The sequence below is a fragment of the Dipodomys spectabilis genome, unplaced genomic scaffold (genome assembly GCF_019054845.1).
Source record: "Dipodomys spectabilis isolate Male_0828 unplaced genomic scaffold, ASM1905484v1 ptg000042l, whole genome shotgun sequence".
Lineage (NCBI taxonomy): Eukaryota > Metazoa > Chordata > Mammalia > Rodentia > Heteromyidae > Dipodomys > Dipodomys spectabilis.
The window spans coordinates 1306231-1363305 of NW_024870719.1; the positions used below are offsets into that span (position 1 = coordinate 1306231).

The window sequence follows — 57075 nt, forward strand, 5'->3', positions numbered from 1 at the left end:
CCTCATGAGATTCTTATCTCCAATTAACCACTCAAAAACTAGAAGTGGGCCAAGTGCCAGTGGCTCATGCCTATAATCCTAGCTACTCAGGAGGCTGAGATCTGAGGATTGAGGTTCAAAGCCAGCACTGGCAGGAAAGGCCATGAGACTCTTACCTCCAATTAACCACCAGAAAATCGGAAGTGGCACTGTGGCTGAAGTGGTAGAGGACTAGCCTTGAGCTGAAGAGCTCAGGGACGGTGCCCAGGCCCAGAGTTCAAGCCCCACAACCTGGAAAAAAAAAGTTCACGCATTAAATTAGACTTGATTCCATAACTATGAGTACTTACTGTTCACCCAAAGAACCTTGTGGCAGATCAGGAACCCAAGCACATTATAGAGAAAATAATGAGGCCCAAATTATAATCTACCCACGGCTTGATTCCCTATAAGCTTCTAGGGCATACTCAAAATTTAGTGTGCCTGAGAAATCTAAGTTGCCTGGATTGAGTCCCAGCACATTTAGTTTTTATTTATTCAACAAAGACTGGTGCACATATTGGGAATTCCCAAGAATACTTCTATCCTCACCAAAGTTTTTGTGCAGTAGGGGCCAAGAAGAGAGACAGACAGATTGTACTTATCTTCAAAGATCTTCCAGAAATCAGAAACTAGGCCAGGTGAGAGCCAGCCATTTACTAACCAATCACAAGGCACCAGGCCATCTGCATATAATTGCTCACTTAATACTCCTCAAGCAAGTACCATTATCCCACTTCCAAGAGAAACACTGAGGGTTTTATACAGGTGGATTCCTTCAGTGCCTCCCACACTTTGAAGCCCACATTCATACCCACTCTCTGTCCCCTGTTGATGACCCTATTCAAGGCTGCATGTATATGATACCACACAACATGGATCAACTGGACTTCTCAGTTGGTCACTACATTATTGTAGTGCATGGAGACAGAACCACTGAATGAAAAGAACACGGAAATTCATGTTTTTTTAAAAAAAGGCTTTGGACAGATTGTGAAGTGCATGACCACTTCCATTCCACTGACCTTTGGGGGGTGGGGGGTGGGGTTTCTGATGGATGTCCCTTGGATCATGTGAGAGCTTGGCCACTAGAGGGCACAGTGTGCTTTGAACACACACACACACACACACACACACACACACACACACACACACACACACACACACACACACACACACACACACACACACACACACACACACACACACACACACACACACACACACACACACACACACACACACACACACACCCTCTTCTGAGAAAGAGGCCAACCGCTGCCCTTCTTGTTAATTACTCCCATGCCCATGAGTATTTGCTGCACTCTGGAGCAGATGCAGAACACTTTGGAGCAGATATAAAACAGGTAAGAGCCATGCCATCTGATTGCAGCATCTTAGAACACAATGGGAGAGGGAGGTCTCCCCTCTGATTGGCTCCATTGATTTCTAATGTTCTTAGAATTTCAAAGCTCTATACAGCTCAGTTAACCTTCAGATGTGAAGAATAAAAGTTCTTTTGTATACAATACACTTACCCATTAGCATGAACTGCATGCATAGTCTTAGAAAGCAAGAGTTGTCTCTTAAGTGTAGTAATAATAATTGCTATAGTAATGGAAGCAGCAACAGTTAGGGTTTGGGGATCAGCCTGTGAGTCAAATCCTAGCTCTGTTACTTACCTGCTCTGACTTTCGTTCAAATCATTTAAATTTCTATAAGCCTCAGTTTCCTCATCTATGAGCTAGAACCTACCTGATTGGTTTGCTATACAGGCTAAATGAGTTACTAAATATAAACACAGCATAGTCATTAGTCATTACCAGAATAGTAGATCGCATATTGTGCTACTATTATTAATATTGTTATTAATAGCAATGGCGTTTTAGCTATAAATGAGTGCCACAGAGAAACTAAAGCTTTTCTTAAAGTCACCTTGCCTTCCTGTTGTCACATATTCTCTGCCATGCGGATCATCTCTTCTTTCTTCCCTGTTATAAATGAAAAGGTTTCCTTCCTCAGACAAAAGGCCAGCCCTCCAATCTGCAGCCTGGAGTTCTAGTTCCCACCTTCTCTCAAACTTGATGACATTACTCATCATTTATCACGCTGGCTTGTGATTCTTCCTCTCCCGCCTCCCTGACCTCTGCCACCTTCACTTCTAAACATATTCAGGTAACTGTCTTAAAGACAAAGATGAGTAAACAAAATTCTTCAGCATAACTTACACTTTTGAACCACAGACTCCAACTCGTGTGTGTGTGTGTGTGTGTGTGTGTGTGTGTGCACATGCATGAACACACCCACATGTATGTGCACCAATAGTAAGGCTTGAACTCAGAGCCTCAAGCTCTTGCTCTGCTTTTCTGCTGAAGGCTGGCACTCTACTACTTGAACCATTCCCTCAGTTCCAGCAAAAAGTAAGTAAGAAATGAGAGTTTCTCAGATTAATTTGCATCAACCGGCTTCAAACCTCAATTCTCAGACCTCGGCCTCCTGAGTAGCTAGGATTACAGGTATAACCTACTGGTACCCTGCCTTCACAGGCCTCATCTCTCTTTTGCAATAAAACTTTTCACTGGACACTGGACACCAGTGGCTCATGTCTGCAATCGAAGCTACTCAGGAGTCTGAGGATCACAGTTCCAAGCCAGCCTAGGCAGAAAGTCCTTCAGACTTACCTTCAAATAAAGCTGGAAATTGAACTGTGGTTCATACGGTAGAGAACTACCCTTGAACAAAAGAAGCTCAGGAACAGGCCCTGAGTTCAAGCCAGGACTGGCACTAAAACAAAATAATAATAATAATAATAATAGCTCCTCATTGGAGCTTCCTAACACCCAGTCTCCTTTTTCTCTTCCTGGCAAATCCTGGCCTTCTGCCTATCTCCAATCACATTCCACATCACCTACTATCAAGAGTGCCGTAGACAGTGCAGCCCTGTCTAGTCACCTTACCTCACTTCTTAGCAGCTTTGACACAGGTGACCTTCTTGGATCAGAATCTTTAACACAATCTATTCCTCAGGTTCTGTGATGGATTGCTTTCTCTCCCAGCCTAGAATCTTCCAGACTCTGTCTCAGACCTTTCTCTTTCCTTACTCAACTCCTTTCTGAGGTGTCTTGTCTATACCCAAGAATCCAGTGTCCATCTCTCCATATTCGTTCGCCTCTCCATCTGAACATCTCAGACTCATCATGTCCCTGAGTAGTTACCTTCTGTCCTCCACCACACAAAGGAGAACCTTCTTCAACGCTGCAACCCTTGACAGCCAGGCAGTTAAGTTAGACCTTTCATAAGCACTCTTAAATAGCTCCCTTAATCACGTATGTTCAATTAGCTGTCATTGCTATCCACTCTACCAAAAGACATTTGGCAAATCTCTTCCCCCTTTTCTCTTTACCAGGCCCCAGAGTCTCAGATACCATCATCTTTTGCCTGCTTCTCTTCATTCCTGTCATCACACCAGCCAAACACACTGTATTCACCTCGCTTCTCACACTTGAAATGAGGGACCGCTTTCAGGTCTTTTGGATGAAAACCAGAATCCTGAGCCAGGAATGATTAGTACCTACCTGTAATTCTAGCACTTGGGAGGGTGAGGCAAGAGGATTACAAGTTCAAGGCCAGTTTGGGCTACACAATAAGACCTTGTCTCCAAAAGAAAATCCAGAATGCTCAAAGAATTCTAAGCGTTTTCCTCTTCTTCATCTGTCCCTTTACTATCTTCTCACACTTTTCTCTCCCCTTGAGCTTTCAAAAATCCTCTTTCTGCCCACCCCAAAACCTACATTCATAAAGTGGGAGAAAAATGAGGGAAGGGGTAACAAGTTTGACAAGAAATGTACTTACTACCTTACATATGTAACCCCTCTGTATAGTACCTACATTTGAAAATAAGGTAGAGCTATAGTTCAGAGGTAGAGCTTATGCTGAGCATGTAGGAGGCCCTGGGTTTGACTTCTCAGCCCCACCTTAAATAAGGAGGAGAGGAAGGGGTAAAGGAACCTATGATGTGCCAAACAGTGAGGAAAGCTCAGGGCTGTACCAATCACAGTCCCTGAAGGAGTCTGTCAGTTACAGGGAATGGAAGACCTACAACCATGACCATAAAGTAAAATAGAATAAACAGCCCAAGTTGTGTACCCAAGAGCTCAGAGGAGGAGGAGGAAGGGAATGAAGACAGCTTGCATGAGGAGGCTGCAGAAATCCGGTCTGCCCATGCACAGTCTGCACATGTGGTCAGAGTCTGCTTGTGCACATTCTGCACATGTAGGGTCTATGTGTCCACATTCTGTGTATGCACGGTTTGTGTGTGCACATGGTCAGTGTGTGCACTGGCTGTACGGGCCCCTGAGAGGACAGAGGAGCTGGCTGTTCCCCAAAGCTGCCTAAGAGCCAGCTTAGGGGTCTGGAGAGGATGAAGGAAAGCAGGAGACATACACGCTCTGGGAGGTCAATTGGGAGAAATGACATCAAGACAGAAATGTGTTCAGTGTCAACCCCTGCAGACAACCACAAACCACAGGGGCTTCAAATTGACAGCCGGAGGCTAGCAGACACGTTTGTGAAAGCAGTGGCAGTTGAGCCTGTGAGAGTTGAAGCCACTGTGACAAAGGAAAAACATCAGGTGATGAGGACAGGAAGACTTGGCTATAAAAGACGGTTCATTCAAGAACTGTCTTCACAATGGGGAGACCACAATAGGAAGAAGCTTGAGAATTTAGCGTTGATCGTCACAGCTAGAATCAGACAGGTAAGTTCCTAGATGGGATAAGGCTCAAGTAGTATCTTGCTTGCCTCACACCATATAGACTACACTGTGAACCCTAACCCAGAACCTGGGGTTAGCCCAGACCCACAGGAGCTGGAACATCCAGTCCTGCCGACAGCAGGTGGCTGGAAAAGCCCATGGAATACTAGAAACTGGCTGTAGAATTTAAACAGAGCAGACACTATAAAATACTTTGTAATGCACCATTGAGGCGACCAAATAAGAGGCTTGAATAAATTTATATTCCAATTGCTAAACATTATAGTCAATTTAAAAACCCACAAAAGTTTTGCTGAACAACTGTATAAATTAGAACGGATCTGTCGCATTTGTACTGTACCTAATAGACTGAGACATAAAACAAATCACAGCCGACTCTCTCACCTGTTAAATCATCTTGAAATAGATCTGCTAGCTCAACTCTCCATTTTTTTTTGTCCTCTCAAAAAACACCTGATGGTAATTCTCAGGTTAATGTGAATTGTGTTTATTTATTATTTATTCACCCCTCCCCTCTCTTTTTTTCTCTAGACAGAAAGTACTAAAAGATGCCAAGCCTAGAAATTGATGATATCTGAGCCTGCCTTCCTCCGGTGGAAACTCTCTGCCTGACATTTGGGGTGTTTCTCTTCCATTAAACTAGGGTAGTGCTATCAGCTGCTGGCTCTTTTGTAGAGGTTGAAATCAGCATATGTGCACACTTGTGTAAACACAAAAAGAGGCATAGCAATGTAAAGGATATGGCCAATAGCTGAAGAAAGAAACCTGAAACCTGAGCTGAGTATCAGTGGCTCACACCTTAATTTCAGCTACCCCGGAGGCTGAGATCTGAGGGTCCCAGGTCAAAGCCAGCCCAGGCATGGAAGTCAGTGAAACTCTTATCTCCAATTAACCACTAAAAAGCTCAAGTTATGGCTCAAGTGGTAAAGCACTAGCTTTGTGCACAAAAGCTCAAGGATATCGCCCAGGCCCTAGGTTCAAGCCCCAGTACCAGCACACACACACACACACAGAAAAGGTACCCATGTGCATCCACAAAGGATAAAAATGAAAGCTGACTAAGCTTTGGCACAAACCTTAGGAGGTCCTAGGAGGATCAGGGAAAGAGGCTCAAGGCCTGGGCACATATGCTAATGGCGGGATCAGAGCTCATAAGTGATTGGGATGAGAGTAACTACCAAGTCCAAAATAACTGTAAACATAACTTCTCCAAGGTACAGTCCAATCCTTTGCTGATATCACTTTAAAAAATGAAAATAAAAAAAAGCACTATCTCTGAGAAGCCTTCAAGGGCCCCTTAATAAAAAATGATAGTTGGAATCTAATCTCCTTTGTGCCACTTGGGGGCAACACCTTCATGTTTGATTTATTGAGACTTCCTGCCTCTGTTTGCTTTTGGAAAGCTGAGAGAAATTGCTAATCTGAAGCCGATGTTCTCTTCTTTAAATGGCTGCAGCAAACTCCCAACCTGCCCAACCACTGAGAGCTCTGGGTATTTTGAAAGTAGTTATTTATTTATTTCAATCAAATTGCTTCCCAGCGACCTGAGGACAGCCAATGTCAGCTACAAAGGTTGGCTTGTAGGGGGAAGAGTCTCCTACAGGAAGATGAGAAGGAATTCTCAACACAGGTAGATCATGGAGTGCAAAATTGTCTCTATCGACAAAAGGAGACAGAGGCTAAAAGGACTGTCAGTAGCCTAAAGGCTCGACTTTGCTGTGGGGCCTTTCTGAAGGAAGGTAGAGTCGATTTGGGACCAGAGAAATTGGAGGAAGCAGCAGTCAGCTGCAGTCAAGTAAGATGCAACCACCATGGAAAAGCTTAGGATGGAACTCTGGGCCTTAGGTAAGCAACAAGTCAGAAACACATATGTAGGGATTCCAGGATCAAGTCCAAGAAACAAGTTGTCTTTCTATACAAGGAGCTACATTCAGACCTGGACTCTTCCCAAGCAACCTAAGTCAAGTATCTCTCCTGACTTCCAGCTTCCAAAATGCCCGGACTCCCCAGCTAGATGATTGACAGCTCCTGCCATGAGATGTGATATCATCCCTCCTCAGCAAGCCCTGCCTTCTTTGAGTCCTTTATCAATGTGGAGTCACCAATGTAGGCCAATGAGAATCCTCACAGTACTAATAAGTGTGCTATTTATGCCTAATTGTCCTTAGCCTTCCCACTCAGATCCAGCCAATCCCCAGCTGCTCAAGACATGCCCTCCCCATCTCTCACAAATTGCAAGAAAGAGCTTCCAAATTGACCCCTGGCTCTGATGATCCCCCTGTAAACATGGTCCAACATGGTTAGACCAGGAAGTTCAGTCTGGTCTCATCTCCCCTGCTACTTCATAAACAGAAGCAGCAAAACAGACACCACACAGCACAGATCTGAAATTTGCAGTGTTCTTGCTCCTATTGTTTTCTATTGTCAGCCAGGGAACTCCTACTCAGCTTACACATAAGTCAAAAGCCATCTGCCCACACCCCAGCACTCCCCTTCCCCCCCAACCCCCGCAGTGATCCCCAGTCATGCCTCCTCTTCTGCCTTTTGTGGTACTATTAATTCTATTCTCTTCTGCATGCTTTTCATACTTGTACAGGCTACAGGTCTCTTCTGCAACCTTCGCAACATGGGATTGTAGGTATTCATCTATGTGTCTTCTCTATTGGAGGCAGGCTTTTATGTTGAATACCTAGGAGATAGCACACAATTCACATTTCGTAAAGGTTGAATTGAATTACCAAATATGATAGAAGATATTGATTTCCACACCAGACATCATTATATACATCTTATATAATATTACAAACAAAAGACATCTTCCATCATATTGTAAATGGCCCCAAAAAGCAATAAGTCTTTAATTAAATTAATTTGGCTTCCCCTTCCCAGAGAAGCACACCTTGTCCACACCACATCCAGCCCCAGCTGGATGAAGAGACTAGAAGCCAACTTTGTGCCACATGACCATACTCTTTTGGCAGTAGCTCGTTGGACCACAAGTGAATAGATGACCCCATGTCTGAGAGACCATTTCTCAAAATCAGATGAATATATAAAATCAAGACCAACATTGGGTTTTAGATCAAACCAAAGCTACAGGGAAAAAAAAGGCTCAGTGATAACAAAATGATAATATATAATAACAGCTGACATTTCTAGCACTTTCTACCACATAACCTGCTGATCTTTATCTATTAAAAATTTCATCTTTACCAGAAAAAGAACTACCTCAATATCCTTCCCCTTCCCATTAGTTTCTCCCCTGCCATTAATTTACCCCCTCTTCTCACCTCAGTTTTAACCTGAATCATAGCTAGTTTGTATCTCTAAAGAACCTTAGCCAGTACAATTACATCTCCTTCTTACAGCTGGGACAGCAAACTGAAGGAGGGGAATAGAAGTTTCCTAGCTCATATGAACAGCTATAGGGAGACCTAGTTGCAAATCAGCACTATTATGTCTCTGTTCCAATGCTTTCCTGGAAGCACAGGGCATTGAATCTGGGCCACATACCCCTGTTCCCCCACTCCCGGTAACAAAGCTGCTGTTCCCCTTGAATGAAAAGTGAACACAGCTGAAACACACACTGGAAATTGTGCCCATTGGAGAAGTTTCTAGATTTAGTATCAAAAGGGTAAATACTTTAAGAGGACCACTAAGAAGTGTTTTCAGTTTTTCATCCACAAACCCTATTTTGCAGTTCATCTGAGATTCTTAGAAGTGTTATTTGTATGAACTTCCTCTAAACCTCCAGACAGTGAGCTGCTGTGACAGATTTTGCTCTTCCATCAAAGCCTGCTTTTCTCTTTACTAACAGTATTGTGCTCTTGTCAAATAGAAAATCTCCAAGGATCTCTACCAGCTTCTGAGACACATCACTGACCAGCCTGAGAACAGCTCTATTGCTTTGGGGCATTAAAATAAACCACCACTAGAGGGCTCCGCTGAGCCCCTTCCTTGAAAGGTGAAGGCCATAAGACTATATGGTCTCAGGAATTCAGACAACTATACAGGAACACAAAAGGCATAGAGCTAGGCAGTCAGTCTTCAATTTTTCTACAATTTTTCTACAATCTCAGTGTTTCTCCACCCCGGTAAAATCCTGCATCCTTCCTCAGTGATCCAAAACTCCAGGCTGATCAGAACGGCTTGTACATACCATTCTCTTCATAGCAAGGGAATGGGAAATGTGATGATTAATTTCCATAAATATTTCATTTCACAAGTTGGGGGTGGGAGGAAGGGGATGACATAGCACTATCTTCAGGTCAGGGCTAATGTCTTGCAAAGAGGCCAGAGTGCAATGAGACTGAAAGCAGCAATATTTATGAGGAATAGGAAAGAAGTATACACAGAGGTCAAAATGTGTACTAAATCTGTCTGAGAGCCTCTGTGCAGTTAGATCCACTGAGCTTCCAGAGAGGAGAGAGGGAGCCACAGATTGAAAGAGACACAAGTACCAGAGCATGCAGAGCCGAGACACCAGGCTGGGGGGAAAACCACTGAAATAGGGCAAGCGGGGGTACCTTGGCCTGGTCTGTATTTTAAAAAATGGCCCTTGCTTCTATGAAAAGAGTAGATTGAAAGAGCACAAAGGAAAGATGTGGGAAATCAGCTCCAGAGGGAACTGTAATAAGCTAGGTGAGAGAGGACAGGAGCCATACATAGGAATGGATGGATGCAGCCAGAGTCCAAGGACAAGATTTAATGATTGACTGCCTGAGAGCAGCCAATGAAGATTCTACCAGTAAATATGAGTAACTGAACTAGGATTACAAGGGTGAGCTGGCTAGACATCTGCATTTCTAGATGGTTTACTTACACTGCTATTTTCGTTTTCACTTGAAGTTTGGAAGATGATTGACTTCATACTTTATTTTTACTTTTTTTTTGGGGGGGGGGGTTCTGGTCGTGGGGCCTGAGTGCTGTCCCTTAGCTCCTCAGCTCAAGGCTAGCACTCTACCACTTGAGCCACAGTGCCACTTCCGGCTTTTTTTCTTTTTGCTTATGTGGTGCTGAGGAATCGAACCCAGGGCCTCAGGCATGCAAGGCAAGCAGTCTACCACTGAGCCATCTTCCCAGCCCTGACTTCATACTTTAAAAACGAAGATTTACCTGTCATTGGTGGCTCACACCTATCATCCTAGCTACCCAGGAGGTTGAGATCTGAGGATAGTGGTTCAAAACCAGCCTGGGCAAGAAAGTCCATGAGACTCTTATCTCCAATTAACCACCTCCCCCTACTGCAAAAAAAAAAAAAAAAAGCCAGATGTGGAGGTGTGACTCAAGTGGTAAAGTACTAGCCTTGAGCAAAAAAGCTCAGGGATAGCCCCAAGTGATCACAAAAAGAAAAAGAATGAGAGAGAAAAAGGGAAGAAAGAAAGAAGGAAAGAAAGAAAGAAAGAAGGAAAGGAAGAAAGAAGGAAAGGAAGGAAGGAAAAGAAAGAAGGAAAGGAAGGAAGAAAGAAGGAAAGGAAGGAAGGAAGGAAGGAAGGAAAAGAAAGAAAGAAAGAGAAAGAAAGAAAAAAAGGAAAAGAAAAGAAGTGAAGCAGCATGGAACAGGTAAATGGGAATGAACTTGAACACAATCCATGCAGAAGATTAGGAGACAAGATTTCTTTTTTTAACAAAACAGTTTCAAAACAGTACCAAGAAAGACTGGAGTGAAGAGACCTCATGATGTGATGTGTTGAAGTGGCACAGTTGTGCAGCAAGAATATATTTCTCTCGCATATTTACTGAAAATGTGTCAGTCAGAACAAAGCAAGATCACTGGCAATAATAGAAACAGATCATTTAAATAGAGTAGTTAGCAGAGCTGAGATCAGCTGCCTGTGCGCCTTTTGCTCACCAGCCGCCCCCCTGAAGCTTCACTTGCCTGTCAAATACTAACTCCCTGATGGATTCTTCTAGCACGTCTCAACTCTTCAGATTCTTTTGTTTGGATTATCTCTAAAGCTTAGTTTCTAACAGCTGGTAATGTATTTGTTCCACTTTTCTTCAGAGACTTTGAAACGTGGTAGAGAAAAGTTGTAGAAAGTTCCAGAGATAAATAGTTCAGGGGTTGGGCAGACATGAGACAATGAGAAGTTTGACCCTTCAGTTACTCTGGAGGGAAAACCTCTAGAATTTGCTCTAGAAGGTGACTGAACTCAAGAGCAGGGAAAGGGACCCCAGGTTTTTGTTTTTTTTAATTTTTTTGGTGAGTCATAGAGCTGGAACTCAGAGCCTTGGCACTGACCCTTGAGATTTTTGCTCTAGCACTTTGAGCCCACAGCTCTGCTTTCAGTTTTTAAGTGGTTAGTTGGAGATAAGAGGCTCATGGCCTTTCCTGCCCAGGCTGGCTTTGAACCACAATCCTCAGATCTCATTCTCCTGAGTTTCTCCCTTTTAACAAAAGGGAAATTAGAGCCCAGATATAAATGTGCTATTACTTTATTTAAAATCCCTTCCAAAAGTCCTTAGTGTTTATTGGATATGATATAACTCTCGGCCTACATGAAATCCTATGTACCCTCTGCCTTGCCCCATGATATGCTTCCTGTATCTTATCCAATCTAGTAGTGAACTACACTTTTGTGGGGCATGGGAATAGCTTTGGGGATTATATGGTTTGTTTTTACTGTTATGTAATAATTGGATATAAACTTGGCAGCTTAAAACAGCCCACAGTTACCATATCAAAAATTCTAACGGTCAGGGATAGCTAGCTCCTCTGCTCAGTATCTCACAATTACACAAGGTGCTGGCCAGGCTTCGGAGTTTCATCTGGAGGTTCCACTGAGGAAGAAGCACACTCACAGGTGTCAGAAGCTGTCAAGGCCTTGGGGCCACAAGACGCATAGCAGCTTGCTTATTCAAAGCCAGCCATCGAGAGAGAGACTCCAGCAAGATGGATGGTACCTTCTTACATACTCATATAAATGTGATCATACACATTGAAATGCTCTTCCCATTTTCCACTGGGTAAAATCAAGACTCAGTTGCCTTTACAAGGATACTTGAAAGATAAAGGTAAGAATCCAAAGAGCTACTTTAAAGTCTGACCATCTATGAGCTGGGGCCTGCAGTCTACTCAATACACTAAAGCTCTTCTCTCACCAACAAGGCTTTGACCAGAAAGGCAAGATGGATGATGTCATCTTGCAACACAAACATATATCACAATGCTTTTAAGACTGTGTTTCTCACTAGACCTGAAATTCTTTGGGAAGAGATACAACACTTTTTTTTTTTTGGGGGGGGGTCCGGTCGTGGGGTCTGAACTCTGGGCCTGGGCGCTGTCCCTCAGCTCTTCAACTCAAGGCTAGTGTTCTACCACTTGGGCCACAGTGCCACTTCCAGCTTTTTTCTTTTTGCTTATGTGGTGCTGAGGAATCGAACCCAGGGCCTCTTGCATGCAAGGCAAGTGCTCTACCATTGAGCCACCTTCCCAGCCCCAAGATACAACATTTTTATATCAAATCTAGCATCATGTCTAGTACACAATCTCTCGGTACAAATGTATGAACAAAATGAATGGACAGATTGGCTCTGGAGGTACAGTTATTAACAAAACCTACGTAGGTTTCCTGAATCCTAGTACTTGGTTCTATATACTAGTTCTCTATATACTACCTCTCTCTTATAAGATTTGCAATCGATCTGGGAATGTTTTGCCCATCTTGGCCCTTGGACCTATGCAAATGTCAGAATATATGCCTAGATGTCATATCCTCTGTTACACAGTCCTACTTATGGAGTGATATTCTAGTAGATGGCTCCTTTTTTTGTGTTTTGCAAGTAAACTAAAGTTGTATATCTCTCAAGTTTTGCAAACATTATCAAAAGGAAAGGAATTATAGTTCAGCTAGTAATGTTCTGCCAAAACCCTGGTCCTTCGGAAAGTGGTAGAATTTCTAGGAGGAGAGATCTAGCAGGAAAAAGGTAATTAGGGGCATTCTTTTGAAGAGAATACTGGATCTTCCTCCTCTGTTTTCTGGTTGTCATGAAGCAAGCAGCTTTCTCTGCCCTGTGTTCCCATTACTATGATCTACTACCTTGCACAGGCCTAAAAGTGATGAAGCCACCCAGAGACAAGAGTCTTTCTTCCTTTAGGCTGTCTAGCTCAGGTATTTGATCACAGCATCAGAAAGATGACCAAGGGAGATGGCCTGCACAGATACTGTTCCACAAAATCTGGTCAAAGTGTCTATCAGTAGAGGAAGGGAGGGAGCTCACTTCCACTTTCCTTGGGGATTTCTCTCACTATAGACTAGCAGCTAAGCTCTTCATAAGGAGACCTATGTGAAAGCCCTGACAGTATGAGCCTTTGCAATGGGAATGACAAGGTATGGCCATATGTAAAATAACAAGTAGAAGCTGGACATGGTGGCATGAGCCTTTACACCCAGATGCTTAAGAGGCTGGGGCAAGAAGATCATTTAAGCCTAGGAGTTGGACAATATCGCAAGACCCATCTTGGAAAACAAAAGTAAATAGAAAAAAAATGATTATCTTCACCTTCTAACTTAGATGTCTAATACATTAAGTATTCTACTCAAATGTTGTGGACTTTTTTTTCTCCTTCTGTGCATGTGCCAATTAAAAATCAATTATGCAGTACTCAGGTAGGACCAAGTGGCTCAATCCCATTGTTATCTCAGCAACCAATTGATATAATTTATTGGAGTAAAAGATACAAATAGCAGCATATACAGTTGCATAACAAGTCTTACAAATTTTTTTAAAAAGGCTTATAAACAAGTATACTTCTGTAACTCCTGGGAAACAAGCAAATAGAAAAGTCTCATGCATAGGTGACAAAAATATTCCTTATGTGTATCAAATTCCATCTGGAAACAAAAAGACTTTCGGTTCACTTCCCCAGAATTCTAGCAGACGAAGATGATAAAGACATTTCTTCACATTTTAAGGATAAGCAAAATGAAAGGCCCACTCGGCACTGGTGGTTCACCTATAATCCTAGCTACTCAGGAGGCTGAGATCTGAGATCACAGTTAGAAGCCAGTCTGGGCAAGAAAGTCTGTGAGACCCTTATCTCCAATGAACTATTCAAAAAATCCAGACATGGTGCTGTGGTTTAAGTGGTAGAGCACTAGCCCGAGATAGGAGATTATCTAGGGTTATTCTGGACAAGGTAGGTGGTGAATAATTTGAAACATCCTCTCACAGAAAAGAAGGCAGGCACTGTGCCACAGATACAGAGATTGGAGTAATACAGCCACAAGCCAAGGACAGTCCACAGCCACTAGAAGCTAGAAGCTGCAGGAGATGAAACCCTTGATGGTAGCCTAGATAAATTCCTCATGGACTTTTGGCATCCAGAATGGTGTGGGGCTAAACCTCTGTTGTCTGCAGCCACCCAATCATGGCAGTCTTTTTTTACAAGCTCAGTCTAATACAAGTGCTATGAAGAACTGAATGCAGGAGATGTTGGGGGAGCAGAGGGGTCCTAGACTAAAGAGTTGGGGAGTCTGAGGTAGCCACATGAGAGCTGAGAGTTGATGGGGAGGAGACCGCAAGTCGGAAGACAGGATTGAGCAGAAGGTTCTGTAGGAAACCATCTTGATGAGGGTGATTTCAGGGGACACATTGTGGCTCAGGCTCCACACTACCAGCTCTGCCTGTGGACCACGACAGACATATTCCCAACCCAGTAGCTTCATCCCTAAATATAGGCTCAGAAAATGGATGAAAGACTCTGTTCTTACATGTAGCACAAAAACTCCGATTCTCAGTGAAGTGAATATTGTTAGCTGAAAGAAAATATTTTGATTAGATGTGTTAACTGATGAGGCAGAATAGACAAGTGAAGGATGCCTAGCAGACATTCTGGTGTTAAACAAGAGTGCATATGCTTGGGAGACCATCAATGAAGCTAAACTAAAGAGAAGGAAAGTCGTAATGTCACAATGAAGTCAGTCATATGCACCCATGGTTCTGGGCATTGTGTGTGTAAATTTGTCTGCTTTTTTCCCCCCAGTGTTTGTGTGTACAGTACTGGGGCTTGAAGTTAGTGTCTTGGCACTGTCCCTGAACTTTTTGTGCTCAAAGCTAGCACTCTACCACTTGAGCCACAGCTCCACTTCTGGATTTTTGCTGGTTAATGAGAGGTAAAAGTCTCATGGACTTTTCTGCCCATGCTGGCTTCCAAACCATGATCCTCAGATTCTAGCCAAATTCATTTTTTAAAATTTTTTATTTTATGTTATTGTCAAGGTGATGTACAGAGGAGTTACAGTCACATAAGTAAGGTAGTGAGTACATTTCTTGTCGAACAGTGTTGCTGCCTCCCGTGTTTTTCTGCAGTCCCCCTTGCAACACTGAGAGAAACGAATGACACGGCAGGTTCAGATTTCACAATTGGTCTTTGTGATGTGCTGATGGCAGTCCCTTCTTCCCAGACTTCTTGGACTGAATGTGTGCAAACCTCTGCCCACCACCTGCTATAGGAATCCTGCCAGCACCCAGCATCCTCTTCAACACCCGTGTCACCCAGGAACTCCACCTACCCTTAGAACCTCACTTCTGCTGCTCATCCGATCCTGCTCCATGGACCTTTCTGTCTCTTGATCACCCCAACCACCCCAACCTGGAAGCTGCTGTTCAAGCTGGGAGGAGCTCCCCACAGAGACGGCTATGAGGGGTCCTCGGTCTCCATCCAAATCTCAGTTCACATGTCATCTCCTCAAAGTGACAATGAACGCCACCCTGTGGCTCTCGCTCACTCACTACACTTTATTTGCTTTGCTTCACAGCACTCATTTTATCCTGATCTGTGTCCTGTATCCCCCACAGAGAGCAAAGACCTGGTCTGCCATGGTGCCATCTTCTCTTCTGACCTCTAGATTCGTACCTGGCAAAGACAAATAGACTGTCAATAAATATTCGGTGGAATGCATCGTTATGTATGGAGAATATACCTACAGTAACTCCAGGTACACATTGCTTATTTCATGTATGATAATGTAAACAAATCAAGAACAATATAAACATATGGCACTGGTTTAAATCTAGCTGTCATGAGCTATGGGATCATAGGTAAGTTTATTAAAGGAGTTTTAGGCCCTAGTCCAAAACTTCTGGCTTCCGAAGGTCATGTCTGGCCACCCATGTCAGTATACCAAACGAAGACAATGGCGAACATCAGCGGAGGGGATTTCATTAACCTAGCACCAGCATCTCTGGGAAGAGGAAAGGTGTATGTATTAACCCATCTTTCCTTCTATAGACATTTGCTTTAGGTTTAAATAGATGTAATGTGGTCAAGGGGAGAGAATTATGCATATTCATGAAACGGTGTCCGTTATGGGTGTGTTCTGGAGGCCAAAGGTGGACATCACTTGTTCATTGGCTTAGGACTGGTCAGATAGGGCTTTGTTACAATAAGAGTTGTAGCTGGGAGTATTACAAGTGTATACCACCATGCCTGGCCAGCAACTGAGGCTTAATCCATTAATGATCCCTTGGTCTAGAGATTAAGAGTGCAGGAAACTCTCCCTTCTTTGGCTTACGCCTCTTTGTGGATCTACAGAGCCATTCTATTGGATACCTTCATGCAAACTTGGCTAGAGAAAAAGAAGTGTCACAATGCTTTCTTTAAACTCTGAGCGCCACTACCAAGCTGTGATTCAGACTTGGTAATTATTGGGGTTTCCTTGCCCTGACTATCTCATGGATGGGCCAAGTTCTTGGATAATCCATGTACCACCAAAGTTTTACAAATGCCCCCTGTCCCCTAGCTCTCTATCCACATTGTCTACCACAAAGACATGAGCGTCTTTGATGAGGCTAGAAACTCTCACACCCAGAGATCCAATGTCCTAAGATGTCAGCACAGGCCTACAGGTTCCCTGGGGCAGTGCCACAAGAGCTGTCCCTGTCCTTGGTATTCATTCATTAACTGCAGTCTTCTGGTTCTTTCCCAGCCTTGGAGTACCCACCTCCCCCACCATCCTCTTCCCTCACCCTGGACCTCCGTAGCATCATCTCTTTGAGAAAGCCGGCATGTTATAGGAAAAAAAAAAGCAGCACTGACTTCAAGCAGCTTCTGCTTTTTGGTCCTGCAAAAAATCCCTCAGGCAGAAAATACTAGGGGTCTGGCTACCTACTTAGAATTCAGGAAAGGAATAAAATATTCTGCAAACAAAATTCAAATGTGTGTCTCAAAACATACTCTGCCTTGTCAGCACAGACCCTGTTCCACTGGCTCCCTGGTGCTATCATTTAAAAAAAAAATTAAGAATAGTTGGAAAGAGCTTCAGCAGTGAACACACTTCCTTTTGGAATATTTGTGTTATCTATACAGTTTAAGATCTCTCTATGGTCATATGTACATAGCTTTTGACCATAGAGAGATCTTAAACTGTATAGATAATACAAATGGGGGGGGGGGAGGAATTGGGGAGGGAAGGGATGGGAGGGGAAAAACAAAGGAGGAGGTAACAATGCTCTATAGGAAATGTACTCATTACCTTACTCATGTAACGGTAAGCCCTCTGTACAGTATTTTTACAATAAAAAACATATTTAAAAAGATCTCTCTATTCTCAGAACTCTTTACAACTATTTTCCAAAGCAAAGGGAATATGGAATTACTTTGATAGGAGAAGGAGTTTCTGGAGCTTGAACTCAGGTCCTAGATGCTATCCTTTTGCTTTTTTGCTCAAGGTACTCCTCAGATCTCAGCCTCCTGAGTAGCTAGGATTACAGGGGTGAGCCACTGGTGCTCACCTCCAAGGCATAGTTTTTGTATACCCTATGTGAACTGGGAGAATTATAGTGATTCACAAGGATATCTAGATTACCTGTACACAGGAAATCTAACCGTAATGACCTACAGTGAATCCTACTGATTTGGCCAATGGAACACCAGGAAATGGGTTGCAAGAGAGCAACTGACCTTGCAATCTTGAGGCCAGCATGATTTGGAAAGAAAAGACTACTTCAGCTTTCAGTGCCAGGATATCTAGATTACCTGTACACAGGAAATCTAACCGTAATGACCTACAGTGAATCCTACTGATTTGGCCAATGGAACACCAGGAAATGGGTTGCAAGAGAGCAACTGACCTTGCAATCTTGAGGCCAGCATGATTTGGAAAGAAAAGACTACTTCAGCTTTCAGTGCCACGCTGTCCCTACAGCTGAATGCAATTGCATGAATTGTAAGAAAGCCCAGGTGAGAGTAGCAAGAGATCTTCCCCTAACAACAAGTTTTAAGCATGGTTTGTTATGTAGCAATAGAAATGGAAAGTAATCCCCCAATTAGGAAGGACATGTTCCCTGCTCTGCAAGGCCATATATATAAACTGGCATTCACGCAAGCCGTGGTGGCTCACTCCTGTAATCTTCCTAGCTATTCAGGAGGCTGAGATCTGAGGATAACAGTTCAAAGCCAACCAGGCAGGAGAGTCTGTGAGACTCTTATCTCTAATTAATCAGAGAAAAAGCTGGAGATGGTGTTGTGGCTCAAGTGGTACAGTGCTAGCCTTGAGCAAAAGGAGCTCAGGGACAATATCCAGGCCCAGAGTTCAAGCCCTGGTACTTATAAAACACACACACACACACACACACACACACACATACACACACACAGAGCATTCAATTTATATTAAATTATAAATAGATTGGTTATCTGCTTTATATAAAGATATTCTTCTAATACCGAAAATGTGATCCTAAGCCTCAAGCATTTGTAAATTACTTCTCTTGATAATACGTTTATTATCACAGCCTATGTAAACAGCTACACCAATATTATGTTTGTTTTTTCTTTTTTTGGGGGGGGGGGTTCTGGTCATGGGGACTGAACTCTGGGCCTGGGCGCTGTCCCTCAGCTCTTCAGCTCAAGGCTAGTGCTCTACCAATTGAGCCACAGTGCCACTTCCGGCTTTTTTTTTCTTTTTTGCTTATGTGGTGCTGGGGAATCGAACCCAGGGCCTCAGGCATGCAAGGCAAGCGCTCTACCACTGAGCCACCTTCCCAGCCCCTGTTTGTTTTTTCTTAAAGGTTAAGTTTCATTATGTAGTTCAGGCTGGCCTCAAACTTATGATCTTCTGTCTCAACCTTCCAAGTGCTGGTATTACGAGCATACATCATGACACCTGGCAAGTTAGTGGCAATTGTAATCTCAAATTATGTTTAAATTTTGTTTACTTATGAAGGTGGATTTTTAAAAAATCCTGCCTTCCTAAACATCTAAAAGTTTATCTAGTTAACTTAGCATTTAGCCTACACTTCAAGTTCTAGAAACAAGACCCTTATGCACAAAACTGTTAGAGAGTGTATTTGAGAAATTGGAAAAGGAGAGCCTAGACTGGCTGGGCTGTTTAGGGGAAAGAAGCTTCCAGTTAAATATAGCAAATAGAACACATTCATTCCCTGATACTGCCTTTAAAAAGGAGAATGTTTACATGCAAAAAAGAAAAGAAAGATATGTCTTAGTCTATTGTTGTTGGTTTTCTAATCTTACATTATAGATAACAGCAATTCATTCCTCATACTTCTGAAGGCTGAGAAGTCCCAGATCAAGGCACTAGCAGACTCAGTGTGTGGTAAGGGCCACTTTGGGCTTCACCCATGACAGAAGAGGCAAGTAAACACCTCTCCCACAGCCTCTTTTATCTGGGCACTAATCCATTTATGGGATTGGAACCCTGATGATTTATGTAATCCCTTCTCAAAGGCTCCCCCTCCACCCCCCATTCCTAATACTAGCACATTGGGAATTAAGTTCAGACATGAATTTGGTAAGGGATGCCAACAAAGTAAGACAAGCAGTCGCACAATTTTTGCATAGGTAAGATCTGACATGGCAGAATAAATTTGCTCTGTGATCTAGCAAGGAGAGACACCTAGAGCAAGTTAATACATTTTGCAGGACCACTATCCTCAAAATAGACACAAGAAGTTGGCAATTCCTACTTCCTGATCCAAGGGAAGAGTACAGTGGGTAGAGTTGAAGGTAGGGATTTTTTTTTTTTTTTTTTTATCAATGATGGAGCTTGAACTCTGGGCCTGGGCGCTGTCCCTCAGCTCTTCAACTCAAGGCTAGCGCTCTACCGCTTGAGCCACAGTGCACACTTCTGCCTTTTTCTGCTTATGTGGTGCTGAGGTATCGAACTCAGGGCCGCAAGCATGCGAGGTAAGCACTCTACCACTGAGCCACCTTCCTTGCCCCTAGGAATTGTTGTTTGTTTTTTTGTAGTACTAAGGTTTGAACTCTGTAGGGCCTTGTGTTTACAATAAGCGTTCTACCAATTAGGTCACCCATCCAAGATCTTTTTTTAATTTTAGTATTTTTTTTTTCAGGTATGTTTGAGTGGGTGAACTCTACATGGGACAGCCTCAGACTGAGATTCTCCGATTTATATTCCCATGTAGCTGGGATGACAGGAGTACAATTCTACACCTGACTTACTGATTGAGATGGAGTCTTACTTTTTTTCTAGCTGGATTGAACCATGATCCTTCCCAATCTCCATCTCTCAAGTAGATGGGAATACAGATGTGAGTCACTGTGCCTAGCCAAGGCAGGGATGTAATCAACAGGATGAATGTTTTCATAAGCAGCAACCTGACCCCCTCCTCAGCACTGATCCCATATTACTGCCCTTCCTAACACTGCCAATGGCTGGAGCTCTGGAGTCAGCCACACCAATCACAGCTGAGGTCAGAGGTTACATTACATTCTATAAGTGGATTATCCTTGTGAAAATTTTCCTATCCACACAGAGAGTTCACAGTCCTTTCTTGTCTCAGAGATAACTGGCCTGGCAATGTATATTTTTAAAAGAGGAGATTAATGATTTCTCCGCGCCCCCCCCATAAAGTAAATTTAAAAGTTATTCAATTAAAAACAAACAGAAGAATAACGCTGTCAAGATCAATGACAACAGTGTATATACAGCTCTGGTTAGCATCGAAAGACTTTACTCTTTCTTCCTTTATTTTTATTTTGTATTTTTGTCATGCTGAGGATCAAATTCAAAACCCAGGTTCTGCCAAGCTCATTACTGTCATCCTTGCTATTCAACTTCTAGCAGAAAAGACAATCAGACCAAGACTTGGAAGGAAAAAAAATGCAGGGAGTTAGAAACTGTCTAAAATAGTATAATTAATATCAGACTACCTTAGAAAAGATTTCACATCTATTATGCTGTAAACAAGATGCTGTTTTTTAAAAAAAATAAAAAAACCACTCAGAGGAAAAGGAAATTAAAGTGGTAAGATACTTTTAAACTCTAATAGAAGGTTTGGAAGACCAAGTGGAAACAATGTCCTGGAAAACAGAGCAGAATTAAATGAGGTGGAAAATGAGAAAAATGAAACTTGAAATTAGTTTCTAAGGTCAATCATCCAAATAAAAGAAGTTACAGAAAAGACCAGGGGAGGAGAATAATGATACGAATAAGAAAATGTTCAATAAATAAAGAACAGAAGTTTCCAGACTGCAAGAGTATACCAGATTGCAACAGAACAAGTTGAAATTAAAAAAAAAATATCATATAAGTGGCAGTGTGGTTAGCCCAAGTCCTCTGGTGTTCAATCCTCAGTACTTCCAAAAGAAAGATGCAATTCTTTTTTCAAAGTACCAGGCTTTGAACCCAGGACCTCAAGCTTGCTTCAAGGCTTGCTTCCTTGATTGGCACACTATCATTTTAGTCATACCTCCAGCCCAGCTTCCTTCTGGTTATTTTGGAGGTCGACTCTTGTGGACTTTTCTGCCTGGACTAACCTTAAACCTCAGTCCTCTGGATCTCAGCCTCCTATGTAGCTAGAATTACAGACATGAGCTAGAATTACAGACACAGCGTCTGGCTACTATGTGAAATTTTAGAAAAAGTGTAGACAGCAATCATCTTCAAAGGCTCTCAAAGGTGGAAGGGTAAAGGTCAGGCCAAGAGTCCAAAATTAAAATAGCATCTAATTTTTCCACAGCACAGGAAGTTTAAGTAAAAATGACTTTAAAAATCCTTAGGAGAAGTGACTTGCAGCCTAGAATTCTACAGCCAGGCAAATACTCTATTGAGTCTGAGAGTAGAATAAAACCTTTTTCCTGCAAGGGAGGTCAACACTTTGTGACCTCTCTTATCATTTTCCTCAGGAAGTTCCTAGAGTACGTGCATTTACAAAACCAGGAGTGAAGCTAGAACAGTGTGAAATACAGAAGCAAAGGAATGTGGTTCAGAAGAGAAGCCCAGGGAATCCCCCGGTCAATGCTGGAGGAAATGAGTCATCTAAGGAAGCCTTCAGTGCTGCAGACCTGAAGAGCTCCCAGCTGACTGGAGCCAAAGGACAATGGCTTATAGGAACACGTTTCCAACAGAGGAAAAAAAGAGAAAAGAAATACAGAGTATTTAAAATATGCACATACATAGCAAGTGTAAATTTGTCATCCTACGAGAGTATTAAAAATCATAGAAAATTAAGATAATCAATAGGGAAAACAAGGTGATGTATGCAAACATGAAAATCCTATCACATAATATAGCAAGACTCAGTGCAAACAATGTTTTTATAGGCTTAAAAAAATATATTGGGCAAGCCAAAAGGTATGATGACAAATTGTTGGGAAGAAAGGTGAGGTGGGGAATACTGGGGAAGAAGGTGTGATGGTTGAAAGGAAGCACTGTGAAATAAGTGTGTGTGTGTGTGTGTGTGTGTGTGTGTGTGTGCGCTGGTTCAAGGGCTTGAACTTAGGGCATGGGCATTGCCTTTTAGCTTCTTCAAGGCTGGTGCTCTACCACTTGAGCTACATCTCTACTTCCAGCTTTTTGGTGGTTAATTAGTGGTAAGAGTGTAGTAGATTTTCCCTACTTCAGTTGGCTTCGAACTTCAAACCTCAGATCTCGGGCTCCTGAGTAATTAGAACTACAGGCATGAGCCACCAATGACTAGCTAAATCTTCATTTTTAAAGTCTAAAGTCAATCATACCCCATACTTCACTTTAAGCAGAAGATAACACTGTAAGCAAACCATCTAGAAATATGGATGTCTAGGCAGGAACCAATACTCATTCCTATAATACTAGCTATTCAGGAGGCTGAAATTTGGGGATCATATTTCAAAGCCAGCTCAGGCAGGAAAGTCCACAAGTCTCTTATCTCCAATTCAACAGGAAAAAGCTGGAAGTAGAGGTAGGTAGAGGATCAGCCTTGAATGGAAAAAACTAAGGCTCAGCACCCAGACCTGGAGTTCAAGCCCCAGGACCTGTGTATTTGTATGTACATGCATGCACATGCACATGGGGGGGGGGGGAGAAAGAGAGAGAGAGATTAAAAAGAAAAAAAAGAAGGAAGGAAAGAGATAAAAATAGAGTCACATTCAAAGAAATAACCTAAAAATTAAAAGGCATGAATGAGGATAGGGACAGGAACTAAATGACTAAAAAAAATGGCCATAGAATCCATTAAGTATAGCTGTTTTAAAACCCACTTAGAAGAGCTAGAGACAGCAAGCTGGGATCTGGCCAGGTGAAAAGATAAGTTCTACTGATTCTTAAACATTCAATGCAGAGACAGAGAGAGAGAGAAAGAGAGGGGGGGAGGGAGGGAGGCAGGCAGGGAGGTATCCAGTTGGCCATGTTGCCTATGTAGCGGCAGAAGCACAGAGAGGTTTATTCATTCAGTCTTACAGAAGAAACTGGATTTCAGAGGGCAGACAAGGAAAAGAAGAGAAAGCACTTTGCAAAAAAGAGCAACAGGAAGAAAGAAAGACTCAGTGTTGAGCGTGTTCAGTCTGGCTAGAGGAATACCAGGGCTCAGAGGAAGAATTCTTGAAAGAGAAAAACGGAACCTGGGAGCTTACAACTCATCAGCTGCTGGTCAGTCTGAGCCACACACTGAACCGAAGTTCATCACTAGGCCTCTGGAAGACAAGAAGGCAGATATCCACCTCACCTTGTATCACCCTGTATTGTCCAGGTCTTTTTACATAAATATGTGTGTGTGTGTGTGTGTGTGTGTGTGTGTGTATGTGTGTGTGTGTGTGTATAATTTGAATGTTTTGAAACGTTAGCCATCTTGTTGACTTTGGAAAAAGCATCCCAGTTTACTGTGTTGGGTTGGCTTATACAGAAATAGTAGCCATATTGGTGTAGAAATGTTAAACTTATTTTTTCTATTTATATAGGGATAAACACACTGTATTACATATGTAAGGTCTTATCTATGTGGGTCTGATTACAGAAATGCATAAAGTATTCTCTAAATAATGATCAAAAAACTCACAGCTGGGTATAGTAGTACATGCTAATAATCCTCAGAAGACAGAAACAGGAGAATTATTTGAGTTCAAAGCCAGCCTTGGCTGCATAGCAAATTTAAAGCTAGCCCTGGCTGCACAGAAAGACCCTGTCTTCTAAAACAAAAGAAGCAACCAATAAATAAACAAACAAAAAAAAAAAAACTTTCCACAAAGAAAACAATGTCAGGAAGAAGGCCCGCTAGGAAACTGCAGTACCCTTTCCCCACAGAGATATAAATTAACAATAATATAGGGACCATATCACATCTGTGAAAACTCTACAAACCATGTGAGAAGCTACATTCTCACACTCACACTCATGTAATCGTGCGCGCGCACACACACACACACACACACACACACACACACACACATACAAAAACACCTATATAAAGAATGTATTTGTAATGTGAGACTGTTTGAGCGACTGGTGTGGGGAAGGAGAAAAGACTGTTAGAGGGTGAGCAATACCAAAATACATTGCATTTCTGAAGGAAGATAGCAAAGTGGAATTCACTGAAAGCTGTTGAATAATAGGGGTTCGTGAGGATGGGGAAAGTGTCTATCTATAATTAAAATATGTGCATTTGTGAAAATCCCTAGTGAGAAAACCCTTTAAACAATGAACATATCTTTAAAAAGTAAAGGACACGAATGTAAAATAGACCCTGCCTGGGGTATGAGTATTACTGGGAGAGAGAAGGGCAATGGAAAGGGTGAAGAAGGGGGAATATGGTCAAATACTATACATACATCAAAATGCATCTATGAAGCTCGTTGAGATTTGTTTGGGAAGGGGAAATGAGTATGATGTGGGGTGGGGGAGGGCTAATCAAGGTGCATTGTATGTGTTAGCCCAATGAACTCTATTAGCCCAATGAGCTCCTTTCCCATGGCTTAGCCTGCTCCTTTCCTCGGCAACACGAAGCCCATTTAGTAAAGGCAGTAAATAATCAGCCTCCACCCCTCCTTTGCCTTGAGATGGCACTCCTCTGGGGCAGCAAGGTCCCCTTAGAGTGACATTCAGGTCTGATCAGCTGGAAGGCCCCTTATCTACTAGTTGGGCAGCAGCCATAAATCCTAATCCACCATGATGAAGCCTCTGGTCTTCAAGTCCACACCAGCGTCTCTGGCTCCTATCCCCTTCTAGTCCATCCTAGCCTCAGTAGGTTATATAGGTCACCTCAGACAATAGCTGATACTTCTCATTTCTCTCTTGTGAGAAGGGGTCTTGCTGGTCCCTTTACTGGCAATAAACCTATTCGTTGTTCTTTGTGCCTGGATGTCTGAGTGGTTTTCTGGCAAAGTCTAATTTACTCTAACAGTATGCATATATGCACAGGTCAAAATGAAACTTTCTTGGACAACTAATAAAAGATGTGTGGAAAATAAAAAAGACATACAAATTTAAAATAAAGTAAGCTTGACACTGGGAGCTCATTCGTGTAATTCTAGCTAACCAGGAGGATGAAGATCTGAGGCTCACTGTCCAAAACCAATCAAGGAAAAAAAATTCTGAGAGACTCATCTCCAACTGACCACCAAAAAGTGGAAGTGGAGCAGGACACCAGTGGCTCAGGCCTATAATTCTAGGTACTCAGGAAGCTGAGAACTGAGGAATCATGAATCAAAGCCAGCCTAGAGAAGGAAAGCCCATGAGACTCTATGTCCAAGTAACTACAAGAAGACAGAAGTAGAGCTATGGCTCAACTAGTAGAGCACCAGACATGGGCAAAAAAGCCAAGCAAGAGCATACAGCCTTGAGTGCAAGCCCAATGCAGCACAAAAATAAATACAGGAGAATTCTGTCTGCAGCTTAGTCTTACACAGTCCAGAAAAAAAATGTGGGTGATATATACATATTAATGTGTTTGTTGAGAAAAGGATGTAGCAAGGTGTTCATATTTAGAGGATCTAAGTGAAAATGACCCAAGATTTTTTGTACTATTTTCAATTTTCTGTAAGTTTAGAATTATGTACTAATGAAAAGTTCATAAAAGTAAGCTTTGCTGGGTACTAGGTAGATCACACCTGTAATCCTAGCCATACAGGAGGCCTAGAACTGAGTGCAGGAAGGTCTGTGAGACTCTTATCTCCAATTAACCACCAACAGCTAGAAGCAGAGCTATGGATCAAGTAGTGAAATGATAGCCCTGAGTAAAAAAGCTTGGGGACACTGTCTAGACTGAGTTCAAGCCCTAGGGCCAGCACAAGAAGGGAAAAATAAGAGTAAAGAAGTATTTGATATCACATTGTCACTTATATAGTATGACTACATGAGACCTTCCTGAAAGGGGATTTATGATACTTTTCTCCTATCACCATATGCTGAGAGAAGTACACCACCCAGGTCTTTAACAGGTGCTATGCACAGGGTGCCAACCAACACTGACACTGGAAAACAAAAATACCATTCGGACTTCCAATTACAGTACAGGTATTTGAGGTCAGGTATGAAAGGGATCCCTGATCCAATCCTTCCCATCTCAGAGTGGCTCCACTAGATCCATGTGTCTCCCTTGGGATCATTTCCCCAGATCTTCAATGGGTAAATAGAACAAGCAAGTTAATTTGCTTGCTCATATTGGAATTAGTTCTTTAAATAATAAAAGAATTTTAGCAGGAAAGATCAAATGAAAGCCCGAAGATAAAGTAATAAATAATCAATAAATAATAAAGTAATTAATAGTGCTTAAGAGGGGACAATAAGAGGGATTATGGACACTCTTAGTGGTGTAATGGTCCATATACCTACTCACATTATTTAATTCACCTATATGACTTTTACAATGAACACCTGATGAATCATAGTGCCTGTAAGTGGAGTGAGTGGCACAGACTTAATCATGTGCTAGGTCACTTTATAAGATAGACTTTACAGCATCAGAATTCTGCTAGTTTTCAGGGTTTTTTTTTTATTGTGAAAATACTGAACAGAGGGGTTACAATTACATGGGCAAGATAATGAGTACATTTCTTATCAAGCTTTGTAGCCTCCTCCTTTGTTTACCCTTCCCATCCCTTCCCATCCTCCCCCCCCTGCCCTCCCCACCCAATCCTCCCCACTACCCCCAGCCCCCCCCCCCCGCCTCCCCACACACCCCCACCAAAGTTGTAAAGTTCATTTTTCAACACAATGTACATCTCATTGTTGCAATGGGTCCACCTGTATCCCTATTTAAATGATTTGTTTTTCCCCTTCCCCTCCACAAATTATACCTACATCAAATACAGTGAAAGCTTTCCAGGTTTTTTGATCCAATGTTCTGAGGCTTTTGAAAACATCACTTCAAAATAAAAGTTTTCTTAATATACCTTGTACCTGTCACTAAGGGGGACCAATGCAATGCTTGACAGGGTCCGTTAAATTTTGTGAGCAATACAGTTCCTACTCTGACTTGTGATTTGAAAGAGTTCTAGTTTTGAGTGGAGCGCAGAGCAAGCAAGAGATCAGTCTCACATTCAGAACATGGTACAAGTAACTCTGGCACTTGGATTATACTTGTGAAGTGTTAACCAAGCCCTAAATAGAGAATCAGAAGATTCCTAGGGTTCTTTGGGTCAAGAATTATACATTTGAGCCAGGAGTCAGTAGCTTATACCTGTAATCCTAGCTATTGAGGAGGCTGAGATCTGAGGATCATGATTCAAAGCCAGTCCTGGAAAGAAAGTCTGTGAGACTCTTATCTCCAATTAGCCACCAAAATGCTGAAAATGGAGTTGCTGCTCAAGTGGTAAAGTGCTAGCCTTGAACGCAAAAGCTCAAGGGCAGCAGCCAAGCCCTGAGCTCAAGCTCCAATACTAATACAAAAGGGAAGAAAATTATACACCATTTGAAAAATATCTCCTAGACATGGAAAATCTTATTATGAGATATCAAATGACCATGTGACAACCAATGTTCATCATGAACTGCCAAGCCATAAGGCCACATAGACTTAGTAGAAAGATTAAAATGATTTCATAAAGTTTGAGTAGATCCAGAGATCACAGGGACACCCATAGTACAAATTCCGAGATCATCTGCCATAATGCTTTCCATGGCTCATACCTATGACCTTATGAAACAGTTACCTAAAACGGATGTCTATGATGTAGACATGGTTTGAATGGGTCCCTTCCTGCCAGAAGCTGGTAGTTTAATGTTGTAATGTTCAGAGTGTGGTAGTTTGCTTACTGTTAATCTTGTGAGAATTCTTATTCTGAAAGGTTCCTGCTTTGGTCCTGTAGCTTGGTCCTTATTAGTTACATTCTTGTTATTTACATTTCCTGCTGCCCTTTTAAGACATCCTGTTTAAAGCTTCTTGAATTTTAGTTACATTAAACAACATCCCTTTGCAAGATTGTGAACCTGAGTTCAGCCAATGGGAACAGAGGAGCAGGGCCTGCTGCTGGGTTAGGGATAAAAAGGGAGCGGCTTGCCTGCTCTGTGTGCTTGCTTGCCAGATTTTAAACTTTGCCTTGCTCAGTTCTTTTTGAGTTGGTGAGCTACTCCTAACCTTTAAGAAGTGGATCTAATGGGAGGTGGTGGTTTTAGATCACAGAAAAAATTGCACTTAGAAAAGATTAGCACAATTCTCACAGGATCCTGGCTCACTCAAGCAACTGCAAATTGTTATAAAAAGGGTATATGTGGCCCTTGAATCCCTCTGGTTTCCTGTCTTGCCATGCAATCTTTTCTGTGTATGTTGCCATCACCTTACTATCAACTTCCATGGAGCCACATAATCTTAACATCCGGCATCCAAAAGCAGGAGCTAAGGAGACATCCGGTCTGTGAACTCTAGGCCCTGGCTCTGTCCCTAAGCTTCTTTTGCTTAAGGTTAGCACTCTACCATTTGAGCCACAATGCCAGTGCCACTTCTGGCCTTTTCTTAGTAGTTTATTGGAGATAAAGTATCTCACAGACTTTCCTACCCAGGCTGGCTTTGCACTATGACCCATAGATCTCAGCCTCCTGAGTAGCTAGGATTATAGGCGTGGGCCACCAGCATAGAGCTAATCTTAATTTTGTTATTATTATAAAGGTGATGTACAGAGGGAACAGCTTGTCTTTATAAAATACCCAGCTCCAGTATTTTTTATACACGCTAATGAAAGAAAAGAAATCCATGAACTTGATTTTTATTCCCAGAGCCCTTAAGAAAGAAAGATGGTCCATCCCAGCAGATGGGCCATCTACACCAGCAGAAGTGACGACCGAAGCTGAGAAGAATCTAGAATGGATGGTGAAGGATAGTGATAAGGATTAGTTGAGACTTCAGGACCACCTGTGCCAGCAGGACGATACTATTCCCACCAACTCTCCATTTTCCTAGACACTACTGACCAACCAGAATCATGGTTGGTAGAGTATATAGAGCACACTTAATGCAAAAGTATTGGATCTGAATAGGGTGAACTGTAGACAATGCTGTTTGTGTCTCATTACTCATCTCTCCCTCTATTCCTTGCTTAGCCTCTTATTTCACTCCATAGCTGTCCTACAGGTGTTTCCCCTAAGCATAGACCATAGACAAAACATACACGTGAATGCTTGTCTCAGGATGTGCCTTGGAGGGACTAGGGTATAGGACTATGACTCAAAATGTGAAAATCTGTGGACAGGAGGCTTTTCCTCCCAATTTCCTACCTTTGGCCTAATTGTTGGGTGCTTAACTACAATGTTTCTTACTTTCTCCCAGTGGTAGGCTAAAGATGAGATTGGACTCCACAGATTTGCTACATACTTTCTTGAGGTGGTGGTAAAAAGAGGGTGATAAAGGACTCTTAACTCTGTCCATCGCATCCCATCTAATACACCCTGCCCTGAAGCTCCAGAGTATGTCTGTCATCATTGTTTCAAAAGTTCCTAGGCTGGTGGCTCATGCCTGGAATTCTAGCTATTCAGGATACTGAAATCTGAGTATCCCAGTTGGAAGCCAACCCAGGTAGGAAAATGCATGACACTCTTATCTACAATGAGCCACCAAAAAGCTACAAGTGGAACTGTGGCTCAAGTGTTTGAGCACCAGCCGTAAGCAAAAAGCTAAGGGACAGAACCCAAGCCATGAATTCAAAACTCCAATACTGACATATATACACACACACACACAACACACACACACATACATACATACACAAATTTCTACATGAACATATACTCCCTACAAAAGGAACTGGTGTGCCAAGTTCTGGTAGTTCATTCTTGTAAATCCTAACTACTCAGAAGGCTAAATCCAAAGGACCATGATTCAAAGACAGCCTGAGGAGAAAAATCTATGAGGCTCCTTCTCCAAAATAACCAGCAAAAAGTTAGCCTAGAGGAGTGGCCCAAGTGGTACAGCACTGGCCATGAGCCAGCAATCCAAGTGTGCATGAGGCTCTGAGTTCAAACTAAGAGTGAGTGAGTACAGCCAAGAGAAAGAAATGGAGATGGCGAGAAGCAAAAGCAAACAAACGAAAATACACTATTTCACCCAGGGCTTAGTTAGTCCACTAGATAACAGTGCGTTACTAAATAACCACACAGTTAGGATTAGATCACTCCCTTAAGCAACTGCTCTTCAGTGATTGTTTTCCATTGTTTTCCCCAAAGATACATACAAAACCAGGTAAGAAAACAGGCTGCTAGAAGCTACAACAGCATTTGTGGGGGTATTCCTTGAAAAACATACCACAGTATAATGGGAAATTAATAAAAGGACTGAAAACAAAAAAATGATGTTTAAATTTGTCTTCAAAAGGTAAGGTTCTGGCAGGTGAAAAAACAGGATTATTGCCAGGTAGTGCTGATGTCTGCTAAATCTGAAGATGGTTCAAAGCCAGCCTAGGCAAGAAAGTTCATGAGACTCTTATCTCCAATTAACAGGCAAAAATCTGGAAGTGGAGGTGTGGTTCAAGTGGTACAGTTCCAGAGTTGAGCAGAATAAGCTAAGGGACAATACCCAGGCCATAAATTCAAGCCCCAGCCTAGCACATGCATGTGTGCATGCGTGTGCGCACACACACACACACACACACACACACATTTTCCTCTTAAATTAGCTAGTGGTTTTTCACATATACCCTAAGGATTGGTAGATAAAGAGTAGATGAGTAAAAGCAAAACTGTCACCATTACCTGAGCAACAGTTCAAAAGACAAATCCAGCTGATGGTGGGCCAAGGGTGTCTACAAAGAACAAAGTCCATGTTTGAAGGACAGTGTGGAACTGCGCAAGAGAGTCTGGCAGCAAATCACCTCCTTCTCCAGCACAGTACCAAAGTGCTCTCAGCAACCTTCAAAGTCTTTCAATGGCACGGGAAGGCACTGAAGGCAGGAAGTGTGACACTGCCATTAAATGCTGATTTGCACTGGGCCACTCTTACTACTAATAATGTGGGCAGAGAAACCAAGACAAGAATGTTTTGCTTTTGAAGAAAAAATCCTCCACAGGAAAGCTGCAGGGCTCTATGTAGATAGATACAGAGTTGCAAGAACACAGTCACGTCTTGGAAAGCTTTCATCTTCTGGCTGCCTAGCAACTTAGAGGTAGGGTGTGGAGAGGGGCGTTTGCAAAGAAGCCTGAGAATAACAGGTATCCTACGTGCAGTGTCAGCTCGTGATGATCAGTAACACAACCTCAGGAGAGAGCGCTGCCCTGGGGGAGAGTAGGCTTTCCTGATCAGTAGGTCTTGGGAGGCCACCCACCTCTTCACAGGGAGTCTGATTTGCCATTGCTTCTGTGGGTTTTTAGGTTGATTTGGGGTGGGCACCTCAGGCTGCCCACAGTTAAAGGAAAAGTTGCATTCATTAAAGACAAAGAAATATTATGGTTTCAAAATAAGCCAGGGCAAGGATAATAGCATTCATCTACCACATTTTACATTTCAGTGTCTCAATATGGAGGTTCTTGTTGGTGCCAAGAATGGCTGGAAATTCAGCTTGTCCCTCTTTATTGGCTCCTTTATCTCCTACAAAGACATTTCTAATTTGAAACCAGAATTTAACTATCTTGGCCACTCTGCGAAAACAGCAATAGAAGAGAAGGAAAATGTTAATTGAATAGGAAATACTGTCCTTGGTAGAGATCAAAGGAATCTTCTAACTATAGAGCAGGATTTTTATAACAAAATGATAACTATACATCATTCCTTTATTAACAAACTATGCCACACAAATCAGATTATTTTATCTAATTACAGAGTTAATAACGATGGAATCTGTAGTTACAGCAGCAACATAAAATCCTACTGGGAAGAAATTTGGTATTTTGACAAAGGCTGTCACCTGCGTTGGAATCTACAGACTAAGATGGCAGAACTGGTGACTGTGGGTCAAGTACTGCTGTAAAAGTCAAGTCTGGCTTTGCTGTTGCACTCTTCATGATATGCAGACCTTCCAAAGATACAGCATCAAATACAGATGATGTGGAAAACCACATACTACATCAGACATAAGAACAGCACACAAAGGCCATAAAAACTTGAGAAAGTATAAAAACATCTTGAAATAGTTGCATCCATCTTGAAATAGCATGTCCCTGTTATAAATAACTGGACATAGAGAATCCTTACCTGGCACTTCGTGTGAGAAATCAATTAAACTAATTACTAAAAAAGGTTTTGCCTTAAAATGGATAAAACGGTGACAGAAAAAAGGAAAGTACTAAATCCACAAGGAAAAAAAATGATATAGGAAGTCAAGTCAAACTCGGTTTTCTGAGGGATTCAAAATCAAACATCATAGAAAATGGGTCTTCAAAGTCCAGCCAGCACAGCCACAGAAACAAAGTTTCAGGGAGATGTGAAATAAGACTTGGGATCCTTTCTCACTTAAATCCAAATACTTCTGTCTTTTGTGATTTGGGGAAAATGGGAGAACTGATGCTGCCCTTAATCACTTGCCATTTTCTTTTCCTTAAATTTGAAAATCCCTGCTGGAGAGAAATTTTACCGACAAGATATATGATCATAGACCTAAAATATAGTCTGTGCCACCAAAAATTAAAAAGTTTCCACCAAGGCTGTGTAATAGTCTTCTATATAATAAGTGAGCAACTTAAGCTCATAGAAAGAAACTGAATTTTGTTATCCCCATTTCTCATAAAACCATGCTATTGCCTCCAAATGATCAGTATTTCTATACACCATTTATGAATATTCTAACAAACATTCCAGCTACATTTTCCTCAAAAAATATTTTAAAGTCTGCACAGAAGTTTTTTCATAAGAAGGCAAGCCCCACATTTGTAGAAAACTCTAGACTGAGAATGTACAGTTACCAAAAATTACACATTATGTCCAAGCAGAATCTGCATAGTGTTCTTAAACATAATCACTAATAAAGAGCAGCTGAGTCCCAGCTCTTCATTCTGCTGTCTAGCAAACAGTGTCAATGTGTAAATGACAACCAGGAAAATGCACAAGTTTCTTTGATGTGATCATGAAGAGTTGATCTTCAAGAAGAAAAGTGGACCCAAGCTCTAGATACTTCTCAAACCTTCACTGCTTCAACAAAATGGAACAAATCTCTGTAGAGACTTCTTTCCTCATATTTTCCCCCTTCACACTGGATTAAACAGAAATTGCTGTCATTCTAGAATCGGTGATTACATCTATAATTAAAATTGAACTTTTATGTACATACATTTTTGCTGTTTATTGTAACTATGAAAGGTTAAGCTGATGTGTAGAATCCATCCAGTAATGTATGAAACTAAAGTCCACTGCTCAAAAGATATCATCATGGCTGAATGTATCTGATGCTCAGCATATGAGTATGATAAATCATTGCAAGTCATTCGCTTCTTGCTGGAGTCAACTGGGTTCCTCTCTCAGAAAGTGAAAGAATCTATCTGATGTGCCAATCAATATCAAGTTTCCAAAACAAATAAACAAGAAGATAATTTCTGTGGGCCAAAAATCCAAGCAAGAGCAGTTTTGATGAATGATTTCCAGAATCAAGTGTATCCTCCCTTTGTCCAATGAGATGATGTCAGGAATATTACTTCCACTCCTGCTGTTGGATGAACTCACATGAGTACTGCTTTCTTGGGGTCAGGTGGTGGTGACAGATACATTGCTTGATGCTAAAGGTGAGGTGAGACTACCCAGAAACATAGAGGGACAGCACTACGGATCAACTGGAATAAGGGAAAGAAAATCCAAACTTGACAATATGGCACTAGCATAGAATAAGGCAGTCATAATTTTTTCTCAAAACAATCAAGCTGTTTTCCATTCCCTAAGTACAAATGATTTATTTTGTATTCATTGCTGCACAGTATCAGAAGACATTCCAAGCTGTGGTTCATTATCGCTATCACTTCTTCTTTGTTCTACTGGCAAATCTGATGACAGATGGTAGCCTGTGTTGGGATGGCACTGAGTTGCCAGTCGGTGAGGGTGGAATAGCAGCAGGATCAAAAGATGTCACACCAGGCGCCCCTACAGAAGGTGGCGCATGCACAATAACCCCTTTGGTTGGGCTGCTTTGTGTTTCTGGTGTAAAGGTGCATTTCTTTTTGACAGGAGGGTCTTCCTTTTCATCAGAAGAGCTTTCTCTTGTTAGATCAATAACATCCACTTTCTTCTTGCTTGCTTCATTGGCTACAATCACTGAACTAGGTATACTGAGAACTTTATTGGTTTCAATTGCTGGACACGTTTCACTAAGGCCACTTGTACTTTCTAAGTTTGCATGTGGTGGACTGGGTACCTGCATAGCTCCTTTCTTCAGTCTCACTGGACACCAAACGCCATCTTTTTGGAATTCAATCTCATCTGCATCTGAACAGGCACTGAGAATTTCCATAAAAAGCCCATCTAATATCAGGTTTTCGTAGGCGGCTTTTTGGTCACACACAGGACAAATCCAGGTGAGTTTCTTCTCATTCATTTGTAGGTAGACGGCAGCATCAAAACACTGCAGGTGTGTACATGTCACTGCGCGGCATGGGGCTGTCAGCCTCATTTTTCCTAAAGGGCACACCAGCGATACCTGAAGACTAGTCACAGCAACTTCACTATCAGGATCTGCAGTAAGTTTTTCTTTAATTAGTGCTCTGGAATGGTCTGGATTACTAACAGTATAGTTTAATCTCTGTAGTAACGTGGCTGAGGTGAGCTTTTCTACAAGATATACAGACATGGAGTGGTTCTTCCCAATTTCAGATGCCCAAGAAATAGAAATCCGATTGGGCACAGCCGAAGACAATCTAACTAAAGATGTAATATTCAACGGGCGCGCAGGGCACTTCTGTTCAATCCCACGTTTAGGGGAAGATGCAGAGCCAGGCAAAGGAAGCAGCCATCCGTTTACTTTTACACATAGTCTGTTGGGGTAGTTATCTTCTTGAGGGCAACTTGCCTCTACCAGGCAAAGTCTCAGCTGCACTTGGACTCCATAATTTATTCTGCCACCTGGCAAAGAGTGTTTGGATATGCGGATCTTTCTAACTTCTTGAGGTGTCAGAGCAAAACTAAAAAAGTTCTCTTGAAATGGCGGAATGCTGCTTTTAACTAAACTGGTGGGTTTGATGAGAACCTTAAGGATATCATAAAAGGGCAAGTTTGTGAGCTGCACCTCAGGATGGTCAGGAGGAAGTGAAGGAGATGGTTGCTGCCTCTCAAATGTGGGCTTTGTATTTTGAAGCAGCACAGAACCAACAGGAGATGGTGGTGAGTGAGGGGTAACTGACGTGGAAGGCAATGAGTGGATTCCAGCCCCAGTTACGTCAGGTTCCATCCGAACTGAGAAGAGATGACTTGATCATTGGTGAATCCGAAAGTCCTTTTCAAGTCCAGGGACACTGGTGTCCATGCAATTCTTGGATTTTAATCTGAACCACAGGGTAGCAGCCACGATTCAATAAATGCAGCACCCTCTTCAGGAGGTCATGCTTGTGTCCACTTTTATTTCATCCAGCAAAGCCTAATGCTTGTGCTTCAGAAACCCTAAAATTAGAAATCACATTCCTCAACTCTTCGAAGTCTGCTGATTTACACCACCTGCTCCCCTCCTGCTGCCTCCAACACCACCACCTCTGCCCCATCCTGTAGTGGGCCAGGATTTTTGTTGGTTATGGGGCTTAAACTCAAGGCCTGGGTGCTCTCCTGAGGATTTTTGCTCAAAACTAGCACTCTACCTCTTTGAGCCAAAGAGCCACTTCCAGTTCCAGGTGATTAATTTTAAAATATGAGTCTCACGGATCTTCTTCCTCTTCTTCTTCTTTCCTTTAAAGGTCTAAATCCAAGCCAGGTGTCAGTGGCTAATGTCTGTAACCCTAGTTACTCAGGAGGCTGAGATCTGAAGATCCACATTTGAAGCTAACCGGGGCAAGAAAGTCCTGTAAGACTCTGATCAATTGATCACTGAAATGCCAGAAGTGAAGCTGTGGTTCAAGTGGTAGAGCCTTGAGGGGAAAAAATCTCATGTGCAGCACCCAGGCCCTGAATCCAAGCCCCAGAAATGACAGGAAAAAAAAAGGAAGAGGAAAAGGAAGAGAAGGAAGAAGAAAAGAAAGAAAGAACAAAAGAAAGAAGGAGTTCTAAATCTAAAATTCATGTATCTGGTTATTATCTTAGTTAGAGATCTAGTAGATTAATAGATTAATACTAGAAAATTCATATTAACAAAATTGATTTAATAGATTTATATGTATGCAAAAAATTCACTATTCTATTCTTTCAAAAATATTCTTAAATGTTTCACAAATCTGTTTAGATATTAGTTAAACATTGAAACTGTTGATTTACAAATTTTAGCCAAAAATATGCACAAGTGGAAATAAGCAAAAACAAAAACAAAACTACATAGTAACCACTTAGAAATTTTAACAACAAAAAATTCTTGGCACAGAAGAAATAAGCCTAAAGTCAAAGACTATTCAGAAGTAATTTAAATACTAAGATTAGGCACTCTTTGTGTACCAAACTTTGCACTGAGTCTCAAAGGATCCTTATAATAATACTATAAGATAAATGCAGCTACCTTTGTCTTTTCAAATGAGAAAAGTGAGACCTATAGAGGCCAAATATTTTGCCTGAGATAGCACTAGCAAACTGACAGTATTTTGAACCTAGGCAGCCTGGTTTGGAAGCCCACATTTTGGATGGGGGTTGGGAGAGTGACTGGGATTTGAGCTCAAGGCCTCATGCTTGCTTAGCTGGCATTCTACCAGTTCAGCCACACTTCCAGCCTTGCTTTTTGGCTGATTTTGGAGATGGAGTCTGGTGGGCTTTCTTCTGTCCAAGCTGGCCGTGAACTATGATCCTCTAGTTCTCAGACTTCTTGTGTAGTTAGGATATAGGTATGAGCCACTAATGTCCAACTTAAAGCTCCATTTATATCTACTAGAACATACAAGTTCATATAAAATCCATAGGAAGGACCAAAGTCTGAAGAAAATTCATCATAGTTTTTTTTTTTAATTTTAAAAATTGCAGTATGCAGCCCAAGATTTCTGACAAAATTTGTCAGTGAGCCTATTGCTTTCTTCTACATAGATTGGCTCCATAAGAAACAGGAAACACAGGAAAAGGAACCGCCAGGGTGTTCCCCGGCTGAGGATTTGTCAGTCTCTGTGTTGATGTAGAAGGGAGAAGAGTGGGGCTGTGTATACACACAGATGGTTAGATTGCTGGAATTGTGGCTTTGACGTGCAATGCCATGAATATTACAGCATCTGGGCACATTGAGTCAAAATGATCATTTCTGTGCATATTGAATCAAAATTGAGTTCTAAATGATTGCATCTCTAATGATTTTAATTATAATCACTTGCTCCGTATCTGTAGCTTCAGATTGCTTAGATAGAGCATTTAGATCTAAAGCTGTGGTGTCAGAGCCTGGCTTGGAGCTATGACTTGGCCACCTGCTGGTTTTATGACCTGGTAAAGTTACTTAACCTCATTTTCCTCTAACATAAAATGGGAGAAACAATAGCCACCAACAACTACCATTTCCTGGGGTTGTTATAAAGATAAATTATAAAACACTTAGTATGTTGTCTCCTGCAGAATAACTTCCTTCTCTCATTTCATACACATTATATATACAAACTGTACTGCCAAGTAAGAAATTGCTATTAGCAGACCAAATATGGAAGAAAGCAAACCTTCCAAAGTCAGAAGCAGGAAGAAATAACTCATCAGAGGAAAACATAAAACATTAAAGTCTCTAATAATTAGTTTAAGGATATGAACAAGCCCTTGTGAAGATTAAAAAAAATTAACTAGGCACCAGTGGCCCAGACCTATAATTCTAGCTACATGGAGGGTGAGATTGGGAGGGTCATGGTTTGAGGCCAATTGGACAGAAAAGTTCAGGAGACCCCATCTCAATGAAAAGCGACATGGTAGCATGCACCAGCTATCCTAGATACATGGGAAGCCTAACATAGGCAGATAATACCCAGATGTGAATCAGGGCAGGAAGCACAATGCTACCTAAAAAAAAAAATAACCAGCAAAAATCAGAGCTGCAGGCATGTTTAGTGGTAAGACAACTGCCTAGCAAATGTTAGGCCCTAAGTTCAAATCCCAGTACCATAAAAGAAAGCGATACAAAACAGAAACCTCAACTCTCAAAATATTTGGCCTCTATGGGTCTCATTTTTCTTGTCTGAAAAGACAAAGGTAGCTGCATTAATGTGTTATAAAACAAAGACATTCCTACTTAAAAATAAGAGGAGCTAAAAACATAGATAGAAGTTACTAGAGCAAAGGGTATTCTGGAGATAAATGATCATAGAAGCCACTGTTGTCTAAGGATGATCTGTTGTTCCTACTAGTCTTGAACTTGCAGGTGAATAATTTTGAGTTGTAAAAGAGTCATATCAAAGCCTAGACCCATCCAAGACACATTTAACTGCCCTTTATGTCCTCAATAAGAGGGGGTCCAAAGATTATGGAGACCAGACAAGCCTCCTGTGAAAGCCTACATCCTAGATGGTCAGAGAACTCAAGTCCTGAGGCAGTATTAGGGTGGTCTTATACTAGGTTTTCCGTGAGGCACCTAGCAGATATAAATTCAAATACTCTCCTAGGCCCTATTACTTATTCCTCATAATAGTTCCAAGAAACAATCTATAACCAATGTACATTAAAAACAACCAAGTAGGCACCAGAGGACCACATCTGTAATCCTAGCTACTCAGGAGGCTGAGGTCTGAAGATCTGGGTTCAAAGTTAGCCTAAGCAGACAATCCCAAGAGATTCTTATCTCCAATGAACCAGCAAAAAGCCAAATGTGGAGGTGTGGATTAAGTGGCAGAGGGCCAGCCTTGAGTAAAATAAAACAAAATAGAGCACAAGTCTACCCCCATACACCAGTACCAAAAAGAAATTGTTTTAGGAAAGGGGTAAGGGAGAGCGATAGAAGGGGTGATATTGAGTGGAATATACATATGCAGAAATGTCACAATAAAATCTCCCCTGTCGGGGCTGGGAAGTTGGCTCAGTGGTAGAGCGCTTGCCTTGCATGCCTGAAGCCCTGGGTTCGATTCCTCAGCACCACATAAGCAAAAAGAAAAAAGCTGGAAGTGGCGCTGTGGCTCAAGTGGTAGGGCACTAGCCTTGAGCTGAAGAGCTGAGGGACAACACCCAGGCCCAGAGTTCAAGCCCCACAACTGGACCCAAAAAAAAAAAAATCACCACAAGGGAGAAAATCATTTTCAGGTATTTGTGCACACAGGCACATGCCTCAGATTCTGATTGATTATGAGATCTCTGATTACAGAAATAGAAAAGATATATTTGAAAATACCTGTAAGGAACAAGAAATCATTATAAAATGACTTAGCAAATGGGGAAGGGATCCCAATAGAACTAGAATTAAGAATGTAATAACTCAGTGGCAATTAGTGGTAGGATCAGGCACATTCATAAGTTGGGATAAATTAAAAGAAATTATTGAAAATGCAGCCCAAAGAAACAAACAGAAAATAAGTGCAGAAGAGGCAGTAACAGGTAGAAGGAAAAGGAAGGACACAAAAACATCCAGATCCTAAAGAAGAGGAGAACAGGACAGATACAGCAGCTCAGAGTTTTCTATAGTTGGGCACCGGTGGCTCATGCCTGTAATCCTACTGAAGAGGCTAAGATCTGAGAATCACAGTTTGAAGCCAGCCTTGGAAGAAAAGTGTAGGGTTCTGATCTCCAATTAACCACCAAAAAGCCAGAAATGGAGCTGTGGATCAAGTGGTAGAGCACCAGCCTTGACCAGGAAAACTAAGGAACAGTACCTAGGCCCTGCATGGAAACTTAAAACCAAACGCACAGAGAATACTCCTAAATGAAATCAGAGAGGAAAAAAAAGTGGACAGATATTCTCTGAGTGCCAGAGTGACAGTACCAATGTAAATAGCAGAATGTGCTTTTCTTTCAATATGTATCATCAACCGTGAATTCTATTCCCAGTGAAAATATTATTGAACCAAGGTAAAATGAAGACATTTTCCTTACCAAGTAAAGGAAAATTTAACACATGCCCCTTGGGCAGAAATAAAAATGCAAGAGATGTGAGAAAGATTTGTGAGTTCACCTAAATAAACATTGAGTGCATAAAATAAGTCTTCTAGAGTTGAAATATACCTGTAAAATACATGATAGTAGCATATAACTCAGAAAAAGAGGGTGTAGGTTGTATTTTTTTCAGAAAAATTGAAAATTATAAATTTACTTTCAACTTTGATACATGTTGAAATATCTGGAAAAATGCCTAAAATATTAGAAAGAAATTAGAATGCCTAAACTACTGGAGATAAAATTTCTTAAAAAGATAATCAAAAGCCAAATGTCAGTGGACTGTAATCCTAGCTACTCAGGAAGCTAAGACCTGGAGGATCACGGTTTGAAATCAGCCTGGGTAGAAAAGTCCTAGAAACTCTATCTCTAATTAAATAGCAAAATTCTTGACTGGAGACATGACTCAAGTGGATGAGTACCAGCTCCAGGCCCTGAATGCAAGCCCCATAGCTCAGTGCTATACAACACTTGCTTGGTATATGGGAGGCCCTGTATTTCTTCCCTACCACTAAAAAATGTTAAATTAAAAATAAATGATAAAGCTGGGTGCTTGTGGCTCACACTTGTAATCCTAGCTACTCAAGAGGCTGAGATCTGAGGATTAAGGTTTTGAAACTAGCCAGGCAAGAAAGTCAGCGATAATCAAAAAAACTACACCACTTATGAAACAATAACCCTCTGTACAACACCTTAATAATAAACTTATATATATATATACATATATATATATATATATTTAAGAAACTACACTGAAGATCTCTGAGTCTGATAGAACACCAGCTTTAAGCAAAAAAATTCCAAGACAGCATCCAGGCCTTGATTTCAAGCCCCAGAAGGGGCATAAAAAAATAAACATAATAAACAAATGGCAGTCAAGAGGGCAATAAGGTTCTCTAGAAATTCTTTGTTATCAAAAAAAATAACCTGATAGAGAAATGAAGAGAGAAATAGGGAGGGAGAACGCAGTCACAAAATTCAATGCATATTGTATGAAACTAGGGATATTGGGGGAGGGGGATTGGGAGGAATGAGGGAGAATGATGAAAGGGATGGTACTGATCAAAATTCATTATACTCATCAACTGATTTGTTGGATCTTACCTCCTTTGTGCAACTCCTTAAAGAAAAAAAAATTTTAAGGGTAAGAAAGAAAAATGACCCCAGAGCTGTGGTGAGACTATTTAAATGTAGAGATTATCTGACATGATGTTCCTGCGAGGACCCAGTGAAGTACAAGAATAAAATTGAAGGTGCCAAATGCTCTTGTGTCGTGCAAGAAGCAGCTATGCAATTCTGATTAAATCTAGAAGAATCGTTTGTGCCCATCAAATATTTGAGAATCAGGCATGTTAAATTATAACCCCTTGAACAACCTTAAGTTCAGCATTTAAAAAAAAATAAGATTAAGTACCAGACAATGGCAGGGTCATCTGCCTGTGACACCTGCATCATCACCTGTATCATTGCCAGGTATCAATGTATCATTGACTCATCTGGCTGGCTATTCAGGTGTCCTCTTACCCCCCTTTCATGTGAGTTCTTCCCAAATCTGAGCTGTGCTCAGTCTAAGAGGGTGGTGATCTTGCCCAGAGGGCCAAGAGTATATAAGGAAATGTTCCCTGCTAGACTCTCCAAACAAGCTTTTGTGATTAACTGCTAGGAAAATACAGGGTTTTATCTCTAAACCATTAGAGTGTAAAACAAGAACAAGAATAAAAGCATGCCTGTAATCCCAACACTTGAGGGGCTGAAGCAAGAAGAATCTTGAGCTCAAGGCCAATCTGAGCTGTGTGGTGAAATAGTGTCATTAAAAAAATGAGAAGGAGAAATAAACAAAATTGATCAAAGACAAGAATGGGAGAAAAGACAGGAAAACATGAAATGTCAATCTAATACTAACACAAATGGAATAAAGCTTTGTTTACAAGAGGTATCCCTAAAATAGTATATAAATACCCCCAAAATAGCATATAAAGGTTAAAAATAGGCTAAAAATTCCAAAGTATTCAAGCAACTATTAACAGTTGCTTGACCTGTATTTTGTCTGCTGCCACTAATGTGTTTCTATGCATTATCCCAAGAACTTTAAAGCATATAAGGCAAAAAGCCTTGTAAGAATTTAAGGAGAAAAGCCATAGCCACAGTAGGCCTAAACCCCACCTACTTTTGTAGGTGTCAGCTTGGATTAAAAGTTTGTATAACATTCAGTCTCAACCAATATAAAGCAGGAAGTATCAGTGCATGCATGCCACCCAAGCTATGAGGGAAATGTAAATAGAATCATGGTCTAGGCTGGCCCATGCAAAAACAAGGCCCTACTTGAAAAATGCCTAAAACAAAATGAGCTGGAGGTGTGACTAAAGTGGTAGATTATCTGACAAGCAAACATGAGATTGTGAGTTCAAATCTCAGTGCAACAAAAGTAGGTAGCCCCAGTACAGGCAACAGATAGGTAGGTGGGTGTGTAGGTAGGTAGGTAGGTAGGTAGACAGACAGACAGAGAGACAGAGAGACAGACAGACAGACAGACAGACAGACAGACAGACAGACAGACAGATAGTTTGCTGAGGCCTTGAGTTTAAGGCCCAATACTAGCACTAAGTAAATAAATGTCAGTTTTATCAGAATCTAAGCAGATATTTCATGTTTTGGAATTCCACTCAAGGCTCTACATTTTAATTAAAAAATTTAGGACACTGAATTTTAATAATTGCAACTTAATTAACCCAATAATTAATTTTTGGAGGGTTGGTCATAGGGCTTGAACTCAAAGACTGTACACTGTCTCTGAGCTCTTTTGCTCAAGGTTAGTTAGCAACTTTCCACTTTGAGCCAAGCTCCACTTCTGGTTTTCTGGTGGTTAATTGGGCTGGCTTCAAACCACCATCCCCATATCTCAGCCTCCTAAGTATCTAGGTTTATAGGTGTGAGCCACCAATACCCAACTATATCTTTTTCCCCCAAGAATTTCAGCTATCTGGCAACAACAAAGAATTCTTTTTTTTCTGTGGATATGGTACTGAGGAATTGAACCCGGGGCTTCATGCATGCTAGGCGAGTGCTCTACCACTGAGCCACCTTCCCTTGGAGTTCCAAGGAATTTGTATCCATTGACATTTCATCACAATTAACCATGTGATGCCACGCTGTGGACCACCAGCCCCAACAGAGCCTGTTCCCCATTAGCAAGCAGGGGAGCCCGAGGAATCCTCCAAATACCATCTGTGTGCGTGTGTGTACAGGACAGATCTGTCTTCCAGGATGTTCCCTCATCCCAATTCTGTATCAGACAGGAGCCAGAAACTAACTAGTTATTTGAACTGAGATGTTTTAACACAAAGAACTATTTATAAAGATAAGTATACTGGTAAATAAGAACACCCTAGGAGTCAGAGGCCGGTGGCTCATATCCAAAACCCTACCTATTCAGGAAGCTGTTCAAAGCCAGCCCAGGCAAACACATCTCAGAGACTCTTCTACTTAACCAGCAAAAAGCTGAAGGGAGGTATGATTCAAATGGTAGAATGCTAGACTTGAGCTGAAAAAACAAGCAAGAGCCTGAGACCCAAGTTCAAGCCCCAATACAGGCATGTGTGCACATACACGCACTTGCACGCGTGTGTACACACACATACATACATACACACACCACACCTTAGGATTGAAGAGGAGTTAGCTAAGGAAGGAACAGATTTGGGAGAGCTGCTCCTTCCTCAAGATGCCATCTAGAACACTTCGAGGAAGATGCAGCTAGCTACAGCCTACTGCGTGGTGGCCCAGTCCTGATCCAAACTCAGGGCATTAAGATTGGTGGGTGACCAGGAGGCTTCACCCTGGGTGCAGCAGGCAAAACACATAGCATTGGGCAGGGGCAAGAACAAATGAACTTGATAAGGGATTAGTACCACATAGTAAGCAGTAGGTGCTCACTGAAAACAAAACCAGGGCCCTCTCCCCTGCAACATCTCACAACGACCTCCACAGACAAAGTTTCACCCTAAGCCAATGGCTAACTCTGTAGTAATCAACTCAGTATGGGGGAGGAAGGGGTAGATTTGGAGCTGAGAAACTGTAGCCCATCATCTATTTAATTATTTAACTTATTCACCACTATTACATCCCCCTTTCCTTCCACAAACAGCTGCACAGCTGTCCAGGGCACTTTATGTGGGACAGTGATTCCCTTTGTGTCTGCTGCCCAGAGTGTCACTGGAGCTGTCTGTTCACCTTGGTTATACAGAGTGGTAGGCTAAGGATGGAGGCCCAACAGAGCCCTGATACAGACCACCTCCATTTCCCCGAATTCCCCACTGACATTGACCTTGATCCTTTAAGAGACTCATCAACTATTCCAGCTGCCTCTGGGTTTGGTTTGTTGTCTGTCATATTTTCCCATTTACCTAATAGTAATTCCTGTCACTCTGCATGGATGTTTATTCTCTTGACATCCAAATTCAACCAAAGTTAACACTGGGCTACTTGGTAGAAGCATTTGTACTGTGGCATTAAAACCTTAAAGCAAGGGGCTGGGAAGATGGCTCAGTGGTAGAGCGCTTGCCTTGCATGCCTGAGGCCCTGGGTTTGATTCCTCAGCACCACATAAGCAAAATGAAAAAAGCCAGAAGTGGTGCTGTGGCTCAAGTGGTAGAGCTCTAGTCTTGAGCTGAAGAGCTGGGGGACAGTGCCCAGGCCCAGAGTTCATGCCCCACAACCGGACCCCAAAAACAAACAAACAAATAAAACCTTAAAGCAAGCCAAGTGCCAGTGGCTCACACCTATCTATCATCTTAACTACTCCAAGCCTGATATCTGAGAATTCCAGTTCAAAGCCAGCCTGGGCAGACAAATCTAAGAAACTCTTTTCTCCAACTAATCAGCATAAAGCTGAAAGTGGAAGTGGTGCAAGTGGTAGAGTGAGAGCGAGCCTTGAGCAAAAAAGCTAAGCAAGAGTGCAAGGCCCTGAGTTCAAGTCCCAGTATCAACACAAAAACAAAACAAGCTTTGAAGCTAGCAGAGCCTAGACTCATGGGTACAAGAAACGCCTTGCAGATTTGTTAGCATGTAGTCTTTAGAGGGCATGAAGGCAAAGTTACAGAGGAAGAAACTGAGACACATAGAGGTAAGATAACTTCCACAGGTTCATTAGAAATTGTTGAGCCAGATTGCTTTGACCAAAGTCCACCAATACAACGTGTCTAAAACAACGTACGCTCCATGCTTAGATGTCTCTTGACATCTAAGCAAATTCTCTGTATCTCACAGACACACACAACAGTTAGCTGCCTGTGACAACCCTGCCCAAGTGTGTTTACCTCCCTAAATTGGCATGTTTTGCCAAGGAGGCCCAAACCAAGTAGGTCACCTTCATGCATAGTAACTCCTTACCTTATGTCAGAGCTGAACCTTTTCCAAGCCTGATAACACAGCTTCAAGAGCTCTAGCTCTTGACTGCAGACCTTGAGCAGTTGAATGACCTCACTTCCTGTCCTGTGGGCAGCAGGCCCTCAGCTAGTCTAGCTTAAGTGATGGTTTTGCATAAAAAGGTGCACCTGAGAAGGGGAGGGCACTACAAGCTGAGTTTAGAGGAACTCTTAAGGCCCCAGCCTGGCTGTTTGTTTGGCCTAGAGGGAGCAGCTGTGAAGGAGCCCAGTGCCTACAGAAGGCCAAATGCCACCAATGCCCTCCACAGCAGGACACGGCTGGTTTGGTTTTATCTCTGTCTCCGTGGCACACTAATGTTGGGGAAGAGGGGCCTGTCAAAGGTACACACACAAGTAGGATTTGAGGAAAACATTAACTCAAACCTACAGTAAATGCAGGGTTCTTTTTCTTCGTAAGAGGCAGCTGGCTGTAATCTAATAGTTAAGGCAAGAGCTATGATGTAATTCTTCTCCTTGAAGATGAAACTTCATAAGGACATTAGTTTCATTTGGATAGGTCATCACCCAAGGCCAGGCTTTTATAAAGGTTCCAGAGATGCGATTGAATTTGCATGGCTGAGTGCTGGAGCTGCAGGTATGACTCACCCACTCAGTCCACTATGGCACATCCAGAAGGTGTGGGAGCAGAGAAAGGAGGAAAAGTATCAGCCAATGGGCTGTTCCCTCTCATCTGTCCCTCTATCCAGGCTCCCCAGATAAGGTCTAGGCCTTATTTGGGTGTCTGGCACAACTGACACCTGTTTCCTGCATCTTACACTCTCACAACCCAGGTGTCAGCAGATCATATCTACAAGCAAGCTCACCCACAAAGGCCACTATGACACTGGCTCCCACTTCAGCCTTTAGAAGAGTCAGTGCGATTCCAGCTCCACAGTAAGCAGTCAAAAGCCAGGCTCAAATAACTAGTATATGTCTGGGACAAGCGAAAAGGGTCAAAAGCTATGTACATATGACCATATAAGATGATGTTAAGCGAAATGAACCCCAAGATAGGGACACAAGTGGTTTTTTCTTTCTTACTATTGTTCTTAATGTATTTATAATGTACTACGTGATTTTTTGTTTCTTTTGTATGTTCTTCCCCCACGGTATAACCCCTGTTTTCACTCTATTTTATTCCGGTGCCCTGCATCTTATATATACATTTTTATAATCTGGGGAGAGGAAGGGAAATAACAAAATGCTGAAATAAGGATACAGGTTGACCCACTGTAACAATGAGATGTACAAGACACTATGTTGAAAACGAACTTTACAACGGCGGCGGGGTGGGGGAGAGAAGGGAGAAGTTGGGGAGGTAAAGAAGGAAGGGATGGTAGGGAAAAACAAAGGAGGAGATAAAATGCTCGATAGGAAATGTACTCATGACCTTACTCATGTAACTGTAACCCCTCTGAACAGTATTTTTACAATAAAAAACATACATTAAGAAAAAAGCCAGGCTCAAGTGATAGAGGCTAGCTGTGGGCAAAACAAAGCAAGCACAAGGCCCTGTGTTGAAGCCTCAGTACTAGAGAAGAAGGATAAGGAAGAGAAGAAACCTAGGGTAAAGAAGGAGATGAAGAAGGCAAGGAAGGAAGAAGAGAAGAAATTGACTGTAATTCACTCTTGCTTTTAGCAAAGACTGAAAGTGGTGAAGGTATGGGTTTATCCTCCAAGGTCTGTGTGTTGTGTGGCAATGTGGGAAGTGATGGAATCAAGAAGAAGGGTCTAATGGGAGATCCTTGAGTCTTCAGAGGCCAGCCAGGTCCTGGAAGGGGAAACTGATCCTGAGTTCTTGACAGACTGCCAGGTGATCAAAGAAGAAGCCTGACCCCGGAGATGTTCTCTGACTTCCTCTCTTGCAATATAATCAGTCTGTCTCAGGAACATGGCTGCTATGATGCCATCTACCGTTAGGCCCTCATTAAAGGGGCTCAGCCCGTGGACTTTCAGCCTCCAAACTTTAAAAACTGAGTTAAAGAAACTTCCTTTCGTTATAAAGTTAACTTGCTTCAGGCATTTCAGTATACTTACAAAAATAAAGGACAGAAAACAGATTCATATACTAAGACTGTTTCAGAGCTGGCAAGATTTTTGAAGGGCAGACAAAAATCCTTGAAACTTCTCCCCACTCTTGGGAGTGTTGGGGCTTGAACCCAGGGTTTTGGACAGGTTTGTCAAGTGCTCTAAGCTACAGCCCAGACTTTAAAAGTTCTTGTATCATGTCAAGCACATGACAGCACACCTTTTCTACTACTATGTCTAGCACTAAAAACAAAACAAAACAACCCTCCAGTTGTCTGGCCTACCTGTATGCTCTACTGAGAAAAATCAAAGGTAAACAGCCCTATAGCTACACCCATCCACTTCATGGATGGTTACTCCTAAAAAGTAAAGACATTTTATTTGTAATATTCTTTAGTTATTTAGTGCTTGTGGTGAGGTTTGAACTCAGGACCACGCACTCTGGCTTGTTTTTTGCTTAAAGTTGATGTTATACTAATTGAGCCACCTCTCCACTTCTGGCTTTTCGCTGGCAAACTGGAAATGAGTCTCTCAGATTTGGCTGCCCACGCTGGCTATAAACATAAATCCTCAGATCTCAGCCTCCTGAGTAGAATTACAGGCATGAACCACCAGCACTCAGCGATTCCTAATATTCTTAGATCATTTGGTAAGAACCTTCCATCTTTTAAGGCTGTACCACAGATCTTCATTTCTGTAATCATTGTTTCCAAGTGTCTATTAGCATCACAGAAAATGCTGAGTGGCCATATTCAGTATGCTTCACAGGGCTAAGTGAGACGTGACAGACAACTGGTCCATCGAGAAGAACATTCCCACGCACACCCATCTCTGGGGAAAGCCTCCAGGCACTGAGGGCCCATCCCCCTCTCCAGGTTGAAAACTTCCTCTTTAGTATATGTAGGAAACGATTCAGTCATAACCATATTTAGTCAAACTGGGGGGGTGGGGGCGAGGGGAATGGATAGTGAAAGGCTAAAAACAAAGGGGAAAAAAAGAATGTATACATACTAAAGTAGCTAAGTTTATTCCCAACATATTTGTCTGGGACACATGACGGCAAAACAAAACACAGCCCCAAACCCTTTCCCTGCATTTGAGTGAGGCGCTGACTACTTGGATGAAGCCTCATGACAAATATCCTCATGTAAGCTCCAAGCATAGTTGTCACTGTGGAAGTCTTCCTGGCCACAAGGTAATCATTGCAAGTCACAGCTATCTTGTTTTCTGTTAAGTGGGTGTCCTTCATCAAGATAATATAAATTTACTGACAAGAAGAAATGTACAGACAGTCCTGAGGGGAAGCATGAGGTAAGAGATAAGCATGAGCTAAAAACAGTACCAAACACACAGAGGAAAGTTTCTCTGAGCCTGACATTGTGACTCATGCCTGCAATCCTAGCTACTCAGGAGGCTGAGATCTGAGAATCAGATCCCAATCAGGAAGGCCTATGAGATTATCTCCACTTAACCACCAAAAAAGCCAGAAGTGGAGCTATGACTCAAATGGTAGAACACCAGCCTTGAGTGAAAAAGCTAAGGGACAATGCCCAGGTCCTGAGTTCAATCACCAGTACTAGCATAAAAGAAAAGAAGAAAAAGGAGAAGGAGGAAGGATGGAAAAAGGAAGAAGAGGAGGAAGAAAAGAGGAAGAGGAGGAGGAGGAGGAAGAAGAGGAGGAGGAAGAAGAAGAGGAAAATGAGAAGGAGGAAGAGGAAGGGGAGAAGGGGGAGGAAAAAGAAGTAAAAAAGTTTCTCTGGCTTTGGAAAATGAGCTTGCTTCCCAGCACCCTGATCAGCTGCTCCAGTTGGAAAAACTCAGGCTCAAGAGTTCATAATCCCAGTTCTGTCACGTCTTCTGAGAAAGGCTGAAAAGTGTGTGGACCTCTGAAAATAAGAAGCCAAGAGAAAAGGATGTCAAGGTTGGTTAAAAATAAAACATATCGATGAGAATTAAGTTCTGAGAATGTTATCTCTCCCCACAGGAAGGTGGAAAAAAAAATAGGCATGTCAAGGAGAACACAGGCCACAGGATGAATAAGCATAAAAATAGGAGGAAATGACCAAGCAAACGTGCCAAACGTGAAGGAGCACTTTGCCAGGTGCAGCACTTCTAGGATCCCTCCACCCTCTCCAGGCAGGGCAAGCCACCTGCCCCAAGGGAGAAGAATCATGGAGGGAGAAAGTCCTGGAGAGAAAAAGAAGAAATGGGTAGCCATTGTTTCTGGGAGGAGGAAAGTGTTTCCTTCTGTGCTTTTTTGGTTTCCCTGTGCTTCTTCCTATGTGCATATAGGAAGAGACATTCCTAGAAAAGTTTCTTGGATAGCAGGGTGCTGATGGCTCACTGCTGCAATCCTAGCTACTCAGGAGGCTGAGATCTGAGGATCTAGGTTGAGACACCAGCTCAGAAAAGTCTGTGAGAGTCTTATCTCCAATTAACTACAAAAAAAAAAGATTTTAAAAATTTAAAAAAAATTAACAAGCTGAAAGTGGAGCAGTAGCTCAAGTAGTAGAGCGCTAGACTTAGTCACAAAAGCTCAGGGACTGTGCCCAGACCCTGAGTTCAACCCCTTCCAAAAAGGGGAGGGGGGCTCTTGGTTAATGTCTATTTGCCAGCACTTCTGGTAGGTAACCTGACCTAGGTTCTCAGTAAGTTTTTCAAAATGCAGATAGTTGGCGAATCTGTCCTACCCTAGCTGCTTGCCCCTGATGCCTCACCCTGCCCAGCTCTGAAGGGAAGCAGCTGGCCAAGAACAATTTCTTGACACCAAAACCATGAGCTGTGATTGAGTGCTGAAGCCATGGACTGGAGCTACCTCAAAATTCTCTCCAACATGGCAAATCGCTCCCACGCTCACTCTCTCAAGTTCCACTTCCCCAGAAGCTCCCAAATGATAACTGTTCCTACCAATCCTTATCTCAAATCATCTTTTTTACCTTTACATATGTGGCTGGCCCTCCAGAAACAAACACAAAACCAAGAACACCTGTTAAAATTAACTCTGTGTACATATGCGCACACTCACATGTGCATGCCTGTGTGTGCATCCTGTACTGGGGCTTGAACTCAGGGCCTAGGCATTGTCCTTTAGCTTTTCTACTCAAGGCTGGCACTCTATGGCTTAAGCCACAGCACCATTTCTGTGGGGTTTTTTGGTGGTTTATTGGAGATAAGAGCTTCATGGACTTCGTTGCCTAGGCTCGCTTTAAACTACATCCTCAGATCTTTTGCCTCCTGAGTATCTAGAATTACAAGCATGAGCCTCTAGCACCCAGGTAAAATTAATTTTTAATGATGTGGTATTTATTTACTCCTAAAATAATTTCACTCAATTACTTTTGTGTGTGTGCGTTGGTCTTGGAGCTGGAACTCTGGGCTTGAGCACTGTCTGTGCGCTCTTCAGCTCAAGGTGAGTGCTCTACTGCTTGAGCCACAGCACCACTTCCAGTTTTCTAGTGGTTTATTGGAGATAAGAGTTTCACAGAGGAAGTGGCGCTGTGGCTCGAGCGGTAGAGAGCTCACCTTGAGCTGAAGAGCACAGGGACAGCGCCCAAGCCCAGAGTTCAAGCCCACGACCGACCAAAGGAAAAAAAAAAAGAGTCTCACAGAGTTTCCTGCCCAGGCTGGCTCTGAACCATGATCCTCAGATCTCAGCCTCCTGAGTAGCTAGGATTACAGGCGTGAGCCATTGGCGCCCAGCTTTCAATTACTTTTAACTCTGAAAATTGTGCCAATAATAGGCAGTACCCACTCTCTGAATGACTAACTTTTGATAAAGAATCCCAAAATGATTTCTAGACATTTTCTGAAAAATTTTAGCACTGAGGTACATAAGCAGCAACTATTTCCAAAAACACTTTTCTAAGTAAGTTTTTCAAAGATAAAACAAGCTGGGAAATGTGGTCCTTTTTAATACTTACAATCTTTTATACTATTTAAATAAATGGAAGAGGCATGTGCTATAAAGAAATTAAGATGTCATTCTTCTATAAGCCACTTTTAGATTAGCTAGCCAGTTACTGAAGGCTCACATCTACAATCCTTGGCACTCAGGAGGCTGAGATCCATCGGATCATAGTTATAAATCATCCCAGGCTTAAAAAAAAAAGCCCAAGAGTCTCCATTTTCAAAATAGCCGACAAAAAGCTTGACTGAAAGTATGGCACAAGGAATAGAATGTCTGCTAAGCAAGCTGAGCAAGTATGAAGCCCTGAGTTCAAGCCCAGAGTCACAGGATTGTGGTGCAGGGTGGGGAAGGGGGGGGGGGGATTATCTAGACCTATCTGAGCAAAGTACAACACACTTGTAATCTCAGCACTTCAGAGGCTAAGACAAGAGGATGTAGGCTCAAGGCCAGCCTTGGATACACAGTGAGATCCTGTCTCAAAAGAAAAGAAAATGATAGGTAGGGATGGCCCAAGAGCCTCTGAGAATGAACCATGTTTATAAATCAGAGCTGATAAAAGTATTCCATTCACACACATTTTTAAAAAAGTATTCTACTCATTTATCAGAACAGAACTCCCCCGGACATCTTAGTTCTACCTCAGCCCAAGGCAGGAAGTACGGGGTACCAAAAAGGAAAGGCAAGAGTCTCTTCCCCCAATATAGATCACTGGACATGAGGGCAGAAGCTGGTACATTGCTAGTCTAATGACAGTCTTCTTACTGCTCCCCAGAAAGCCACTGTTTCCTACTCCAAATGTTTCACGCTGTTTAAATCTGATGTGAGGGTAAGGACACACCACAAAATAGCCAGTATTAGTCCAAAAGTCCAGTATTGAAAGAACATCCAAAGTTCTTCCACAATCTGACTTAGCATATAGGAAAAATCCCATTCAAAGAACAGAGAGTTTGACCACAAAACTGCTTGCTGTTTCATGCCTATGTGATTTTTTATTAACAAACTGATATACCTTAAGGAGACTGGACATGGTACCTGTTAATAATAGTTACATTTTGTAGAAACTGCAAAGCAGCAAGCATCTAATACTATGCCTCTCCCACCTCTACTCATTGCTAAATCCATTCAGTCTTGGTTTTGTTTCAGTCCTGAACCCAGGGCCTAGGCACTGTCCTTCAGCTTTTTTGCTCAAGGCTGGCAACTTATCCTAGCACCACCTCTGACTTTTTGCTAATTAATTGGAAATGAGTCTCACAGACTTTCCTGCCTGAGCTAGCTTTGAATCACAACCCTCAGATTTCAGTCTTTGGAGTTGCTAGGATTTCCAGGGGTGAGCCACCAGTGCCTGGTCATTCTTGCTCTTTTGTTTGACATCTGTTCTGCAGAAAGAAGATCCCAAAGACAACAAACATCAGGGAGCTGGAAGTCCTGAGTCAAATCCTGCTATGCTGCTCCATCCCTGTGTAAGCTTGGACCAGCCACAGCGCTGTTCTGAGTACATTTCCTCTGCAGTGACAGAGGAAGAGCTGTCTCACAGTACTAGGGAAGAACAAACATGGGTGAGCACGTAGCACAGGCCCTGCCTATAGAAATCACGTGCTCAGCTCCAGAATGACTCTAACCTCCAATCCTGACCTTGCAAATGTAAAGAAGATGGACAACAGGAAAGCCAGCCCTTCAAAGGCCCTACCCTAGCAACACAAGTGAGAAGCAATATTGAAAAATCACATTTGGATGTGAGCAATTAGGTATACTGTTTGGGGTTTTTGTTGATGATGTCGTGCCAGTCCTGGAGCTTGAACTCAGGGCCTGGTTACTGTCCCTGACCTGTTTTGCTTAAGGCTATCTCTCTGCTACTTGAGCCACAGCACTATTTCTGGCTTCTTGATGATTAATTGGAGGTAAGAGTCTCACAAACTTTCCCGCCCAGACTGTATCCTCAGTCTGGGTAGCTAGGATTATACCCATGGGCCACTAGTGCCCAGCTGTACTTTTAATATAAACCAGCAGAATAGCTGGGTGCTGGTGGCCTTAAGCCTAAAATCCTGGTACTCGAGAGGCTGATTTGAGGATCACTGGTAAAAGCTAGCCTGGGCAGAAAAGTCCATAAGGCTCTTTAACTAGCAAAAGAGCTGGAAGTGCTTCCAGTGGCAAAGTTCCAGCCTTGGTTGAAAAAGCAAAGGAGATCTTGAAGACCTAAGCTCAAGCCCCAGGACCAGCACACACACACACACACACACACACACACACACACACACACACACACACACACACACACACACACACACACACACACCAAATAAGCAAAAAACTCAGCATGTATTGCAAAGATCTTGAAGACCTAAGCTCAAGCCCCAGGACCAGCACACACACACACACACACACACACACACACACACACACACACACCCCAAATAAGCAAAAAACTCAGCATGTATTACCCCACGGAGTAAATGTACACACACACACACACACACACACACACACACACACACACACACACACACCCCCCAAATAAGCAAAAAACTCAGCATGTATTACCCCACGGAGTAAATGTACATAGTTCATTTCAAAAAGAACTCTTAATTTCTATTATGTTCTGAGACCTCTGAGACCGTAATCATCTCATTAACTGGAATTTTTGTCCTGTCATTTAAGATGAGACAGAAACAAAGTCAATTTTATATTTTTTTATTTAAAATAAATTTACTAAGAGCGTCCTTGGTGCTTGTCCTCACAGAAGATCAAATGTCAAAGTACCTGACATGTCACCTCCTGTCTTACACAAACTGTTGACCCAAAGTAACATTTCCTATCACCACTTTCTAAGACAACACAGGAAATATCAAGTGAATGATCAAAAGAAATTAGGATGACCAAGCCTGTAAAACAACCTGAGTCCGTTAAAAGAAGAAAAACAAAATCATGTCTGAATGAATAATTCATGATTCAGACAGCCCCCAAATTTAATTGGCATTATCTATACTACTAAAGATTTTTTTTTAACTCACTTAGGAAAGAGTTTTTATTTCCATGAAATTGGATCTTTGGTTCAAAATTGAATCTCCTACTAAAAACTCCGCTCTATAAAGATGATGTAATAGTGGGGTATGCTCTTAACATTTCATTGCTGGGAATATAAATGAAATTGATCTGATTATTTGCCAAATAATGTTACTCCAGCCAGGCTCTGTCCTGTCCTAACTGGGCGGTCAAAAAAATAACAAAAAGCAGACACTCAGTATTAAAGTTGCATTTTCTAGCTTAATCTTGCAAGATTCATATTCAGCCATGAAGTCAGAATGCATGGAAAATTGATTTGTCCTATAGTTGATTAGAGGATCTTTGTCTGGAAAAAATAAGCAAAGCCTAAGGGGTCAGACCTTTTGGCAAGTCGAAATATTGACTAAAATGAAAGAAAACACAACCTGAATGGAACTACAGAATATTGTCACTATCATTCTCCTGACCTTGGTAAGCTTTTTTTTTTAAGTGGCTACAATTCTAAAGAATCTAAAATTTATTTATTTTCTCTCCTTCTTTCCTTTTTTCTTCTACTTTCTCCCTTTCTCCCTCTTCCTTCCTCTTCTCTTCCTTCTCTTTCCTTCCTCCCTCTCTGTCTCTGTCTGTCTCTGTTTTTTTTCCTCCCCTCCCCCCTCTTTCTTGTGCCAGTATCGGGGCTTGAACTCAAGGACTCACACTCTCACTCGGCTCTTTACCAATCAAGGCTGGTGTTCTATACTACTTGAGACACAACCTCCACTTGCAGTCTTTTGCTGGTTAATTAGAGACCATTAGAGATTAATAGTCTCACACACTTTCCTGACCAGGCTGGCTTCAAACCAAGATCTTCCATATCAGCCTCCTAGATAGCTAGGATTACAGGTGTGAGCTACCAGTGCCTAGCTAAGAAATATAAAATTTCTAATAAACAAAAACTTTTTTCTTCCTGAATTTTAAAAAATCGTTCTGTAGGGAATATGATACTCTGCATCCCATTCGAAGCTACTCTTCTCACTAATATACTACTAAACTCCTAAAACACTAGCCTAGGAAGGACTTACAGGTAAACAAATACAAAATGACAATAGGATAAAAAGTTATCCAAAAAATCTCAGCATAAATTTGTAAATCAGCAAAGACAGAGGCTGCAGAAGTAATTCAATGGTAGAGTACTTGCCAGGCAAGCACAGGCCTTCAATCTACTCCTTGTACCACACACACACACACACACACACACACACACACACACACACACACACATAAATTTACTATAAATTTTACTCACTGGTGAAGCTCAAGAGTAGAATGCTTGTCCAGTAATGTATAGAGCCCTGAGTTCAATCCTCACCCTTGCAAATAAACAACAACAACAAAAAGAGAGATGCATATCCAAAATTCTAACCTTTCTTTTTTGTTTGTTTTTTAATTTTTTTTTTTTTTTGGTCGGTCGTGGGGCTCAAACTCTGAGTCTGGGCACTGTCCCTCAGCTCTTCAGCTCAAGGCAGCCCACTACCACTTGAGCCACAGTGCCACTTCTGGTTTTCTGGTGGTTAATTGGAGATAAGAGTCTCACAGACTTTCCTGCCTGGGCTGGCTTTGAACCACAATCCTCATATCTCAGCCTCATGAATAGCTAGATTTACAGGTGTGAGCCACCGATACCCAGCTAACCTTTCCAAGGAAATAAATCAAGCCATTACAATGACAACAGAGGAGTCTGAGTTTATTCAAAAAGTATTTACTGAGCCCTTACTATGAGCCAGGTAGTGTCTTAGGTGCTAGGAATATATTGCGTTGATTAAAAACATAGAAAATCCCTGTCTCTCATTGTGCCTCTAGAAGGAAAGATACAAGACAATAAACACAATAAATAAGCAAATGACATCGTAAGTTAGAAGGTAGTAAGTACTACAATAAAACAAAATAGAGAAGTTTTATGCATGAATGACAAATTTTATCTGGAAAAATTTCCAAACCACACTAGAACTAAGCCTATATTTTTGTATAAGACAAAAGAAATTATTTCTTGCTGTATGATGTTTATGAGGTCTGTGTGTGTGTGTGTGTGTGTGTGTGTGTGTGTGTGTGTGTAGCTTGAACTCAGGGCCTGGGTGCTATCCTTTAGTTTTTTCATCAAGGCTGGAACTCTACCACTTGAGCCACAGCTCCAATTCTGGCTTTTTGCT

General features: G+C 42.0%; 1 long non-coding RNA gene and 1 pseudogene across 1 annotated transcript; one reads left to right on the forward strand and one right to left on the reverse strand.

Annotated features, from left to right (window-relative positions):
- Nucleotides 1-16657: 16657 nt before the first annotated feature.
- LOC122106550 lies at nt 16658-32891 on the forward strand. Its single transcript, XR_006147194.1, has 3 exons — nt 16658-16669; nt 30915-30919; nt 32799-32891. It is a non-coding gene; the product is annotated as an uncharacterized LOC122106550 (long non-coding RNA).
- Nucleotides 32892-34276: 1385 nt separating this feature from the next.
- Nucleotides 34277-36060, reverse strand: LOC122106469 (annotated as a pseudogene).
- Between the last annotated feature and the right edge of the window lie 21015 nt (nt 36061-57075).